Source organism: Magnolia sinica, chromosome 5 (genome assembly GCF_029962835.1).
Source record: "Magnolia sinica isolate HGM2019 chromosome 5, MsV1, whole genome shotgun sequence".
NCBI lineage: Eukaryota > Viridiplantae > Streptophyta > Magnoliopsida > Magnoliales > Magnoliaceae > Magnolia > Magnolia sinica.
Genome location: NC_080577.1, coordinates 115,610,466 through 115,679,843, shown reverse-complemented (window position 1 = coordinate 115,679,843; position 69,378 = coordinate 115,610,466). Strand labels below are relative to the sequence as shown.

Below are 69,378 nucleotides of genomic sequence, written 5' to 3'. Positions count from 1 at the left end.
TTGATTAGGTCATACGGACCCAGATGAAGGGAAAAAAACAAAGATCAGCTTCATCCAAAACTTTTATGGCCTCCAAAAAGTTTTTAATGGTCGACGTTGATTCAAAATTATTTCTGTAATGAGGTCCACTTGAGATTGGGATATACTTCAATTTTGGTCTGATACAATAACATGATCTAGAAAAATAGATGGACGACATGGATGAAACATGTACATCATGGTGGGGTCCACAAAGCACCGACCACCAGCCATTGGCTGGTGGCAGTGCGAGTAGCTAATCCGATTCCGTGCCAAAGGAAGCGGACTGCGTACCGAGTAACTCTAAGCGTACTGAGTATACTCTGTGGGCCCCACCATCGTTCATGCGTTGTATCAACTCTGTCCATCCATTTTATCATATAATTTTAGGTCTTTAAACCAAAAATTAATCATAACCAAATCTCAAATGGACCACACCACTTAAAACAGCATGAATTGAAGTCTACCGTTGAAAAGTTATTGGGGGCCCACAAAAGTTTTAGATTAAGATGATATTTGTGTTTTCCCTTCATCCATGTCTGTGTGATCTTATGAAAAGTTTGGATGACAAATAAATATCACTAGGGGCCTTAGAAAGGTTTCAACAGTGGAAATCAATACTTCCATTGTTTCCTTTGGTATGGTCTACTTGAGATTTTGATATACTTTGATTTTGGGCTCAACCCTTAAAACGATCTGAAAAATAGATGGACGGCGTGGATAAACCAGATGAATTCAGAGTGGGCCCAACAGAGTTTACTGAGTACCATAAGAGTGTACTGAGTTACTTAGTACACATCCATGCAGGAAGGCTTTTGCAGGAATTTCCTGACGGGGATGCTTAATTAGGTGGGGTCCACCATGATATTTTCGAAAAATCCACCCCATCCATCCGTTTTTTCCAAATCATTTTAGGACTTGATATCAAGCATTAGGTGAATCCAAAACTAAAGTGGGCCATACAAGAAGGAAAATTGTAGAAAGAGTTTGTAAGACCCGAGCCCCGAAAGCTAGTTCGTACACTGAATAGCCGTTGGCTGTAGGTTCATTGGCCCCGAGAATGTTTTAACTTGATGACAATATTGTTTTATTATCGAGTCGCAAGCTGTATTTCAACCCAATGTCCGAATTTTAAGATACGGACTTAAAATTAAACAATCTGAGAATGAAAAACATGTTATATTGTGATTGTGTGTGGACTCATGCATACAGTGATTATAAAGGCAATGAAACATACTTTGTTATGACTTAAGTTGGACACCACACTGAAAATGTGTAATTCAACAAGACATAATTAGAGGGTCCGTGGGCGAAGGTCCCTAAACCCCGATTGGTACCATTGGGAGTAACCAATGCCTAAACCGGGTGGAAGAACAGAGCACTGGAATGCCGAAATACCAAAGTAGGCATCCCACCGACGCATGTCGATTGGTTGAGAGGTTTGACCTAACCTGCCTATGGGCAAGTAAAGATAGGTTGTGTGTGACGAGCTCGTAAATTGTCCACTATTATTTTACCAGGCAACTTATGACTTCTCGCTATTAGCAGATAGTGAGGTTCAACACAAGTGGGTTAGACTAGTTCGGCCCATGAACTATGTAGTCCCACCTCTATAGTTAACCACGGTGGAAAAGTCTATACAAGTGGGTAGTAATCATATGCGAGTCTCACCTCTGTTTCAGACCTTAGTGATCTAATTGGGAAATGTGGAAAGTTGTAGAAACGTTGAAAGAATATGTATGTTACAAGTGAGTAGAAGTCCCACCTCTGTATATAAACATGATTTGGAACATATAAAGTGGCATAATACATTGTATCTTTATTTTATTGTTATCGGTCCAGCAGGCCTGTGCATTATATGAGCATGACATGAAACATGCATTTTCACTTCACACACGCACTCACTGGGTTTAGTAGCTCAAGCTTTCCTTTCTATTTTTTTACAGGTGAGAGTAGGGAACTGTAGGAGTAGAAGCTACAGACTCCAGTTGTCCTTTTTGTTTTGTATATATCAGTGTATATATTTTTTTTTGTAATACCCTGAATATGTATATTAGGTATAATAAATATGACATGGTTTATGTTTTGGTTTTGTCTTGATGTGCTCAATTGTACATAGTAATATATGTTGAATATGATGAAATTTTGAGAAATGATACATGTTTGTCGTCTTTACTTTAAGAAATCCTCCTTGTGGAGCCCCGCTTATGGTACTTAGTATGTGATAGTTGGAAGTCTCAAAATAGGAGTTCTACGGAGGCTGTCAACTAAAATTTGGTGTATAGTAATCATGGATTACCAACACTAGATTTAGGGTCGTGACAGAGTTTGCTACCCTTCAAACCTTCCTGGGCTCCACCTTGATGTTTATATGCCATCCAAATCGTTTATAAGTTCATTCCCATTGAGATGAAGTGAAAACACAAAAAGTTTAGCCTGATACGAAACTTTTGTAGTTACATGAATGTTTAAACGATGGTAACCAATCTTTACTGTTTCCTCTCATGTGGCCCACTTGAGTTTTGGATACACTTGGTTTTTGGGCTCATGTCCTAAAATGATCTGAAAAAATGGATGGACAGGGTGGATTTTTCAAAAAATATCATGATGGACCCCACTTAAGCATCCTAATACGCTAAGGGTGTGCGTACGCAACCCACTTATTTGAAATGGATGCGGATTAGCAACTGACGTGTAGCGACTAAGTTACGTCACCAGAGTTATGTGGGTCCCACCATGATGTATGTTTTGTATCCACACCGTCCATATATATGGAGATACCATTTTAGGGCATTAGCCAAAGAATTACTCAGATCAAAATCTCGAGTGGACCCCATCATAGAAAATAGTGGACAAAGTGATGGCTACCATAAAAAACTTATAAGGGCTACAGAAGTTTTCGATCAAGATGATATTTGTTAGTAGCCTTATTTAATGTCACTGCTAACTTATGAACAGGTTGGATCTCAAATAAACAGTCCACTGGACCTTAGGAAGGTTTCAACGGTACGGTCACTCTCTCTATAGTTTTATGTGGTGGGGTTCACTAAAGCTTTTGATCTACCTCATTCCTTGGATCATGCCATAAAATGATTTCTCCAAATGGATGGACCATGTGGATATAACACATATATCATGGTGGGACCTACAAAACTTAGAAACGTTTCAAAGTTATTAGTCACACGATTAACTTGGCCGTACCTAATCCGCGTCTCCTTAAAATAGGTTAAAAATCAAAAATCCTTCCCCAAATTCCTCTGAAACCAAAAATCCCTCCCCCTCATTCCCAAAATTTCAAAAATTTCTATGAGTCTCTGGATTTTCATAGCCTTGCCAGTGGATTTTGGGGCTGGCAAACCGGAGAAGTCGCCATTCAAGGATCTTGACGGAAAATGCAAATTTTTTGGGGATTTCCCTCTTCAAATCGATCCGAACGAAAAAAATAAGTATTTTCTTCTTCTTCTTCTTCTTCTTTCTTGGATTTTGACGATTTTATCGCTAAAAACATGGCCCTTTTATCAATAAAATGGGGTAGTTGGCTGGCGATATCTAGAAAATATCAGAAAACCGACATTATCGACGATATTTTGGCAATATCTGGAAGAGAAACGAAAAATTGGATTTTCGGTTTCGTTGAGCCAGCGATACCGATATTATCGGTGACAATTCGATATTGTCGCCGATAATTTAAACACTGAAAGCAACCTCAACAATACGAAGGTTTTGGATGACTAAAATATTCCAAGTTACATAAATGGTTTGGATCACTTTGTATGGATTTTTAAAACATGGGCCTTCACATATCAATTGATTTAGATCAATGAAAACGGCCTAAAGAATACGAGCCTAGATTATATGATAGGTTTAGGTCACTTAAAGAGAGCCAGTAATATGAGTAATTTGGATCATTTGAAACAACTCATGCATTTCAAATGGTTAACCCAATTGGATCACTTCGAATGACCTAACCATTTGAAAAGGTTGGCCCATCCTACAAATGGTTTGGTTACTAAAAATGGGACCATTCTTATAAATAATACGCATAACTAGAAATGAGTTGAGTGATTAATAGTTTTTTTCACAGCAAAGGGACCCAACCATAAGAACGGTTTCTATCAGTAAAGACAGAACAAGAGATATTAATGGTTTTGATAATTGAAAGGGGCCCATTATGCATGACTTATGCACCCACCAATTGTCTCAAATGGGTGAAAATATAATTAAAGAGCTACTACTAATGGTTGTATCGCACTGACTATTTGGATCACTAACATGGGCCTTGGCATATTCATGGTTTGGATTGTTGAAAATGAGCATGTTGATATGTCAAGATTCCCCATAATGAACTTTTGTGCTTGTGTAACCCAACGAAGAGTATAAAACATTACGTCATTGGCTTGGTAAACAGAAGCCTAAGTTTTCCATTTGGTTTTCATCCAATCAGATGACGGGGTTTAGATCACTTAAAACAGTCAAGCATATGAACAGTTTTGATCCCTTGATTAGGCACACGCATATCAAAAGTTTGTGTCACTGAAAATGAGCCTGATCATAAGAACAATTTGAATCACTAACAATTTTGGTGCATGCAACACGCACTAATTGAATTGTTGAGGACAAGACTAACTATATAGATGGTTTGGATCAAAAAAAAAAAAAGCAATCGTATGAATAGTTTATATCATTAAAAACAAGTCCAATCATTTGAACGGTTTGCAGCACTAAATAAGGGCCCTAAAATAATAACAGTATGGATCTTTGTGAACCAACTCAATCAACTGAAAGATGTGGATCAACTTAGCATATCAATTACCATCAATCACTAAAAACAGTCAATCATATGATGAGACTGGATCACTAAAAGTTTCTCAAATCATATTAAGCATTTTGATCAACCAATATGAGCCCAATCATATGAAAAGTTTAGATCCGCTAAAATGGCCCAAGCATGTCATAGGTTTGGATCACTAGAGAGAGGCCAAATCATATGAACAGTTTAAATAATTGTAAACAGATCCAACCATATTAATGGTTTGTTCAAATTGAACAATTATGCAAATAGTTTTAATCTCTGAATGGGTCCATGTTATAAAGGTTTGGATCATGGAAAACATGCCCAATCATGTAAAAGATTTGGAATACAAAATAAGGGCTGTATTGTAAAACCACTAAGGATCACAAAAAATCAGCTCAATCATATCAATAGTCCGGATCATTGAATATGATGCCTAAAAATGAATGGATTGGATCCCAAAAAACAGGCCTAACGCAATTGACCTTGGCAACAAATGTCTCAAACAAGAAAAGATCCCAAGTCTGCATTCAATGGCAAAAGGTCAAAATATTCTATGACTAAATTCCTCCACCACTAACATTTTGTAGTGGATGTTGCATCCAACAAGCATTGTAAAACATCAATAGGTTTGATTGTTGGACAGAGATCTTGGCATCCAACAAGCATTGAAAAGCACCCTCATGTCAGCACTTGACCGAAATACCTATATGTTTGTACCTAAGCTACAAGAACAGAGTTTTAAATCGAAAGTCAATCTATAGTAAGGCTTTAGAAGCGATGAGACAATTTTTCGTGGATGTCACATCCAACGGGCATTGTAACACATCAACTGGTTTGATTGTTGGACAAAGATCTTGGCATCCAACAAGCATTGAATAGCATCCTCATTTCAACACCTGACCGGAATACCTATATGTTTGTACCTAAGCTACAAGAACACAGTTTTAAATCAAAAGTCAATCTACAATAAGGCTTTAGAAGTCATGAGATGGTTTTTTTTAGTTTAAAAATAGGTTACCAGCATCCTTATAGGAACTGTGGATTGGTACATCATTTGAAAAAGCGGGTTTAGCGATCCAAAAGTTCCATGGTAACTATCACATAAATGAACAAGTGGAATCAAATAGTGATCACAATTCTTGATGCAATCTGGGTGTAATTCTCAAATGTGATATAACTTATAATTATAAGACATTCAACTTTCGAATTTGTCACAAGCATGAATATGATCCTAAGTGTGTAGAAATCGGCACACTTAGTTCTAATAGTCTAACTATGTCAAAGAATGGAGAAAGAACACCGATGTATAACTTCCAGCAGAGTCGGCGAATCATATTGATGGAAGCCACACTTCAAATTAAGACAATCAACGAATCATATTGATGGAAGCCACACTTCAAATTAAGACAATCGAATAAACACACCGTGCTTGTAGAAATATCCCCTGCAGATACCCATGAACTAACTATAAATCCAAAGCTACCAGCTCACCAACACTGGATTATATCATAAATTTCAATAGATTCGCAGCAGTTTCAGTAGAGCTTTTCGTCAAATTAATTGTGATGAATTTGGATCATTGTGAAAAGAAACCTGATTGTTTGAATTGTGTAAAGAACAAAAGAGGGTCCAACAAAGTTAACGATGTGGATCATTGAGAACCAACCTCAAATATTATGAATAGATGGATCAACTTAACATATCCATTGGGATGGGTCATGGAAAAAGGGTTCAATCATATGATGAATTTCGATATGATGCATTTGGATCGCAGAATGGGCCGAATAATATAAGAAGTTCAAATCCGCTGAAATGGACCAAGCACGACAAAGGTTTTGATCCATTGAAGTAGCCCAAGCATATCAAAGGTTTGGATCACTAGAAATGGGACAAATCATATTAACTGTTTAGATCATTTGTAAAGCTGAAGAGGGACGTACTAAATCCAGGGCACAGATCAACTTAATGTATCCATTGCCATGGATCATGAAAAGCAGCTTCAATCATATAATGAATTTGGATTATGAAAAGCAACCTCAATCGTATGATGAGTTTAGATCGCCGAATAAGCCGAACATATGAACAATATGGATCTACTAAATGGCCCAAGCATGTCAATATTTTTTATCCATCAAAATGGCCCATTTCAAAGGTTTGGATCACTAGAAATGGGATAAATCATATGAATTTGGATAGTTGTAAAAAGGAACTTGATTGTTTGATTGTGTATAGAACTGAAGAGGGTCCTACAAAATTAACAATGTGGATAACAGAGAACCAACCTCAAATATTATGAATAGATGGATGAACTTAACATATCCATTCGGATGGGGCACGGAAAGAGGATTCAATCATATAATGAGTTTAGATCAATAATAGCAGCACGAATCATAAGATGCATTTGGATCGTTGAATGGACCGAATCATATAACAAGTTCAAATCCGCTGAAATGGCCCAAGCATGTCAGAGGTTTGGATCACTAGAAATGGGACAAATCATATGAACAATTTGGATCGTTTGTAAAGCTAAAAAGGTTCCCACAAAATTTAAGGCATGGATCAACTTAGCAAATCCATTGCCATGGATCATGAAAAGCAGCTTCAATCATATGACAAGTTTGGATCGTGACAAGCAGCTTCAATCGTATGATGAGTTGAAATTGCCTAATAAGCCGAGTTATATGAACAATTTGGATCCACTAAATGGCCCAAGCGTGTCAATGTTTTTTATCCATCGAAATGGCCCATGTCAAAGGGATCAATAGAAACGGGCCAAATCATATGAATTTGGATCGCTGTAAAAAGAAACCTTATTATTTGAATTGTTTATAGAACTGAAGAGGGTTATGCAAAATTAACAATGTGGATCACTGAGAACCAACCTCAAATATTATGAATAGATGGATCAACTTAACATATCCATTGGGATGGGTCATGGAAAGAGTCTTCAATCATATGATGAGTTTAAATCACTAACAGCAGAACAAATCATATCATGCATTTGGATACAAGAAGTCAAATCCGTAAATTGGCCAAAGCACATCAAAGGTTTTGATCCATTGAAACGGCCCAAGCATGTCAAAGGTTTGGATCATTAGAAATAGGCCAAATCATATGAACAGTTTGGATCATTGGTAAAGCAGAAGAGGGTCCTACAAAATTTAGGGCATAGATCAACTTAGCATATCCATTGCCATGGATCATGAAAAGCAGCTTCAATCCTATGATGAGTTTGGATAATGAAAAGAACCTTCAATTATATTATAAGTTTGGATCGCTGAATGAGCCGAATCATATGAATAATTTGGATCCATTGAATGACCCATCATGTCAATGATTTTTATCCATCAAAATGGCCCATGTCAAAGGTTTGGATCACTATAAATGGGCCAAATCATATGAATTTGGATTGTTCTAAAAAGAAACCTATTTCTTTGAATTGTGTATAAAACTAAAGAGGATCCTACAAAATTAGGATGTGGATCAGTGAGAACCAACCTCAAATATTGCGAATAGATGGATCAACTTAACATATCCATTGGGATGGGTCATGGAAAAAGGCTTCAATCATATGATGAGTTTAGATCACTAACAATCATATGATGCATTGGGATGGCTGAATGGACCGAATCATATAAGAAGTTCAAATCCGCTAAATTGCCCATCACATGAAAGGTTTTGATCCATTGAAATGGCCCAAGCATGTCAAAGGTTAGGATTAGTAGAGATGGGCCAAATCGAATGAATAGTTTGAATCATTTATAATGTTGAAGAGGGTCCTACATAATTTTGGGCATGGATCAACTTAGCAGATCCATTGGCAAGGGTCATGAAAAGCAGCTTTAATAATATAATAAGTTTGGAACATGAAAAGCAGCTTCAATCATATGATAAGTATGGATCATGAAAAGCAACTTCAATCGTATGATGAGTTGGAATTGCCGAATAAGCCGAGTTATATGAACAATTTGGATCCACTGAATGGCCCAAGCAAGTAAATGTTTTCTATCCATCGAAATGGCCAATGTCAAAGGTTTAGATCAATAGAAACGGGCCAAATCATATGAATTTGGATCGCTGTAAAAAGAAACCTTATTATTTGAATTGTTTATAAAACTGAAGCGGGTTCTACAAAATTAATGATGTGGATCACTGAGAACCAACCTCAAACAATATGAATAGATGGATCAACTTAACATATCCATTAGGATGGGCCATGGAAAGAGTCTTCAATCATATGATGAGTTTAAATCACTAACAGCATCACGAATCATATCATGGATTTGGATCGCTGAAGGGGCCGAATGATATAAGAAGTCAAATCCACTAAATTGGCCAAAGCACGTCAAAGGTTTTGATCCATTGAAATGGCTCAAGCATGTCAAAAGTTTGGATCACTAGAAATAGGCCAGATCATATGAATAATTTGGATCCACTGAATGACCCAGAATGTTAATGTTTTTTATCCATCAAAATCACCCATGTCAAAGGTTTGGATCACTATAAATGGGCCAAATCATATGAATTTGGATCGTTCTAAAAAGAAACTTGATTCTTTGAATTGTGTATAAAACTAAAGAGGATCCTACAAAATTACGAAGTGCATCAGTAAGAACCGACCTCAAATATTATGAATAGATGATTCAACTTAATATATCCATTGGGATGGGTCGTGGAAAGAGGCTTCAATCATATGACGAGTTTAGATCACTAATAGCAATACGAATCACATGATGCATTTGGATCGGTGAATGGGCTGAATCATATAAGAAGTTCAAATCTGTTAAATGGCCGAACACATGAAAGGTTTTGATCCATTGAAATGGCCCAAGCATGTCAAAGGTTTGGATCACTAGAAATAGGCCAGATCATATGAACAATTTGGATCCACTAAATGACCCAGAATGTCAATGGTTTTTATCCATCAAAATGGCCCATGTCAAAGGTTCGGATCACTATAAATGACCAAATCATATGAATTTGGATCGTTCTAAAAAGAAACTTGATTCTGTGAATTGTGTATAAAACTAAAGAGGATCCTACAAAATTACAAAGTGCATCAGTAAGAACCAACCTCAAATATTATGAATAGATGGTTCAACTTAACATATCCATTGGGATGGGTCATGGAAAGAAGCTTCAATCATATGACGAGTTTAGATCACTAACAGCAGTACGAATTATATGATGCATTTGGATGGGTGAATGGGCTGAATCATATAAGAAGTTCAAATCTGCTAAATGGCCCAACACATGAAAGGTTTTGATCCATAAAAGTGGCCCAAGCATGTCAAAGGTTAGGATCAGTAGAGATGGGCCAAATCATATGAACAATTTAAATCATTTGTAAAGCTGAAGAGAGTCCTACAGAATTTTGGGCATGGATCAACTTAGTAGATCCATTGCCAAGGGATCATGAAAAGCAGCTTCAATGCAGATGTTGTTAGGAGGCAGGTAAAGTAATTTGTAATTGTTGCACATTTTCTTTACATTACCATGGTAATTGGTGGAAAAAACAGGCCCTTAAGTGTGTAGAAATTAGCATTCTTAGTTCTTAGTCTAAGTGTGTGACGCCCTGAAAATCGAGGGTCGAGCATAGGCCCAACTCCCAAGTTCTAACGCATCACTTATGCAACATAAATAATGATGATTAAATGTTGTCCATATTAGTGCATTTAACATGAATGGGATTATACCAAAACATCATATCATACTCCAGAGACAGTTACATTACACAAGCGGAAGACTGTGATAAGTATATAAAGTATGTAAGTGATTGTGAGTCTCCCAAGTATGATCATGTTACCAGGTCGAATAGTTACAAGTATTATTTCAAAATACAAAATGTCAAAATGTGGTGGTCCACTACAAAGTATCAGCCCTGAAGCCCCGTCGATTCAGAACAGTCTATATAAACCCGCCTGAATACTGCATATATGAGAATGCCTCCTCATCATCCTCAAAGTCTAGCTCCGCCTCGCAGGCTGCGCCATCTCCTGAAACTACAACAGGGTCTGGTTGGTGTTCAAAACACCATCCCGTAACGTGGGAGTGAGTGATCAACTCAGTAGAGCTATAAAGCGAAAGTTAACATGTTATCAATTCAGTTAAACAGTAATGATAAAGTAGCACAATCAAACATCCCAAAATACTCTAATTAATGCAAGAATGATATGAAATAATGATGCATGCCCTCGCCTACTCTCCCTCAACGACTTCATCTCACGATTGCGGCATGCAACCCTTCCTCAGTGCTTGACCTGCTACGCCAAACGCACACGTGATGCGGTACATGAACATGATTACCAAGTTTCTTATTAGACCCTTTTCATACAGTAGGATTGGGAAGCTAAGGTATCTCCCTTATATCAATTCCCAAACGATGATTCATTCTAGGGTCGTCAGTCCTAGTAAATCTCATACGATGTTACGGTTCTAGGTCACTGCAAAGGGCTCGTCACCTTATCATTGTAGGCCTAGTATGTACTCTTGTTGCTACGTAAAGGCCCGTCGCCTCTACGCGGTCTTAGAGTATGCTTAAAGTCACTACAAAGGGCTCGTCACCTTATTAGTGTAGGCCGACAGCTCGAATACAGTGTCCCATACCACAGTATTCAGCTCACGAGGCTGTGTTGCTCACTGGACACTACGGGGAGGCTCGTCACCCCAGCATAGGCCGACAGCTCGACCACGGTGTCCCATACCACCATGTCCGGCTCATGAGACTTAGCGGATCAAGGTACCAAGGTTAATGGGATTTTCAGTGGTAAGTTGGTACCTTAGGTTCAAGCAGTAGCGTCCATACATGGTGAACATATATCAAGTCAATCGGGTTACTTGACGAGCTCGACTGGTACGAGCGCACATCGAATTGATCGACATGAAGTGCACGAGCACTCCGTGCGACCTAACCACTGTCGACAACCGAAGTACGGCTCAGACTCATCAAACACGTCCTGTGGGGCGAAAACAACCTCAGCCACCAAATCAGGGCCTATTACCGATTACCTAGACTATATCATAGTCCCAAGCGCATTCAATTTCAACAGATAATCATATATGAAAATCAAGGCAGCAATGAATCAATAATTAAATTCATACAATCATTTGAGCATATTAGGGAATACAATTTAAACATGAATTCACACATATACATTCCCTGCCTAAACAGACACTATAGTATAAAATACATGGAGGAAATCATACACATAATTAAGGTAGTTGAGAATCATATCTCAACAATTACATAAAGTTCAATTTACCAACTACTAGTTCATTCAGACATTTTTACAAACATTTAGACTAGACTTTTTAACATACACGACGTATGTTGGCCATAACATGTATTGGGGTAAATCCTTTCGCCAAGGAGTTGTTACACATACAACTAGTATAAACACACGACAATTAATCATGGCAAACACACTTTCAAATTTCATACGTATACGATCCTTTCTACAAATACATGGAATACACTAAACTCAATATAGTTCATATATATCTGAACCGCGAAACAAACATCGCATTTGGCATGTGAAATAGCACCCACGTCAATAATAAATCATTAACCGACATTGAAAGCCTTAAAAACCATAACCTAAACGTTTATAGTCAACACCTTACGCTGATAAATAAGTATCGAATTCAGTTTGTATACTGAGTCTTTGTCTACGGCACAACGGCAACCTACAGTATGAAATAGGTTAGCTATTTCATGATTTACACTATTTGAAACCCTAAAACAGATTAGGGTTAGGTTTTCTTACCTAAGTACGTTATCGAAAACACCGGATTTGTGATACAGATAGGGTGGCTAAGTGCGTGGAGCAACGGGATCAAATCCTAGAATGAATCTCCAACTCTCTCTCTCTTTCTCTCTCTTTCCTTTCCTTTTCCTCTCCTCTCTTTCTTAGGGTTTAAAATTCGTATGGAATATAAGAGAGAGGGTTTAAGGCCCTTATATAGGCCCAGAACTGATGGGAATGGCCCTAGGGCCATGGTATACTTGAGTTATGTCCAAAGATCGGCTATTCCGATCCAACAGAGCACTTCTGGAGCCCCCTTTTCTGCGTGCGGTTGAACTTAAGCTCCCTGACATTGGATCTAGGTCAGGTTGAGTTTTCACTCCGATCGGATTTACAGATCGATCATGGCGGACCAGTTTCAGTTCAACGGTCACCGTCACTCGATCAGGGCCACAAGTACATTGCCATGTATGGGAAATTTCCCCTGAATCCTTATATTTGGCCCGCAAGCGCCATGACTCAGTTTACTTAAATTTGAATTTTATTTCTAAAGATATTCACGTTTCTCACACACTTTGCTCTGGACTCAAGTTGTGCATTTCTAGACATAATTAAGACTTGATTTCCGAGGGAGTTGTCAAGTCCAGTAATGTGGTCATAGCTGTATAATTTTGTGGTTATCGGACTTTCGATGTGCGGTCCATGTCCGATATGGAGTTTCGATGTGCTCCCGAGAGCAACCGAGTTTAGGGATGGATTCTAGATTTCAGGGTAATGTAGCGTTAATGATGCTGCACGTTTCTGGTCTGCAGATCATATTTAAAGTGATTAGTGCTAATTTCATAAGTACTCTAGTTTAGCACTTACTAATCCTAACCTAATTGCTAAAGGTTCTGGTCCTGAGTGATATCTGCCTGGGGTGGTACTTGGGTCCTTGTACGGATTTTTTCGAGACGTTACAAAGTGTCTAACTATGCATGTCAAAGAATGCTAAAAGAACACCAATGCATAACTTCTATGGCAAAGTGAGTGAATCATATTGATGGAAGCAGCACCTGAAATTATGACAATCGAATAAACATACCATGCTTGTAGAAATATCCCCCTTAGATACCAAGGAACCAACTATAAATTCTAAAGCTGTTAGATCACCAATACTAGTTTCTATAGCAAAGTTCAATATATTTGCAGCAGTTTCTGTAGGGTTTCTCCTCAAAAAAATTCTGATGAATGCATCCTTGACAGCTGCATAGATAGATTTGTCCTGGGAAAATACCTACAGAAATCCAATGTAAACACACCCCTTAAATGCTTGCCAAGATTCCTTTGGAAGTCTAGAAGAATTGTAATAGAAATCAAAGAAGATTCTTACAAGTGGCAACATTTGGAGACGGGCCTCAGAGCCATCAATTTGGAACTGTCTACACCTCATCAGCAAAAGAATCATGTTCTCAACATCAGTGACAGAAGATGAAGCCAGTAGTTGGACCAGAGTCGGCATTTTAGAGGATATGCACTTTGAGAACCTCAAGCCTGTCTCAAGTGATGCAACCAAGGCCCTGGTCTGCTCTAGGTTCCCAAAATCCAGCATGGAAGAACCCTTGTTGCCTGCATCTTCCACACTAGGCAAACAACTATCAACAATACTGTCTTGCTGCTCTAACTTGACTTCAGCCTGATAAACCTTCCCATCAGCTTCACACATCTCATTGTCTAAAGGTATCCTGTCCAAAACACTCTCAGAAGGTGCATTGGGTTCCATCTCTTTCAGTTTCTCCTTGTATTTCTCCAAGGGCGCTTCAAATGATGCAATGCGGTTGTGGACCAAATGGGTTATGCTATAACATCGTGATGAGTAGATTCAATGTCATTTTCCTCACGAAAGCGCTCTTATCCTCCAATCTCCCAGAAGCAACCTCGTTCCACAAACCAATTGCAACAGCATGTTATTCACATAGTTCTGCCCACACCCGAAGAACTTACTCATCGAATAGGATGAAACATCCCGACACTGCTCGAGCAAGATGTCCAGCATAGCTTGCTTGCAGTGCAATCAGATGGACTTGGCACTCCAATTGCCATCTACATCCTTAAATGCCTTTGAAACCAACTTCCCCAAAACCCCAAGAATAGATGGAGAATACAGATGGAGAATCGATTTCCCAGAGGCCAATCAAGAGATCAAATTAAAAGAATAGAGACAAAATACATCTATCTGCCCTAGAAATCCCTGAATCACACATCAAAGAACAGGAGATTAAAGGACATTCGACCAGAGAGAGAGAGATGACCTGGTGGATTTTTAATGTTATAAATTTTTTAAATAATTATTTTCTCTCAGATGTATGATTCAATGCATCTGGCCTTCGTAATGTGATCTAATGTGACTTTTGATGTGTTTGTTGTTGACATTTATTTCATACTTTTATTTTATTTTTAAGTTTAATCATGAACTTTAGCATGTTAGAGACTAGACATGGTAGTCTCTGTGAAATGAAATCTTTTATACTCCACCTCTCAAAAAAAAAAAAAAAAAAAACTTTTATTCTTCCCATGATTGGCATGGGAGTTGCTTATCTACTATTCCCAAGTTTAATTAACATGATGCTATTGTTTGTCAGATGTTGTCTTAAAGCTTATCATCCTGAATGTGTGGGCTAGGATTCCACATTCTTGGAGATAGGTGATCAATGGACTTGTAGTAAGCCTCTTCTTGCTCCATATGCTTGCTTCCTTTGGATGGATTCATTTTAAGTTTGATTCTGTACATACCTGGCACTCATTTTCTTTCACTTGCCTCCTAAAACCCATATCGTTTTCACCTCTCTTTTTCAAGCTTATTCAAACATGGGCCTTGTATATAATCTCTATTTGTTCAATAGATTCAATTATTTTCAATTTTGATATAAGAAAAAATGAGCATGATTAATGCCTACTCCATTTAAGATATCATGAGAAACAACACCATTAACTAGCATTAGAAATTTAATGTGATAGGTTGGTATACCTGTCTTATCTGCCATAAAAGCTAAAAGCTTCAAAGTATATTTGCTAGCATGAGAAATAGGTTGGCATTTACTAGGCTGAAATTTTACATGATAGAAGAAACAATACCATTTACTAGCATGAGAAATTTGATGTGATAGGTTGGCATTGCTGCCTTATCTGCCATAAAAGCTCAGAGCTTCAATGCTTTTGCTGTCCAAACTCAGTTTGCCGAGCATGTACAAGAGCTGCTACGGTTGTGCATGTTAAAGGGACCTAAATCTATGCTCTGGCTGCATCTCAATAGAAAATCTATTCGAAAATCTATTCAAAGTAGAAAATAAAAGTCTGAGCCCATCCAAATCAATTTCTCTTCTGTTGATGTGTTAATTGGAATAAGGTATCAAATGACCACTGGCTGAGATCACCCAAATCCAAATAGAGTCAATTGCACTAATCCTTTGCCAAGCTAACTGTATGTCTCTAAAGAGAATTCACTTTCACCATCCTACCCTAGGTTCTAAAGAATATCACTAACCCAAAACTGGAAACTACGCAAATAGCAAGACAGCTGATAAAATCATAACGGGCCAATCCTGCTGCAAGAAACTATTTGAGCCATCTCTTGGCAATTCAATACATTAGTGCATCCAAACACAACAACATATTCTGCATCATTCATGGAATGCTTGAGTTTGATGGGATTATTGAGCTTAATGGGATAATTCAGTTTCTTTATTATTATATTTGATGCAAAAATGGCTCTGACATCAACTCGGTCCAAAACACTTGGCTCTCTAACAATTCAAGAATCCCAAAGACATCCCCTGATATTGATGGTATGTATTCAGATGTTGTGGATAAAACATGTCCAAGTCCCAATGCAGAAAGCATTCTCCCTGATGCATTCTCTTTCATAAGAAAACATGGCCATCAGGATTACAATACTCTTGTACTGCAGCTATAGTTTCACCACCTTGGTCTCGGATCAGAAGTACAATTGAGTGTCTTGGGTGGTCTGACAACCTAGATTAGTTTGAACCTTCTTGCCGATCATCATGTACCCAGGTACGAATCTCTAACAGTTTCTATTTTGGGGTGGATGAGGTGGTGTGGGATGAGACTGCTAGAGTTCAGCCATTTCTTGTTATCTGACCCGATGGCTGGACCTTTCACTCAGTGCGGCATCTGTTCTGTTCTAGAGGCAACACGAGTTCAGAAAATTATTTTTCTTATAGTAGCTCTTATATGGTTTGCATTATTTTTGGGGATCAGCAGTTCATTCCTTGGACATTTATATCATGAACCAAAAATTACACTATCTGATTGTCTGACTATCAAAATGGTGGATATTTATTGGATGATTAAAAATGTTTTCATGCCCAACAGTCCGATTGCCACAAACAAGTGTCCATGGATTAGAAGTTAGGATTGTTCAACCAATCTTTTTTTTAAGAAAAGGTAATTGTCCAACCAATCTCTGAATGACTCAGTAACAGTGGGATTCACAAGTTAGTCAGTTTAACTTGAGTTAAATTTTTTTTCATGTGTATAATTTCTCAGTGCCTACATATCAAGCACCATATGCAGCCTTAGAACCATATAACTCAAAGTACAAGGTAAAGCAAGCAAGAGAATGACCTGTTCACAGCCACACACACTACAATGGGTACTTTGTTATGTTTTAACAAACATATCTATTTGTTTCAGCTTAGCCTGATGTAGGCCAACTCTATTGCAGATACTCTTATGAAGGTCTCTCTAAACTAGCCCTTTGCATTGCAGATACTATCTATTTGTTTCAAACTATCTTTTTAAACAGTAGTTTCTCTTCTTCTCTTCTCCATTTTCTTCTGCTCTTGATTTGCAGCCATGTCTTTCCGAATGGTAAGATTCTTCCGATCCTTAATTTGCTAGATATTTCCTTGTTGAGAAATTGTGATTCTTTTACATCTGACTTCTTTTAGTATCTGTATTAGTTTTTTTATTTTTTCCAGAATTTCATGTTTATGCTGTTGAAATATAATTCGTGTTTATTTTTTTGATGTCCTTCATATGATTGCTAAAACTTAAATCTAGTTATTTTATATGGAGAAGGGATTTCATATGTCAATCTTGAAGAAATGTGCATGATATGTTGTTTCCATCAGTTTTCCAATATTTGAAGAGCCTCATTTGCTCGTGATCATAGTATGCAGTTGAATTGGAGATTTTGACTTCCACGAAACAGGATGTTTTATCTTCTTCGACTTGGCATTGTTATAAATTACATGATTCTTTATTACTTAAATCTATTGCAGGATGGAATCTTCCTTCTATACAAGAATGTTCTTAACTATGATAGCTTTGTTGTACGCATTCGCGAGGATGAGATTCCAAATTTGCTGCAAATTCTTTGGGTAATTATTTCTTTCTATCGTTAAGGGTCCATTTGGATGCACTATTTAATTGAATTGACATTTGAGGGCTACTTTATTCTTGTGAGTACTAGGAGACATCATTATTTTTGTTGTCATTTCTTCTTTTTTTAAACTGAATCTTTGCGATTCAATCCACTGTCCAAACACAGACTAATTCAAGTGGAAATGAGACGTGATATCTGCAGGGGTTGTCGATAACGTATTGGGTTTTTGTTTCTTCTCATAGGGATTTAATGAGACAGAAATTGAATTCATGTTGGCAAATGTGGGCAAGATCTAGCAGAGGTTCTTATATCACAACTCTGTCTTGCTCGAGGCCTGGAGGCAGAAGAGATTGTCTAGATTGGTCTATGATTGGACTAAGGAGTTCTCAGAACTAGGGGAGGATGATGTTTTTGCAACATTCATACAGGTACTTTATTCTTATTCCAGCAGACTCCAAATAGTGTGCAAGTCACACCTTGTTTCAGTTGGGAAATTTTTTTAAATGAGGTCTAGTAGTTGCACGGTTTTTGGTTCAAAACTATTCTGAAACAAGAAAAAATATTGTTCCCAAAAAGTGAAATTGGGTTGGAAATTGAAATTTTGCGATGGTTTTCAACCGTCCCTAATTTTTTGCGATGCCCTATTTCAGGAACGGTTTAGAACCACTTCAAATGTGAAAATTTTGGAACGGTTTTCAACCATCCCTAAGTTTTTGCGACGCCCTATTTAGCCATGGTTGAAAACCGTTCCTAAAGAGGGATTTTGGTCTAGTGGTACTGAACCTTTGGTGCCAAATCTCTTGGAAATCAACTCCTAAATATTCTTAACCAAAGATAGATAGTCTTTCCACCGTTAGAGATTTATCCAAACTAGAAGTTTCTTCTTTTTAATTTCCATTTGAATGAATAGTGAAGGGTAATCTCCCACATATTCGTTGCAAAAATGCAAATGGACACTTCTTTTATTCCTTCATTTCTTATCATGTAGGACTGTGAGGAAGGGAAAGGATGTCGTTTGGATTTTATTTCCAATTGAAAAAACCAATGCAGGATGGTGCCATTTTAATTTGTAATAGTAATCAAATTAAAGTGTGCTACTCACATACCACTTCCCATATCATTTTTACCTGCAGACACATTCTGTTAATTTTTGGTTGTTTCTAGTCCTAGATCAATAGTTAAAAGAATTATGATTGACTTGTATTTGTGTTGGGTTGAGTTTGGCCATTTTAGGTTACTGAGACCAAACTTATCTCATCAATAACAGGTTTGTTAAGTCCACGCCCACCTAGATGCAGGGTTCTTATGTCTTTTATTTACTTAGTGAAGGGGGAAGCTAGCAATAAATCCAAAGCGGTAGATATTTTTGATAGTGAGATGTTTGAATGGGCACAAAGAGCTTGCTCTCCTGAACTTTGTTCTACACCCATGAAAACATGGGTATTGTTATTTGCAGAGCAGTGTAATGGTCCTTGATCTAAGACCATGAAATATATAATATTTTTAGAGGAACTTATGTATATGTCGCATGTGGCCCACATCATATTGGGACCAAGATATTGAGCCCATAGATGGTTACAATGCCTTTAGAACTGATGCCCGCCATCTGAACATGGCCTAATCCATGGGCTGAAATTGGGAATATTGTCCCCTCCTAGGGTATATAGTCAAATTGACTTAAATACATGCTTGTTTTGGAGAAGAGGTTATATCAACTTGGATGTTTTTTTCGTGCATTTCGGTGAATCTTTACTATTGATGCAGGCTTTTTTCATGTGTATAAAATTGTATAATGTGTTGCTACAATTTTATTGGATTTTTCTCGTAGTTGCACGGTTTTTTTGGTTTAAAACCATTCCTAAATAAGAAAAAATACCATTCCCAAAAATTAAGAAGGATTTAGTAGTTGGTTGGAAATTGAAAATTTGTGACGGTTATCAACCATCCCTAATTTTTTGCGACTCCATATTTCTCAACCATTCTAAAATTGAAAATTGTGGAACGGTTTTCAACTGCCCCTAAGTTTTTGCGATGCCCTATTTACCCACAGTTGAAAACCATTCCTAAATGGTTTAAGAATGGTTTTCAACCGTTTCTAAAGAGGGATTTTGGTGTAGTGAATATTTTGCTTTGATTAGTTGTCCACAATCCATTAATAAGTTATTTTAGAAGTATAACGTATCTCAAGCAACTTGTTTGAGATGTTATTCTCATACTTCAATTATAAAACCACTTAATGTGTGTAAATAGATATTAATGCTTTATTCTTTTGTTGGAAATATGTATCTAACTTTCCATTTTTGGACTTATTATGGAGAGAAATTAGGAGGTCCTTAGTCTCGACAAATACATGGGCACCCCATTATTCAATGATCTGGATCATTGATCTGATTAAGCACATTATAGGTGGGAGACTTCTAAAAAATTTATGAAAGAGGAAGATTCCAACCCTCTTAACCAATTTCATCAGGATCATATGCGGTTATGCAACCACGTGCGGGACATCCAAGTTGTGGATCAGGTGGCTCTATTCTATAGGTAACTTAACCCAAAAAGGTGGTACCATCAACCTTATTGTGGGAGGTACGTGTTTAGGTAGAATGTGGACCTTTGCCTCCTCTCTCTCTATAGCATGCTAAGAGCCAATTGATGCATGCAAGGTTGGACATCCAATGCATGCCAGGTGGCTATGTAGAGAGGCATGTGATTAATGGTAGATGTAGTGTACATTACGCATATGAAGACCTTTAAAATCATAGACTCATTTGGGCAATCAGGAGTTTGCTATCATTGTTTTAAGCTAGAGGAGTTATTTAATACTCTAGTCACCCAAAAACATGGTAGAATGAAGGATCCTTGCTACATCAATCTTTAGCCTTTTTTTAGCTGAATGTGTATTATTTCTACATTTCTATTTTGGTATGGCCATTGATTACGGCATACATGGGAGCCATAGTGATCGGGCCACTAATCTGATATCGCATAACTGTTTGATTGTTGGCCCATTTTTCATTGAATTTGGTAGATTTCCCTTTTCTAGTTTCTAGGCCATCAATTGAAGGGTAAGGTCTTCCAATTAGGGAGGTCAAGGTTATATGGATCATCGATCATTAAAAATAGCAATCTGTATTGGAAAATGACCCATAATTAGAATTGCTTACTCGATCTGGAATTCGTGGTGGTGTTCATCAGATTGATGTTCTAGATCACCCAAACATGGGCACCACATGTATGCATCGCAAACCGTACTTGTTGAGAGATTATGCCCTGCAATTGCATGGGTCCTTGCTCTTGCTCCAGTGGTAGACTCTTAGAAGTTTCAACACCTGGTCAAGGGTTCGAGTACCCATAGGTGGTGAAATCCCACTATGGCCTGAGTGTGTGGCGGTGTGTGCGTGTTACAAAAAAAAAAAAAAAAAAAAAAAAAAAAGCCCTACAATTGCCTAAGAAGTTGCATGCCACGTAACCAATATATGTTGTTGATATCTCATGCTTAACTCTTTTTCTTCTTTTTCTTTTTCAGCGTTGCTATCCAAGGGCATGAAGATAACAAGTTATGAAATAATTAATGAAGATAAGGAAACCATTTTACTTTTGAACTTTGCTTGCTACTTATTTTTTCTATAGGAATTATAACTTACATTATGTAATGAATGGGCCAAATTGGTACGTGGATTTAAGTCCCGACCTGAATGAGTTGGGCTTGGGCGTATGATATGGACCCACCAATAGGCCTAGCCTAGGTCAAGCCTACTTGCAGGTTAACTGACCTAATCTACTTTTGAGGTGGGTTCATGCTAGAATGGCCATTTAAGTAAATTAGTCAAGTTTGAGTTGAACCCTATGTGTCCACATAGGTTATTAATGGGTTGGGCTAGATAACCTGACTTGATTTTACCCAAAATCCGAAAAGACAGAAGAAGAAGAAAAGTATAGATAAATCCATTGTCTTGACCAAACTTAAGATGATTTATTGGGTCATTTATTCAACTTAAACTCATTAAAATTGGATCAGCTTCATGGGAAGGGTTCTTTGAGTATCCACTGACATCCCTACTGACCTCAACGTGGCCCGTGTGATAAACGGTTCGGGTACCCATTGATAGCCTCATCGACCTTACCTGACTCGTGTGATAAATGGGTCAGATTTGTATTAGAGGGTTAGTATCGACCCATTAAATTAATGCATCGGCCACTTTTGATTTTTGACCCGACCTAAATTGGCCCTCAATTTTAATGGGTCAGGTCTTGCTATAAAACTGCAATTAGTTTCTTAAATGGGTCAAGTACGGGGATGCCACTAAACTCAACCCGACCCAACATCTCATACCTAACCCAACCCAATCAATCGCATTTGTAACCCTACCCGTTAGGCTTTAGAATTGGCTTCCAATGCTTAGAAGGCGTTCCATCTTCTAAGGAAAGGTCTAACAATCAACACATTGAAACATTTCAATACAGGAGTTTTTAGTTTTCAAATATTTTCCATAAAAAAAGGTGATCCATCTTATAAAAAATTTGGGATCATTGAAATAGGATCTCAAATATTCAAAGTTTCAAATTCTCAATCTTAACCCATTTGATTGTTGGCCCACGTACTAAAAAAAAAAAAAGGAATTTTGCATACCTCGCTCACTAGGGAGGTCCACCGCAATATGAACGCTTCAGATTGGGGAGCAATAGGCCCCACTTTGTACAAACTGAAATCCCATGCATTATTATACAATCTCTTAGGCCATGCATATGATTGTACCATACCTTGATTTTATAAGGTATATGCCCATTTTCGATTAGGACTGAATGGGCCAAGGCCAGGCTAAGCACGTTTAAAATTTTGAATCACCCCGGCTATTAAGCCTGGCCCAAACAACTGACATTTCTGTTGGGCCCAATGAGGTGGTCCCCTGCTTGTACAGTATGCAAAGGCACTTCCATGCAGTGTGGCCCACTCGTGTGGCCTCCACATGTTTTTGGATCAACTTGACATTTCTGTTCTCCCTTCCACCAGGTCTACGAGACTTGTCAGTAGGTCAGATGGCAAATAAACACCAAGGTGGGTCTCATGAAGGTTTCAATGGTGGACGTCATGTCCTCACTGTTTTTTGTGGTGTGGTCCACCTAAGATTTGGACCGGCCTCGTTTATAGGCCCATGATCTAAAATATGCTGGAGAAACAGATGGACGGTGTGGATTCAACATATACATTATGGTGGGTCGCACGAGTAGGGATCACCCTCGCTGGGTTTTTCAAGCAACAGTGCACCTTAAAAAAGGGAAAGGATTTGGACGGCCATCCGTAGGAAGTTTCTGCACATGGATGTTGGGTGGGGCTCACCACTATGTTTTTCGGAAATCTACCCCTTTTATCCTTTTGGCGAGCTCATTTCAAGACAAAAGAGCAAAAATGAGGTGGATCCAAAACTCAAGTGGTTTGTCTGTGCAGATAGAGGCGTAGATTGGTAAAGTAGGTTTTGTTCAAGTCGAAAAAAGGAAGGTGGATGGAAGGTTGGGTCTATAGTAAAAAAGTACTCAAATTTGGACGGCCTTTTGCGGGAAGTTCCTACGCAAGGATGCTGGGTGGGGCCCACCGCTAAGTTTTTCAGAAATCTACCCCTTTTATCCTTTTAGGGAGCTCATTTCAGGACAAGAGAGCAAAAATGAGGTGTATCCAAAACTCAAGTTAGCCAAAAGAGAGGGAAAATTGGGGAAAGAAATACCTACCGTTGAAACCTTCCTAGGCTCCACCTTAATGTTTATATGCCATTGAAACCGTTTATAAGGTCATTATCACTAGGATGAAGTGGGAAAAAAAAAAAAGCCTGACACAAAGCTTTTATGGGCATAAGAATGTTTCAACGGTTCTCACTGAATCCCCAATGTATCCTCTCTATGGCCACTTTAGTTTTGGAACCACCTCATTTTTGGTCTAATATCCTAAAATGAGCTCGCAAAATGGATGAACGGATAGATTTCTCACGGACATGACGGTGGGCCCACCCAAAATTCTTGCATAGGAACTTCTAGCAAAAGGTTTGGCTACTCCCCTGCCACCAGCCAATGGCCAGTGATCAGTGCTCCGTGGGCCCCACCATGATGTATGTGTTTCATCCATGTCGTCCATCTATTTTTTTAGATCATTTTATGTTGTTAAACCAAAAATAAAGTATATCCCAAGCTCAAGTGGACCACATTACAGGAAACAGTGATGAATGAGCTTCGACCATTGAAAACTTTTTGGGGGCCATAAAAGTTTTGGATTAAGACGATTTTTGTTTTTTCCCTTCATCTGGGTCTGTATGACCTAATCAACGGATTGGATGTCAAATAAATAGTACATTAGGCCTTAGAATGATTTAAATGGTGGATATCCAATCACTATTTTTTCCTATGGTGTGGTCCACCTGAGATTTCTATCCCTATCATAATGGATAAAGCCTTAAAATTACCTTTAATAATGGATGAACGGAATGGATGAAACACAAACATCATGGTGGGGCCCACAAAGCACCGACCACCAGCCACGAGGTCGGTGGCAGGGGGAGTAGCCAATCTGTTTTCCGTCTGAAGGATTTCTCACAAAAATCACGGAAGCAAATTGCGTACTGAGTAACACAGTATGCTTAGCGTACTGAGTAAAATCTATGAGGTAGACCATGATTTATGTATTTGATCCACTCTGTCCATCCATTTTATCGGATAATTTTAGGACTTGAGCCCAAAAATTAAGCATATCCAACACTCAAATGGATCACACAACAAGAAACAGTGTAAATTGAATATCTACCGTTGAAAAATCCACATAAGTTTTGGATCAAGCTTAATTTTATGTTTTCCATTCATCCATGTATTTATGATCTTATGAACAGGTTTGATGACAAATAAACATCACTATGGGGCCTAGCAAGGTTTCAACAATGGAAATCATTATTCCCACTGTTTCTTGCGGTATGATCTGCTTGATCTTTGGATATGCTTCAATTTTGGGATCAACCCCTTAAATTATTTGGAAAAACGGATGGATGGTGTGGATAAACTGCATACATTCAGGGTGGACCCAACTGAGTTTACTCAGTACAATAAGAGCGTACTGAGTAACTCAGTACGCAATTCGATTTCAAAAACCACGGCTACCCACCTAATCTTGGTTATCAAGTAATCTTGCTTCATACGCAAGAAAAATGCCTATAACGGTCATCTCTCCACCGATTACATTCCACCTTCTTTTTTCGTTCTCCCGACTCGGTCCAAAGAAGCGTCTCTCTCCTCTCCTCCCCCACCCTCTCTCTCTCTCTCTCTCTCTCTCTCTCTCTCTCTCTCCCTCTCCCTCTCTCTCTCTCTGCTTTTTCTAGGGTTTCAGAGCTCTCGATCGATCGATATCGGTCGATGGCCCACCTCTCACCTTCCCATCTAACCTCCACGACATCAAATTCGACGGATGTGACGACATCATCCGCCTCTCTGTCGAATCCCCAATTTCCATCTCCTCCTTCTCCCCAAATGATGCAATGCAACTAATCCACAAATTCAATTTTGTTTCAACTCATGTTGCTGACCCAACCCCCCTCCTCCCTCTCTCACTGGTCTCCTCCCGCCCCAACCCTCGATCTCTCTCCTATTTATAATGACGATGATGGTGAGAACATTATGATATGATCTGGTCCATTAGTCTACATTTTCATGGCAGCCAAACCCCGGCAACAACCACTAGGTCATCTCTCTCTCTCTCTGGTTAATGTCCTTTAATCTACTGTTCTTTGATGTGCGATTCAGGGATTTCTAGGGCAGATAGATGTATTTTGTCTCTATTCTTTTGATTTTATCTATTAATTGGCCTCTGGGAAATCGATTCTCCATCTGTATTCTCCACCAGGTCATCTCTCCATCTGTATTCTCCATCCATTCTTGGGGTTTTGGGGAAGTTAGTTTCAAAAGCATTTAAGGATGTAGATGGTGATTCAAGTACCAGGTCCATCCGATTGCGCAGCAAGCAAGCTATGCTGGACATCTTGCTCGAGCGGTGTTGAGATGTTTCATCCTATTCAAGGAGTAAGGTTCTTCAGGTGTGGGCAGTGTCGGGATGTTTTAGCCTATTCGAGGAGTAAGGTTCTTCAGGTGTGGGCAGAATGTTGAGGGTCAAATATTACATATCAGACCCAGTTATTGCATGAATTTACAAGCATGATACTGTTTAATGGCCTGATCTAATTGTATTTGTGATGCAGAGTGTATTTACAAGCATGAACTGAAAAAGGGTGCTTAAACCATGGATTTAACGCTCTAATGACACCCAAGGCAAGGGACGGACTCCAGGGGACCAAGATCGATGGAATTACACACCAGGGATCCGAGGAAATCAGGCCATTCACGTTAAAGAGGCCCGAAATTGGTGAAGAATGCAAGACCACATAGTTCCCGCCATCTGATTGGCTCAAAACTTCATACATGGCCTGAGGGCCATAAATTAACCGTACATATCAAATTTCAGCCCTCGGATCACTATGGAAGTGCCCCAACTGATAGATCAGCCCATTCATGTGTGGCTAATCCTCTTAGCTAGGGCTAAGAGGTGAAGCCTGTAGCGAGATGGGAAACACTATTTCCTGCGTTTAATTTGAATTTCTGAACTGAACTTGGTTTTAAGTTGATTATTAAAAGAATATTTTCTCAGTCTTTAATGGTCTGTTGTGACTGAAATTACAATGGGTTTGCAATGGCTTTGAATATCTCTTTTTCTCTTTTGATGTTTATGACATCAGGAGGCCCTGTTGTTCACCATCGTCTCCTGGGCATGGTTGGATGATAGTACCCTTCCTGATCTTCACACAATGTTGATTGGTTGGTAATTAGTTTAATCTTATTGTTTGCTTTGTCTCCTGGGCATGGTTAGATGATGGAATCCATTCTAATTCATATACCTTTCATCTCTCGAAAATCAGATCAAATAAGTTCAGTTTGAATTCCATAATCATTGATGCAGGCATAAGATCTCCCTGATTTCTACAAGTGGATCCTCTGAATCCCTAGTTTCCTTCCTCTGAATTCCTTAAGTTTTACATTAATCTCTCACCATTATTCATCAATTTACATTTGAGTTTGATTGCATCTTAGGCTAGTTCTATTTCTACCTAGTTTCAGGAAACATACAAGTTTCAGTCCCTGTGGATTCGACCTCGGTCTTACCGAGTTTATTACTACATCACAACCCTATACTTGGGGAGTGAACACAGAACTATGCGAAGAACAGGCTGTTTCAATTAGTCTGTGGAACGAGGTTGCTTCGGTTGCTTCTGGGAGATTGGAGGATAAGAGCGCATTCGTGACGAAAGCGGCAATGAATCTACTCATCACGATGTTGCAGCATAACCCGTTTGGTCCACAACTTCGCATTGCATCATTTGAAGCACCCTTGGAGAAATACAAGGAGAAACTGGAAGAGATGGAACCCAATGCACCTTCTGAGAGCGTTTTCGGATGGGATACCTTCAGACAATGAGACATGTGAAGCAGATGGAAAGGTTTATCAGGCTAAAGTTAGAGCAGCAAGACAGTGTTACTGATAGTCGTTTGCCTAGTGTGGAAGATGGGGTCAACAAGGATTCTTCCACGCTGGATTTTGGGAACCTGGAGCAGACCAGGGCCTTGGCTGCATCACTTGAGACATGTTTGAGGTTCTCAAAGTGCATATCCTCCACAATGCCGACTCTGGTCTAACTGCTATCTTCATCTTCTGCCACTGATGTTGAGAACACGATTCTTTTGCTGATGAGGTGCAGACAATTCCAAATTGATGACTCTGAGGCCTCTCTCTGGAAAATGTTGCCACTTGTGAGCATCCTCTTTGATTTGTGTTACAATTCTTCTAGACTTCCAAAGCATTCTTGGCAAGCATTTAAGGGTGTGTTTGCATTGGATTTCTATAGGTATTTTCACAAGACAAGTCTATCCAGGCAGCTGTTTAAGATGCATTCATCACAATTTATTTAACGAGAAACCCTACAGAAACTGCTGCAAATCTATTGAGCATTGCTATAGAATCTAGCATCGGCGATCTAGCAACTCTAGAATTTATAGTTGGTTCCTTGGTATCTAAGGGGGATATTTCTACAAGCACAGTATGTTTATTTGATTGTCATAATTTCAAGTGCTGCTTCCATCAATGTGATTCACTCACTTTGCTATAGAAGTGCTGCATTGGTGTTCTTTTGGCATTCTTTGACATGTATAGTTAGACACTTAGACTAAGAACTAAGAGTGTTGAACTGCTGATTTTTGCACACTTAAGGGCCTGTTTTTTTCACCAATTATCATGGTAATGTAAAGAAAATGTGCAATAATTACAAATTGCTTTACTTGCCTCTTGATAACATCTGCATTTGACCACTGATTGTTGTGGTAAATTGAAATGATGGCATTTTTACATTGCCTAAATGTCAAATCGCCACCAAAATACACTGATGTTGTTGTTTGGATTTGAAATTTTTACAGTAATTACATATTGATTGGGATCATTTCAATGGATAGAAACCTTTGACATGATTGGGCCATTTTAGTTGATCTGAACCGTTCATATGATTTGGTCATTAAGTGATCCAAATGCTTGAGTTGTGCTTTTTAAGTGATCCAAACTCATCATATGATTAAGGCTACTTTCAATGACCGATGTCGATGGATATGTTAAGTTAATCTTTATTATTCATATTATTGAGATCAATTCTCAGTGATCGACATTGCTAATTCTGTAGAGCCCTCTTTAACTTTATAAACAATTTTAATGATTGGGCCTATTTTTGCTGATCCTTCATTATTGCTTCTAGTTTAGTTAATTGAGGTGATTTGGTCCTTTATCTTATTTTCGCTTCTTTATTGATCCAAACTCAGCATATGATTGAGGCTATTTTCAATGACCCATGCCAATAGACATGTTAAAGTTGATCTATATTAATATATTATACATATTATAGAGATCAGTTCTCAATGATCCATACCGTTAATGTTGTAGAGCCCTCTTTAACTTTACAAACAATTTAAATGATCGGGCCTAATTTGATCAATCCTTCATCTTATTGGATCTAATTTAGTTGGTTGAGGTGATTTGACTCTTGGGGGATGTACACTGATGAATTTTCCATTTTCAGAGACTTTGGTTCAAGAGTCGGCTATAGTTGGTCCATTTTATAATTCAAGCTATTTTAGTGATCCACACCATTTGTATTAAGGCATACACTTAACGAATCAATCAATGAATGTCGCATGAACCAAAAGTTACTAATGATTCAAATTTTGCTAATGATTGGGCTCATTTTCAGTGGCACAAACCTTTAATGTGCTTGAACCATTTCAAGTGATCTCAACCGTTCATATGCTTAGTCTTGTTTTATGTGATCCATACCCTTCAAATGATTAGAGTTGTTTTGGTGATGTAAACCCTTCATTAGTCGAGGCCTTTTTTAGTGATCCAAACCAGTAGGTATACTTATGCATCTTTTCACCAATCCATTAAGTTCATCTTTTGATACTTAGGCCTCTATTCATTAATACAACACTTAATATTTTGGGGTTGTTTTCAGTGATCTTAAACCCTTCATTTGATTGGATCTAGATCGGTTTGATATAATCAGACCTTCGTTTACCTATCTTATCACTTAATGTTATATACTCGTTGGATTGCATGAGCATAGAAAAATGTTAAGAGAGAAGGTATCTCGTCTCAGAATTATGCTCATTTTCAATAATCCAAACTAGTTACATCATTGATCAGTATTTAGTGATTCAAATTATTAATAGGTAGAGTTTGTTTCCAATAATATGAACCACTCATATGATTTGGTGCGTTTCCAATAAAATGAACCATCATCATCATCTAATACTTATACCAACTAATTGTTGGGCTCATTTTCACTTTTAGTGACAAAAGCCATTGATGTGCCTGGGCCATTTTAAGTGATCCTAGCCATTCATATATGTGGCTTATTTTGAATGACCCATAGCCCTTTGGGTTGGAGGAATATAGCATTTCAATTTTTTATGCCAAACCACCAATATGTTCAAGCCCACATTCATTAATCTAGTTAGTTGAATTGATTTGGCCCTTGGGAGGTACAATGGTGACTTTTCTCTTTTTAAAGACTTTGGTACAAGAGTTGGCTACAGTGGTTTATTTCTTGTTGTCTTAAACATAAAGTATTAGGAGGACCATTTCTAGTGATCCAATCTAATTTTATAATTTGTTCTAATTTGAAATTGTCAATATGTGGGCTCATTTTATTAAATTCAAACTGTTTCAAATGTTTGAACCGTATTTAGTAAGCTAAATTCTTGATATGGTTGGGTTTCTTTTTCCAATGATCTAAACTCTTTATATGATTTGGCTGATTTCTTGTGATCCAAACCTTTAACGTGCTTGGGCCATTTCAATGGATCAAAACCTTTGATGTGCTTGAGCCATTTCAGCGGATTTGTACTTCTTATATGATTTAGCTCATTCAGTTTTCCAAATGCATCATATGATTAGTGTTGTTGTTAGTGATCTAAACTCATCATATGATTGAAGCCTCTTTACATGACCCATCCCAATGGATATGTTAAGTTGATCCATCTATTCATAATATTTGAGGTTGGTTTTCAGTGATCCACATCATTAATTTTGTAGGACCCTCTTCAGCTCTATACACAATTCAAAAAATCACGTTTCTTTTTACAACGATCCAAATTCATATGATTTGGCCCATTTCTAGTGATCCGAACCTTTGACATGGGCCATTTCGATGGATAAAAAACATTGACATGCTTGTGCCATTCAGTGGATCCAAATTGTTCATATGATTTGGCTCATTTGGCGATCCAAACTCATCATACGATTGAAGCTACTTTTCATCATCCTAACTCATCATATGATTGAAGCTGCTTTTCATGATCCATGGCAATGGATATGCAAAGTTTATCCAGGCCCTAAATTTTGTAGATCCCTCTTCAGCTTTACAAATGATCCAAACCTTTAACATGACAATGGATATGTTAAGTTGATCCATGCCCTAAATTTTGTAGGACCCTCTTCTGCTTTACAAATGATCCAAACTGTTCATATGATTTGGCCCATTTCTAGTGATCCAAACCTTTGACATGCTTGGGCCATTTCAATGGATCAAAACCTTTGACGTGCTTGGGCCATTTCAACATATTTGAACTGCTTATATGATTCATCCCATTCAGCGATCCAAATGCATCATATGATTAGTGCTGTTGTTAGTGATCTAAACTAATCATATGATTGAAGGCTCATTCCATGGCCCATCCCAATGGATATGTTAAGTTAAATCCATCTATTCGTAATATTTTATGTTGGTTCCCAGTGTTTCACATTGTGAATTTTGTAGGACCATCTTTAGCTCTACACACAATTCAAACAATCATGATTCTTTTTACAACGATTCAAATTCATATGATTTGGCCCATTTCTAGTGATCCAAACCTTTGACATGCTTGGGCCATTTCAATGGATCAAAACCTTTGACGTGTTTGAGCCATTTCAATGGATTTGAACTTCTTATATGATTTGGCCTATTCGGGCCATTTAGCAATCCAAATGCATCATATGATTAGTGTTAATATTAGTGATCTAAACTAATCATATGATTGAAGCCTCTTTTCATGACCCATCCCAATGGATATATTAAGTTAGATCCATCTATTCGTAATATTTGATGTTGGTTCTCAGTGATCCACATTGTTAATTTTATAGGACCCTCTTCAGCTCTACGCACAATTCAAACAATCATGTTTCTTTTTAGAACGATCCCAATTCATATGATTTGGCCCATTTCTAGTGATTCAAACCTTTGACATGGGCCATTATGATGAATAAAAAAACATTGACATGCTTGGGCCATTTAGTGGATATAAATTATTCATATGATTCGGTTCATTCGGCGATCCAAACTCATCACATGATTAAAGCTCCTTTTATGATCCAAACTTATCATATGATTAAAGCTGCTTTTAATGATACATGGCAATGGATATGTTACGTTGATCCATGTGCTAAATTTTGTAGGGTCCTCTTGAGCTTTACAAATGATCCAAACCGTTCATATGATTTGGCCCATTTCTAGTGATCAAAACCTTTGACATGCTTGGGCCATTTCAATGGATCAAAACCTTTAACATGCTTGGGTCATTTCAACGGATTTGAACTTCTTATATGATTCAGCCCATTCAGCGATCCAAATGCTTCATATGATTAGTGCTACTGTTAGTGATCTAAACTCATCATATGATTGACGCCTCTTTCCATGACCCATCCCAATGCATATGTTAAGTTAGATCCATCAATTCATAATATTTAAGGTTGGTTCTCTATTATCCACCTCGTTAATTTTGTAGGACCCTCTTCAGTTCGATACGCAATACAAACAATCAGGGTTCTTTTTACAACAATCCAAATTCATATGATTTGGCCCATTTCTAGTGATCTAAATATTTGACATTGGCCATTTCGATGGATCAAAAACATTATGATGCTTGTGCTATTCAGTGGATCCAGATCGTTCATATGTTTTGGCTTATTCGACGATCAACACTCATCATACAATTAAAGCTACTTTTCATGATCCAAACTCATCATATGATTGAAGATGCTTTTCATTTCCCAAACTCACCATATGATTGAAGCTGCTTTTCATGATCCATGGCAATAGATATGCTAAGTTGATCCATGCCATAAATTTTGTAGATCCCTCTTCGGCTTTACAAATGATCCAAATTGTTTATATGATTTGGCCCATTTCTAGTGATCCAAACCTTCGACATGCTTGGGCCATTTCAATGGATCAAAACCTCACTCTTGGGCAATTTCAACTGATTTGAACTTCTTATATGATTTGGCCCATTCAGCGATTTAAATGCATCATATGATTCGTGGTGCAGTTAGTGATCTAAACTCATCATATGATTGAAGCGTTTTTCTATGACCTATCACAGTGGATATGTTAAGTTAGATCCATCTAGTCATAATATTTGAGGTTGGTTCTCAATGATCCACATTGTTAATTTTGTAGGACCCACTTGAGTTCGATACGCAATTCAAACAATCAAGTTTCTTTTTACAACGATCCAAATTCATATGATTTGTCCCATTTCTAATGATCCAAATCTTTTTCAAGGGCCATTTCGATAGATTAAAAAACATTCACATGCTTAAGCCATTCAGTGGATCCAAATCGTTCATACGATTCGGCTCATTCGGCGATCGACACTCATTAGACGATTGAAGCTACTTTTCATGATCCAAACTCATCCTACAATTGAAGCTGCTTTTCATGATCCAAATTCATCCTACAATTGAAGCTGTTTTTCATGATCCTAACTAATCATATAATTGAAGCTGCTTTTCACAATCCATGGCAATGGATATGTTAAGTTGATCCATGCCCTAAATTTTGTAGGACCCTCTACATCTTTACAAATGATCCCAATTGTTCATATGATTTGGCCCATTTCTAGTGATCCAAACCTTTGACATGCTTGGGCCATTTCAACGGATTTGAACTTCTTATATGATTCAGCCCATTCAGCGATCCAAATGCATCATATTATTAGTGCTGCTGTTAGTGCTCTAAACTAATCATAAGATTGAAGCATCTTTCTATGACCTATCCCAATGGATATGTTAAGTTAGATCCATCAATTCGTAATATTTTATGTTGGTTCTCAGTGTTCCACATTGTGAATTTTGTAGGACTATCTTCAACTCTACACACGATTCAAGCAATCATGTTTCTTTTTACAACGATCCAAATTCATATGATTTTGCCCATTTCTAGTGATCCAAACCTTTGTCATGGGCTATTTCAATGAATAAAAAACATTAACATGCTTGGGCCATTTAGTGGATATAAATTGGTCATATGATTTGGCTCATTCGACGATCCAAACTCATCATATGATTAAAGCTCCTTTTTATGATCCAAACTGTTCATATGATTTGGCCCATTTCTAGTGATCAAAACCTTTGACATGCTTGGGCCATTTCAATGGATTAAAACCTTTGACGTGCTTGGGCCATTTCAACGGATTTGAAGAACTTATATGATTTGGCCCTTTAAGCATTCCAAATGCATCATATGATTAGTGCTACTGTTAGTGATCTAAACTCATCATATTGATTGATGCCTCTTTCCATGACCCATCCCAATGCATATGTTAAATTAGATCCATCTATTCATAATTTTTAAGGTTGGTTTTCAGTTATCCACCTCGTTAATTTTGTAGGACCCTCTTTAGTTTTATACGCAATTCAAACAATCAGGGTTCTTTTTACAACAATCCAAATTCATATGATTTGGCCCATTTCTAGTGATCCAGATATTTGACATGGGCCATTTCGATGGATTAAAAACATTGACATGCTTGTGCTATTCAGTGGATCCAAATCGTTCATTAATTTTGGCTTATTCGGCGATTGGCACTCATCATACGATTAAAGCTGTTTTTCATGATCCAAACTCATCATATGATTAAAGCTACTTTTCATTTTCGAAACTCACCATATGATTAAAGCTGCTTTTCATGATCCATGGCAATAGATATGCTAAGTTGATTCATGCCCTAAATTTTGTAGATCCCTCTTCAACTTTACAAATGATCCAAACTGTTTATATGATTTGGCCCATTTCAATGGATCAAAACCTTTGACGTGCTTGGGCCATATCAACGAATTTGAACTTCTTATTTGATTCAGCCCATTCTGCGATCCAAATTCATCATATGATTAGTGCTGTTGTCAGTGATCTAAACTGATCATATGATTGAAGCCTCTTTCCATGACCCATCCCAATGGATATGTTAAGTTGATCCATCTATTCATAATAGTTGTTGTTGGTTCTCAGTGATCCACATCATTAATTTTGTAAGACCCTCTTCAACTCTACGCACAATTCAAACAATCATGTTTCTTTTGAAAATGATCCAAACTCATATGATCTGGCCCATTTCTAGTGATCCAAACCTTTAACATGGTCCATTTCGATGAATAAAAAACATTGACATGGTTGGGCCATTTAGTGGGTCCAAATTGTTCCTATGCTTCGACTCATTCGGCAATCCAAACTCAACATACGATTGAAGCAGCATTTCATAATCCAAACTCGTCATATGATTAAAGCTGGTTTAAATGATCCAAACTCATTATATGATTGAAGCTGCTTTTATGATCCATGGCAATGGATATGCTAAGTTATCCATGCCCTAAATTTTGTAGATCCCTCTTCAGCTTTACAAATGATCCAAACTATTCATATGATTTGGCCCATTTCCAATGATCCAAACCTTTGACATGCTTGGGCCATTTCTATGGATCAAAACCTTTGACATGCTTGGGCCATTCCGACAGATTTGAGCTTCTTATATGATTCGGCCTATTTAGCTATCCAAATGCATCATATGATTAGTGCCGCTGTTAGTGATCTAAACTGATCATATGATTGAAGCCTCTTTCCATGACCCATTCCAATGGATATGTTAAGTTAGATCCATCTATTCGTAATATTTGATGTTGGTTCTCAGTGATCCACATTGTTAATTTTGTAGGACCCTCTTCAACTCTACACACAATTCAAACAATCATGTTTCTTTTTACAACGATCCAAATTCATATGATTTGGCCCATTTCTAGTGATCCAAACCTTTGGCATGGCCATTTCGATGAATGAAAAACATTGACATGCTTGGGCTATTCAGTGGATATAAATTGTTTTTATGATTCAGCTCATTCGGTGATCCAAACTCATCCTACGATAAAGCTCCTATTCATGATCCAAACTTATCATATGATTAAAGCTGCTTTTCATGATACATGGTAATGGATATGTAATGTTGATCCATGTGTTATATTTTGTAGGGCCCTCTTTAGCTTTACAAATGATCTAAACTATTCATATGATTTGGCCCATTTCAATCGATCAGAACCTTTGACATGCTTAGGCCATTTCAGCTGATTTGAACTTCTTATATGATTCGACCCATTCAGCGATCCAAATGCATCATATGATTAGTGCTGCTGTTAGTGATCTAAACTCATCATATGATTGAAGCCTCTTTCCATGACCCATCCCAATGGATATGTTAAGTTAGATCCAGCTATTCATATTATTGACGTTGGTTCTTAGTGATCCAAACCATTAATTTTTTAGGACCCTCTTCTATTTTACAAACGATTCAAATGATATGGTTTCATTTTACAATGATCCAAACTATTCAAATGGTTTGGCCCATTTCTAGTGATCCAAACCTTTAACATGCTTGCGCCATTTCAATGGATCAAAACCTTTGATGTGTCTGGGTCATTTCAGTGGATCCGAACTGTTCATATGATTCAGCTCATTCGGTGATCCAAATACCTCATATGAGTCATGCTGCTTTTAGTGATCTAAACTCATCATATGATTGAAGCTGCTTTCTATGGCACTAAGGTTGTATCTAAATGATCCATACTATTAATTTTATAGGACTTCTTTAGTTTACAAACCATTTAAGGATTGGGCTTGTTTTCACTGACCCAAACCATTCAATGATTGGGCCTGTTTTCACAGACCCAAGCCATTCATACTAATGCTTCACTAATATTGTTGAGTTTGTTTATAGTGATCCAAGCTTTTCACATGATTTGGCCTATTCTGGAGATCCAAACCTTTGACATGCTTGGGCCATTTCATTGGATTTGGCCTGTTCATATGATTAGGCTAATTTGACGATTGAAATGCTTCATATGATTGGAGTTGCTTTTAATGATCCGAAGTAGTTTCAGCATATGATGCTTGATACATGAGCACTCAGAAATTGCACATGTGGAATATATAACTCAAATAAAATTGAATAATTGTGCAGCCACTGTTACCAAGTCTGATTCCCAAGATCAAACAATCCTATCATATGATTTGTTGATGCTTATTTGTGGAAATTGGACCGTTGGATTTTTTTTCCACTTTTAACCATCCAATAAATGTCCACTAATCTGATAGTTAGATAATGAAATAAGTTTAATTTTCATTTCATGAAACTGGATGACAGATCAGGTAACCGCTTGTGATGGCAATATTGAATTGTGTATTCTCTTCCACTTTGAGATTTCGGCCGCCTCATTTGTTATTCATGGTCAATTCATGGCCACATTGAATCGATCTTTCATGCCCTAATAAAATTTCCCTTTGAAAGACTGTAACCATTTGGAAAATGCATACATAACTTTTCAGCATAACTAGGAGCGACAACACCCAGATCCATAGCTCAACTGGCAGACTGAGTGGAGATACCTCGTTTCAACACTTGAGGTCTTGGTATCGATCCCTAGAGGGGGTGGCTAACATGGAGCGTGTGTACTGACATGGGTGTGTACTAACAAGCTAACCCAAAAAAAAAAAAACAAGGAGCAACAACTTCATGTGATTTTAGTATCCATGCAATAATTTCCATTGCAAACAGGACGAATCCATCAAACTGAACTCTTATGAGATTTTGGTGTCCTTCATGCAGTCTGCTTTTACCAGAGAATCTCTTCCGGTCATAAACAGGACAGGAGATGAAGTATTTTCCGGTTCGACATATAAGCGTGGAGAGGTTGAAGCTGTTGTGATTGCCACTAGTGTTCGCTCTTTCTTTGGGAAAACATCACATTTAGCAGACTCCATTGAAGTGGTCGGACATTTCCAGAAGGTGAATACATGAACAGATGAAGCAATTATGATTACTTCAAATATCATGTGCTTTTCAGAAAAATAAAAAATAAAAAATACCGTTGATGTTCCACAAAATTACAATAAAATAAATAAGGAAAAAGTATTTCATAATCTGATAATGAAAATAACAAAGTACCCATAATATTTTCTGGAAAAGATAGGATATTTTCTCACAAGTAGATACCGTGTTTTCTGAAATGATAAAGCAACCAGGATACTCTAAACAAACCATTATGTTTGGTTACTATCATGCTACTGATTTCTTCATAAAATCCCGTAAGTTGACATTGGTGTGAATGTTGTGCTATACACTATTCATTCGCTATTTAAAAGACTGGTGCTAATACAAAAGTCCGGTCGTAAATTTTACACCCATGTTTCTAAGTGCTATATTCTTGAATTGTTTCTAGGCATATTTGTTTCTTTACCTGTTCTTTTACCATTTGTGCATCCTTAAACTAAGTGCTTAGGTTTTGGTTCTTTCTACCACCTTGCTCTTCTCTAGGTAGAGGGATTTTTGAGATCTGTGTAAAAGCAGATCCAATCTGCTGGAAGACGTGGATTGTTTTCTAAATGATCCATTGGCCCTCAAGTTCGAGAGAAGTTTACTTTGGAGGACATGCGGTGTTTTTTTTGGATTTTGAATTTGTTGAAAGATTACCATGCTGGCTAAAAGAAATATTAGATTATTCTAAAGTCCAATTTTCATGATTGCAATTGTTTGATCTTCCAAAGTTTCTCTTCATATTTTCCAGTTGAAGGAATATGCATTTATGGATGGGCATTGTTTTATAGAAATCCTTTCCATTGACTGAAGAAGAGTATCTACTGAGGCTTGATGATGTTGCAAACACATTGAAATGCTGGGGAGCTGTCTCACATATTCGGAATAGGCTCGCCAAATTGAAGGAGCGGCCTCGGACAGGAAAGGTAAAATTACCAAAAAAAAAAAAAAATGTTGGATATGTTCTTGCTAAAAAAAATTCATGATGAGACTACGATGGTTCTTTATTTTTTTCGAGATATTTTCTTCCATTTAAAGTAAACTAGTCTGGTCCATATGTTGAAAAGTCAAATTCATTGATACTTTGGACGAGGATGGCGAATGATGATCCATATGCACGACATGTGGCATACATGTACTGATCCAAACTCAAATCATAGGGCCATCTTTAGATGGGGCGGGGCCGCAAATTCAGATTGTTTGGGAAATTGTAAGTTTTAACCTCTTACAAATGGAAATTTATTCTTTGAATTTTCTTCATTCTTTAATTTCCATTTTAGAGTCCGTTTGACGATCACCAATTAGATGGTTTCGTTCAGCATAATATTTGAATCATGCAACAACTAGAACTAGGCCTAGGATTGGAATCTTTGGATAGAGGTGCACATGTTTGCTTGCTGCATGTACAGTGGTTGCCTGCACAAATGATGGATCATCAGATGCATCGAATGCCTCTTCCAATTCAATTATGTGACTAATTTTATCTTCCTTGTTGTAATATCATATGAGTAATCATCATCATTTTCTTCTTCTTTTTTCTTTGGAAAGATAAACTAGCTTCTATTCAGAAACTAAAATAGGAGTACAACAAGATATTAGTCCAGCTAGCATCGCCTAAAACTAACTTCTATTAAGGAACTAAAATAAGAGTACAATAGGACTTTAATCCAGATTCCAGCTAGCATCATCTTGGCCAGGCTAACATAAACACCTTACACCCAACAAACATGTATCACCTAGGTATCTATGAGATCAAACACCATATTGTCTTGATGCTCCTTATTTGGTATATGTCTTCCAGTATTTTAAATAGCTCTACTATGTAGTGTGTAACTTACGCTACATAGCGTAGCATAGCCTCAACAATACGTAGCTCATGAAAATAGCTTAACTCACATGTAGCTTATGCTACATCATAATTTGTATATGCTACACGTTATGTAGATTACATTACACGCTATGTAGCTTACATCATGTTTTCACTGATTTGTTACATTTTTCTATTTCCAATAAAAATCTCGCAATAATGAGGAAGTTCACGAAAGGACGAGAGTTGTTGAGGCCTGCGGCGACTAGATTCGTAACAAACTTTATAGCATTAGAGAGTTTATATCAACATAGGGGAGAGTTGAGTGAGATGTTCTCTTCTCGAGATTGGCTCAACAAAAAACATGGGCAGAATACATCAGGGACAACGGTCACTACATCTATCTACAGTAACTATTTGGTTGGTTCATGTTTAAGGTAATGGCATGTGTCCAACAAGATGTTGCGCAGCATGCCAACAACGCAGTGAGCCTAGATCCAATCTCAGGCCTCACCCACAAACGATAAACAGGAAGAAATATAAACTAGAAATAGATCGAATCATTCAAAACAAACCACAAGACAAGATATACGTGGAAAAACTCCAAACTATGGTAAAAAACTACGGATGCAAACTTCCACTATGAAGAACGAAGATTACAAAGCAATATACTAACCTCTCCCTTAGAAGCACATAGAAAACGCTTTGCCCACACTTTAGAATAATTTTTCCTTTGCTTTTTCTTCATGTGAAAAACCCTAGGAACCCCTGTTTATAGTTTAGGAAACTTCCCTTTCCGCATCCTAGTTGCGAAAGGACTTACGACACGAAATCCGTGTAAAATCGCGGAACGAATCTATGTAACTTCGACTGGTCGTGCAGCCTGCACAACCTGTCGAGAGGACCCCACAACCGGTCGTGAATGGGTCACGACCGGTCGAATACCTCAGGATCAAAAAATAGTGTTCGCTGGACTTTGAGTCGAGCCGATCCACAATTGGTCGAGCCGGACCCTACGACCGGTCGAGCATGGCTCACGACCAGTCGAGGATGGTCCTAGATGTGGCTCCACATCTTAACAATCTCCCACTTGGAGACACATCGTCTTAAACCTTCGTCTTCTTCATCCGGAGTGCATCACCTCCCTGTCTTTAAGCCTGAAGACCAATCAAAGCTAAACAGAACTTCAGCTTCTCCCGTGTAACCGCCTTGGTCAGCATATCCGTAGGATTCTCACTTGTATGAATCTTCTCCAGAACAATCGATCCATCTTTCAGTAACGAACGAATGAAGTGATATCTGATGGCAATATGCTTGGTCCTTGAATGAAAGGCTGAATTCTTAGCCAAGTGTATTGTACTCTGACTGTCACTGAACATCTTGCAATCTTCTTGCTTCTTACCCAACTCTTTCATGAAACCTTACATCTATACCATCTCCTTGCACGCTTCTGTAGCCACAACATATTCTGCTTCTGTCGTACTGATAAATACTATCTTCTGTAACTGAGAGACCCAACTGACTGTAGCACTACCTAGAGTAAAGACATAACCTGTAGTGCTTCTTCTGCTGTCGATGTCTCCTGCCAAATCTGAATCCACATAGCCCTGTAGCTTGATTTCTGATCCACCATAGCACAGCCCTACATCCTTAGTACCTACCAGGTATCTAAGAATCCACTTCACAGCTTCCCAATGTTCCTTCCCGGGGTTGTTCATAAACCTGCTAACAACTCCCACTGCTTGAGCAATGTCTAGCCTCGTGCTCACCATAACATATATGAGACTCCCAATAGCTGACGAGTATAAGACTTTAGCCATGTAGTCTCGTTCCTCCTACGTCTTTGCACCTTCTTCCTTAGATAGCTTGAAGTGGTTGGCTAATAGAGTGCTAACTAGCTTAGCACCTCCCACATTGAATCGATCAAGTACCTTGGCTATGTACTCTGCCTGTGACAAAATCAGTTTCTTGTTTTCCCTGTCACGCTTTATCCTCATGCCTAGGATTTATTTTGCAGCTCCTAAATCCTTCATGGCAAATTCTCTAGACAGTTATTTTTTGAGATCTGAGATGTCCTTTATGCTTGAACCGGCCACAAGCATATCATCAGCATACAGAAGAATGATGATGTATGACGTTTCAAACTTCTTCAAATAGCAACAATAGTCTATATGACATCTCCTATAACCGTTTCCCGACATGAAACTGTCGAATTTCTTGTACCACTGCCTCGGGGCCTGCTTCAGGCCATATAGACTCTTCTTCAGTCTACAATTTTTATTCTCCTTTCCTGGTGCCACGTATCCTGTCGGCTGATGCATATATATCTCTTCTTCAAAGTTCCCATGAAGAAAGGCTGTCTTAACATCTAGCTACTCTAAATGTAAGTCCTCTGTAGCCACTATACTCAAGACCATATGAATCGTAGACATTTTCACCACAGGTGAGAATATTTCAGTTGAATCGATACCTGCCTTTTGTTGAAACCCTTTCACAACCATTCTAGCCTTGTACCATTTTGAACCATCGTGCTCCTCCTTCAGTCTGTAAACCCACTTGTTATGTAAAGCTTTTTTACCCTTAGGTAGAGTGACTAGCTCCCATGTACGATTAGATTCAAGAAAGTCTATCTCCTCATTCATGGTCTGCTCTCACTTAACCCGTGTATCTGATTGTAACGCCTCTTCAAAACATTCTAGTTCACCATTATCTGTCAGCAATAGATAATGTAAGGAAGGTAAATAACGAACCATGGGTCTCTTCTCCCGAGTAGACCTCCTCACAACCGGTGTCTGCAGCTCTGCCTCATAATGCTCCTGTGCATGATAATCCTATGGCGCTGTAACATCCGTGTCCTGTAACTCTTCCAATTCTATGAATTCTTTCTCCTCGGCCTTATTTTCCTGCACACTGTCCTTATGCATCACTTTTTCATTAAAGATGTTGAGGATCAAATATTGCATATCAGATCCCAGTTATTGCCGGGATTTACGAACATGGTACTGTTTAACAGCCCGATTTAATCGTGTTTATGATACAGGGTGTATTTACGAACTTGGACTGAAACAAGGTGCTAAAAGCTGAGATTTAACCCTCAGAATTCACCAAAGCATGGAAAGGACCCCAGGAGACCAAGATCGACGAATTTACATGCCAGAGACCTAAGAAAATCGAGAAACTGAAGCTCAAGTGGCCCGAAATTGGTCCAGAATACTAGATCACAGGGTTCCCACCATCCGTTGGGCTCGAAACTTCATAAATGGCCTAAGAACCACAAATTAACCATACACGTCAAATTTCAGCCATTGGATCCTAGTAGAAGTGGCCCAACGGATAGATCAGCCCATAAACCATCAATTTTGGGCCCACATGACATCTGGATATGCCTCAATTCTTGAATCAACGCCTTAAATGATATGGCGGAATGGATGGACAGAGTAGATTTCTCACAAACATCTCTGTGGGACCCATACATGTAGTGCATGTGCAAGTTATACAGGTGCACCGGGCGTACACCAAATATCCAAAAGTCGGTCAGCAAGCGCTGACCGACTCTTCTTCTCAAAGCCGGATTTCACTCACAGCAGTGGACGTGGGTCCACCGGTTTCGCTCAGTGGGGCCCACCTCTTGCTCCTTTGAGTGATCTGAGCCGTCCATCTGCTCCAGAGGGTATTCTTGACCATCTCCAAGCTTTCTCTTCGGACTCAAGCAAATGTAAGCATGTAAGAGCACCGTCAATCGCAAAATGGACGGCGGAATAGAAAACGACGTGGGCCACACCGATTCTAATAAAAAACTAGCCAATTCCAAATGGTTTTTTGAGTAAAGTTCAATGATCGGTGTGGATTTTTTTACTGACATCAATCATGGGTCCACCGACCATCACAGTGCTAAAACGCGCAGGCTCTGTCGGGCGAATCTTGTGGGCCACCACCGTACGTCATCGATCAGATCTAGACCGTCCATTAAGAGCCCAAGGTCCCTCTCTCCCTCACCTAGGTAACACATTTAGGAAACCATAGAAGATCAGTCTTCGATCATCCAAATAGATGACTAACGGTGAATTAAGATTATTCGTGAACCACCACGAATCAGATCCAAAATCGATCAGGTCCAGCTGGTTTTCCGTGCACAATCTAATGAACGGACTGGATTTGTTAAGTTACACCAAGCACGGCCCCACCATACATGTCAACGTAAATTCCAAATCAGGAATGCGTAACAAGTTCTGCACCGGCTGCGTAAAGAGGAGTGCGGAACTGACTCCTCCAGGACGCTGGACAGCTATAAGAGGAGAGAAGAAACAGAAGAACGGGGGAAAAAAAAGGAGGATTGGAGGACAGGGATTGACGGCCTGGGCTGGACGTGAGCAGAGGGAGAGAGAGAACGTGGGCTGGCTACGTCTGGCAGAGTTTTTTTCTTTCCTCCTTTCTTTTATTACTTTTTATGTTAAGGGATTTTAGTTTGATTATGTCAGGCTAAAACCTCTTAGATAGGGCTAAGAGGTGAAGCCTGTAGCGAGATGGGAGACTCTATTTTATGCTTTTAATTTAAATTTAGGAACTGAATTTTATTTTAGTTGATTATTAAAGGAATGTTTTTTTTAGTCTTTAATGGTCTGTTGTGACTGAAATTACAATGGGTCTGCAATGGCTTTGAATATTTCCTTTTTTCCTTTTGATGTTTATGACGTCAGGAAGCCCTGTTGTTCACCATCGCTCATGGGTATGGTCGGATGACGATACCCTTCCTAACCTTCATGCATTATTGATTGGTTGGTGATTGGTTTAATTCTGTTGTTTGCTTTGTCTCCTGGGCATGGTTTGGTGATGGAATCCATTCTAATTCATATACCTTTCATCTCGTGAAAACTAGATCAAGTAAGTTCAGTTTAATTTCCATGATTCTTGATGCAGGCATAAGATCTCCCTGATCTCTACAAGTGGATCCTCTGAATCCCTAGTTTCTTATCTCTGATTTCTCTTAAGTTTTAGATTAATCTCTCACCATTATTCATCACTTTATATTGGATTTGGATTTCATCTTAGGCTAGTTCTATTTCTACCTAGTTTCAGGTAACGTACAAGTATCAATCCCTTGGGATTCAACCTCGGTCTCACCGAGTTTATTACTACATCACAACCCTATACTAGGGGAGTGAACAAAAGACTACGTCCTTGCTTCTGATGATTTTCTTATTTTTTGCATCCTAAAACCTGTAGCCAAAATCATGCTGCCTGTAGCCTATAAACGTGTACCTCCTGGACTTCACATCCAGCTTGTTTCTGTGCTCTGCACCAATGTGCACATATGAAGTGCAACCGAACACTTAGAGATGTGCAAGGTTCACTTCTTTCCCAGTCCACGTTTCTTCTGGTAGCCCACCATCTAATGATGCTGAGGGACTTATATTGATGAGATATGCGGCAGTATTCACAGCATCTGCCCAAAAGGTCTTGGGCAACCCTGCATGTAGCCTCATGCTCCTGGCGCGCTTAAGGATGGTCCTGTTAATGCGCTCAGCCACACCATTCTGTTGTAGTGTACCTGGAATCATTTTCTAATGTTTGATTCCATTTGCTGCACAATACTCCTCAAATCTCTTCTCACAGTACTCTCCCCCATTATCAGATCTGAGACATTTTACTGTTTTACCTATCTCGTTTTCTACCATAACTTTTCACTTCTTAAATACGTCAAATACATCAGATTTGTGCTTTAAAAAATAGACCCACAGTTTTCTACTAGCATCATCAATAAAGGAAACAAAATAATGTGAGCCACCAAGAGATGATACATGTGTTGTCCCCACACATCAGTGTGTACAAGCTCCAACAGATGCGTCTTTGGAGTGCGTCCTATCTTCTTGAAACTTACTCTCTTCTGCTTGCCATATACGCAGTCCTCGCAGAATTCCAAGTCAATAGACTTCAGCCCTGGTAGCTTCCCTTTTGACAATAGCACTTTCATCCTTTTCTCACTTATATGTCCCAACCTCTGATGCCATAACTGCTCATTCACTCCAGTTGATGCGACTAAGAGTGAACAATACGATCCTGAAGTCACGTATAAAGTACCTTCCTTTTTCCCTCGAGATATCACCAAGGCACCTTTTGGGATTATCCAGGAATCACTAGTGAATGTCGTCACATAAACGGTATCGGCCAATTGCCCCACTGAGATCAAGTTACATTTCAAACTCGATACATGTCTGATATCCTTCAATTTTAAAATTATTTTGTCTTTCTGATTGACATGAACGTCTCCCTTTCCAACAATACTGCACGGCTCATCATCACCCAGGTAGACTCTCCCAAAGTCACCTGACATATAATCACGCAGAACTTCCTTACATAAAGTGGCATGAAACGAAGCACCCGAGTCTATAACCCAAGACTCATTCCTCGCATCAAGAGAGAAGATTAAGGCCTCTATGTCACTCTCCTCAGATAGATTCGCTGAATCTTTCCCGCCTTGAGAGTTTCCTTCTTGTTTCTTGAGCGTCCTACAATCACGTTTCATGTGCCCCTTCTTGCCGCAATGTCAACACCCGTCTTTGTCTTTCGGTCCCTTGGACTTCTTCCTTGACTTAGAACGCCCATGTTTATTGCCTCCTTTGTTCAGCGATCTTCCTCTTCCTTCAACATTTAGAGCATTCCTTGAATCCCCTGAAACTTCTAAAGCCTTTCTTCTAGATTCTTCGCTGAGAATTAAACTGGCTACATCATCAAATTTCAACTTTGTCGACCCTGAAGAATTGCTCACAACAATCACCAAACCATCCCATCTGTCTGGTAAACTGGATAAGATCAATAACGCCCTTACCTCATCCTCAAAAACAATGTCAATGGATTCCAACTAGTTCGTGACTGTATTGAACTCGTTTAGATGTTCAGCCACGCTCCTACCATCTGACATCTTCATGTTGAATAACTGTTTCATAAGATGAACCTTGTTGGATGCTGAGGGTTTTTCATACATGGTGGCTAGGGCTTCCATTAATTCTTTTGTCATTTTTACCTTAGAAATATTGAAGGCGACGCTCTCAGATAAAGAGAGTCGGATCATTCCTAAAGCCTTCCTATCTAGTAAAAACCATTCATCATCTAACATCTTTTATGGTTTCTTCTCTTTTCCTCCTAGAGGAATATAGAGGTCCTTCTGATACAGATAATCTTCCATCTGCATCTTCCAGAAAGCAAAGTTTAAACCATCAAACTTCTCAATTCTAGTTTTCTCTTCTTCCGTCATCGCTCCCAATAGAATTAAACCAATAGCTTTGATACCAGTTGTTGCGCAGCATGCCAACAACGCAGTGAGCCTAGATCTAATCTCAGGCCTCACCCACAAACGATAAATATGAAGAAATATAAACTAGAAATAGATTAAAGCATTCAAAACAAACCACAAGACAAGATATACATGGAAAAACTCCAAACTAGGGTAAAAAACCACGGATGCAAACTTCCACTATGAAGAACGAAGATTACAAAACAATATACTAACCTCTCCCTTGGAAGCACATAAAAAACCCTTTGCCCACACCTTAGAATAATTTTCCCTTTGCTTTTTCTCCATGTGAAAAACCCTAGGAACCACTATTTATAGTTTAGGAAACTCCCCTTTCGGCATCCCAGTTGCGAAAGGACTTGCGACACGAAATCCGCGCAAAATCGCGGAACGAATCTGCGTAACCTCGACTGGTCGTGCAGCCTGCACGACCGGTTGAGAGGACCCCACGACCGGTCGTGAATGGGCCACGACCGGTCGAACACCTCGGGATCAAAAAACAGTGCTCGCTGGACTTTGAGTCGAGCCGGACCCTACGACCGGTCGAGCATGGCTCACGACCGGTCGAGGACGGTCCTAGATGTGGCTCCACATCTTAACACAAGAAAGGTGCCTCTGAATTGTATTGTGGTATAACTGCCCAACTCCTATCTTTTCCATCAAAGGAATCAAAAGACGGCCTCCCACCAAAGTCTCCCAATGAAAAACCTTCTTCAAAACTCAGGCGTTTGTGGCCTCCTACCAAAATCCCCCAATGAAAAACCTTCTTCAAAACTCAGGCGTTTGCAACCTCTCATCAAAACTTGTATTTTTTTTCGCCTTCAAAACTTTGCTAGAGTCATGCTTGTTTGTCATTTTTTTTTGTGAGAATTTGCTTGTTGTCAAAGCTACAATTGTGTATGCTTGTACTTTTATTTGTAGCAGAAGGAGATTTCTTTAGCTTTCCCCATTTTTTTAAAAAGGCAATGGCTACGGATCTAATCTTACTTTGGTTACGGATCTAGCGCAATGGCTACAAACCAGCTACAGGGGGGAAATAAAACGTAGCTATTAACCTATAGCGACAAATTTAGTCTGTTGCCTTTTCTCCTTTTTTGGCAATGATCAATAAAATGTTGTAACTATTAAGAGGTTGTACTATAGTTCAAAAAAAAATCGTTGTATACTAAAATATTTTCCAACCCCTCACCTTTATAATTCATGTTGTTGAACCACTGTTCCATCATTTATTATTATTATTTTTAATATATCTGAAAAAGTCATGCATTTCTTCAATATTGTTGTAATAGTAAATATCTACTCCAATTGTTGTTTTTTAATGCGTTTCAGGAGGATAGGTTTTTCAATGATATGCCTACCACATCGCATAAGAGTAATGCAGGACTACCCATTTTTGGAGGTTTGTGTCCTTATCTCACATATGATGCTCTTGTGCATCTTTGGAGGGACAACATGTCTAATTTTGTTTTAGATCTGTCACACAAGAAATGGTTATAATAAGCGTGGATGGTTCTGTACTTGATCTAATATCCAAAATTATGTTGTATCTTTGCCTTGGATCACCTGGGAAGTTTTCGAAGGAAAAGAAAAGGTGTGTGTGTGTGTGTGTGTGTATATATATTATCACCGATATATCCCTTCTTCTCTTTAGTTATTATATCACCAATATCACCCGTCATCTCTATAGTTCTGTAGTCTGTATACATTGCAGCACTTTATCAAGATTTTTGATGTCATGAGAATAGCCTTATCAGCCATGAAACTGTGAATACCCAGTATCCATATGAGATAGCATTCGCTGTATTTCAAGACTTGATGAAATTTTGTAATTTTGCCAGGCATTTTAATGTGAAGTATTGCTTTCTTACTTGCAGCCCCTTACTCTAACACCTTACTCATGTGAACATGTCTCGTGTTTGGGAAATCCTGCTCATTAGGAAAGCCTCACTGCCTCTCTATGGATGTAATTAACCATTTCCATTAAATAATTTTATTTTATTTTTTTTAAAAAAAAAGTAGGATGAATGATCCCAATCCAACTGGTAGGATTGTCCAATGGGGTGTGAATTTTGGGATATGGCCCATCCATGGTAGGACCTACTTGAGATCTCATTTACATTTGCCACTTTTACGAAAAGTGAGTTCCTATATAAAATGTCCTTCTTTAATGCAGGTAAGATTTCTGTTGTTGGCAATGAATACAATGAGGAACAAGCCCTCATAACCTGCTCCCCAAAAGATCACCTCAATTCAAGAGGAAACAAGCTGCACCTATTACTAGAGCGGAAGAGGATGACATACTTGTGGGGTATTCATTATGAGGTTCTTGGAAAATGCCTGAATCAAAGTCCGATTTCAGAAGACATGGAAAACCGGTTTTAAAGGAAGCACTGAAATTAGCCAATATGTGTGGCTAGCTTGAATCTCACTAAGGTCTCTCTCATCACCATTATACCAATGAACTTTAGTCATACTTATTTATTCTAATGAAGCATAAATTTATACAAAGAACTTAATAATTGATTTTACATCTTTGTAGTTCTCTTGATCTTATTACAGGTCCAAGCAGTTGCATTAAATCAACATGTGACAAATCTTCTTAATAGCTCTTTTCATCACACGATGGTGATGGTCATGGTAAGAGAACATCATCCCACTTTTGAACTTTTCCTGCTACCTATTTACCTTACAGGAATTGTACCTTGCATTGGGCAATGAGCAGGCCAGATTGGCTTGTGGGTTCGAGACCTGACCTGAATGGGTTGGACTGGAGCCTAATATAGACCCATTCACTGGCCTAGCCCTAATTTAAAATGGGTTGGCCTAAAACGTAGGTTGGGTCAGCCCACAATTTAACTAAATCAAACCTACTTTTGAGGCAGGTTTCAACTAAACTAATTGGGTAGGGGGTCAGGTTCAAGCTAGAAATATGTGTCAGGTTCAAGCTAGAAATATGTCTGTTTAAGTAAATGGATCAGGCTTGTGTTGAACCTTACATTAGACATATAATCTCACGTTAGGGCCAGGGATAAAAAAATCAGTTTTACATGTGATTCAGGTGGGCCACATTGAAGAAAACAAGACATCCACCCTCGATTTTTATAGGGCCCACTGTGATGATGATATAAACCCCGGTCCAAACATTAGATTCTACGCCAAAATTTAGTCCTAGGGCCCAAAAATCTATACGTGATTCAAATGGGCCACGCTAAGGGTGACGATTTGAAGAGTGGACATGGACAATGTTTCCAATCATGTGGTCTACTTGAATCATAGATGGGACTGAGTTTTGAGCCCTGGTCCTAACATGGGGTAATGCACCCGGTAGTCGGGATGGATTTTGACTGTGGGCCCTAGCCTCCAATGATAATTACTTAAATTAATTAATGGTACTCGGTAAAATTCTCTTTCAAGCTTGTGTGGTATGTAGTATGGGGCTGGCCTGTCGGGCTTTCAGGCCTGGCTCACTTTCGGCCATACTTGGACTGTGGTATCAGGCCCGAGGATCAGGTTTAGACTTAATATGCAGGCCCTTTTTCAATTGGGCTAGGCATGACTGTGTACAACCAAGCCCTTAATGTAGCCTGGCCCACCTATGACTATTGGAATGGCAATCATGTGATACAAGAAAGGTGTCGTGTAGGTGGGCTCTAAACCCACCCCTACCATCAGATGCATGGTCCTATTTTAAGTCCAAGAATTTAAATCAACTCCATCCATTATTTAGGTAGACCATAATTATTTCATACATGGCAACCTTCACCTTACAAACTGTTTCTTTTGATGTGGCCCACTTAAATTATATATTTGCATGAATTTTGGGTTTCGGTTAAGTTTTGGTCTAGCATTTAATGGCTGGAGTGGATTTTATATAATCATCATGGTGAGTTCTATAAAAATTAAGGGTGGACATCCCTCCCAACTCTTTCTGTTGGTGTGCCCCCACCTTAATTACTAGTCAGCCTAGTTTTTTTTTGGCTCTATGATTAATGTGAGACTATACATCTAATGGTTTGAGTGGATCTCACATAAACATTACTATGGGCCCCATCAAAATCAATGTTATCATGATCAAATTCATTTTGAAAGGTGTAAGTCCAACCAGTTGGACCACAGTAACAGTAACTTCTAATTTATTTAGTGAATGGGACCTGCAAGGCATTCAGTAGACTGAACCCATAGTGGGAAACATTTGTCATGAAAATCATCCCTATCCACTTATCAAGTAGCCAAACTTTTATCTTTCTATTTATCAATTGCTATATGTTTGTTTTCTATGGTGTGGGTCACTTAATGAGTGGATAGGATGATGTTTACAGTAGTTGATCCTCATGGTGGGACCAATTGTAACACTTGGTAGCAAAGGGGTCAGGACAACCCTCACCCTTATTCATGATTCAAGTGGACCACACAATTAGAAACAGTGTATAGCAAAATCCTTATCCTCCTAGTTATTTACCTTGATATGGTCCACCTGAATCACGGATGGGCTTGATATTTGGGATGTAAGCCTAAATTTTGGTGTAATGTCTGGTGGATGGAGAGGATTTCATACAATCATGGTAGTGAACCCTGTAAAAGTCAAAGGTGGATGTAATCCGGCCTGTGGACCACCAAAAGTGTGGACCAGCCTGATTTTTTGGTCTAAGGTCCCAAGGGGGGAAATCATAGTAATTAGTTAAAACCTTCCAAGTACTTTAAACCAATTTGCACCGGCGCACATACCAAAAAATAAAAATAAAAACACACATCCGGACATACAAAAGTATCCATGACAAAATGGCTTGCATGGTACATCTGACCACAATGCTGGGAGTCAGGGCGTGGAACATGTACTGTACAACTCAGCCCGAATGTGGCCCGGCCCGCTTATGACCATTGTAAGGAGAGAGCCTATAATACAAAAGAAACTTATACCTGGGAGGGCCCCACCATGTTGTTTACGTTAAATCCACCCTAACCACCAAATGCGTCATCCTATTTTAAGCCCGAGAACCAAAAATCAACACCATTCATTGTTAAGATAAACCACACAATTAGAGAAACAATATACAGGACAACTTTCACCCTACAAATTGTTTCTCTTCATGTGGCCCCACCTAAATGACATAGACTTAAATTTGGGTCAAAGGTCTAAGTTTTGGTGTAGCATCTAAATGGCTAGAATGGATTTTATATAATCATCATGGTGGCCCTATAAAAATCAAGGGTGGATGTCTCTCCCAACTCTTTCCGTGTGTGCCCTATCTTAATTATAAGCCAACTTACTTTTTAGCTCTATGCTTAAACGTGAGATTACATATCCAATGGTTTTCACATATAACACAGTAGGCCCCATCAGATATCAAGGATTACGTCTTGGTTGTGACCCCAAACCAACAATATGGGTGTGACCCTGACTCTAGGGCCCTCCTAGATGTATTCAATACTATATCTAAGCCGTCCATCAGTTTGGAAGCTTATTTTAGGGCATGGTCCTAAAAATCAAGAAGATACAAATTTCAGGTGGACACACTGCATGAAACAATGGTTGTTGATCATTAAAATCCTTTGTTAGCTCAAAAGGAAAGTTAAGATTACTTTGTTGTACGTGCACCACTCACTCTCTGACACCTACCACCCCTGATCGTCCCCCACCCCAATCTGCTTAAAGGCACTCTCTGATTTCGATTCCAAAGATCTTGATCCATATTAGTTTTGGATCAAGCTGATATTTGTTTTTACCTCTTATCCAGGTCTGTGACCCTAGGAAAGTTTTAATTATGACTGTTCAATGACCACTATATCCTGTGGTGCGGTCTTCAAATTTGTATCTACTTCATTTTTGGGACCATGCCCTAAAATAGGATGGCCAAACCAATGGACGACGCGAATATACAACAAGGTGGGCCTACAGTTAGGGTCACACGTACATTTATGGTCCCACGGTTGCAGCCAAGTGGTGCTCAAAGTGAAGGTTGGCATAGGTAAAATTCTTTTTTAAGGGTTGTGGGGTTATAGTCCACCCAATGGATAACTTCTAATTTATTAAGTGAATGGATCTCCTTGAATGTTGAACCAACGGTAATTTTTTATGCATGAAAATCATACATATTCACTCATCAATGGCTATATATTGTTTTCTATGGTGATGGTCACTTTAGTGGAAAGGTTGCCTCATGGTGGGGCAACTTATGGAGGATTGGGATTTCGTAAGCACTTTAATTGGTAGGTGTTGTCCACTAGGTGGACCTTAAACTATGGTCCAACCAATTGGACTCAAGACATTCTCTTATTTAATATATTAGCGTAAACTACTATGAGACGAACGGTCACCCTTGATTTCTTAGTGTCACACATCGATCCGGCAAAAAAAAAAAAAAAAGGTCCATTAGACCTAGGTGCAAGGGCTACCTTGTGGCAGCTTCTTGAGGCAAAGGCCCACCTTTGTATGAGTAAAATTGTTCATATAGTGAGAACCATGCAAGAGGGATCAGAGCCGAGAAATGTCCACATCGGACTATCCTAAACAGTAAATTGAGCATAGTTAATTGTCATTTTGTTAGAGAAATAGGTTGTTCAAATGGGGAGAAATTGGGCAGGACAAATATAATATGTCTTAACGGAGTAGTGAACATTAATTTATGATAGTTTCCTCGGTGCATAAGCCAATGTTGGACTTCTCACAAACATCACATTGGGCCCACCTAGGTTCCAATGCAGGGCCCACCCGTTTTGTGAGCTCAGTTTAGGACATAAAGCCAAAAATAATCCCAATTCAAGTGGGCTGAAATGGTGAGGATTGAGCGTCCACAGTTGAAATATTTGCGGGGCTTCAGAAGATTTGAAGGAGTCTCATACTTGTGTCTTAGTCTCATACTTGTGTCTTCATTTCATCCCAGTAGAATGACGTTACGAACGGTATGGATGGCATGTAAACATCATTGACGACCCAGGGAGTTTCAACAGTAGGAATTTCCGTACCCAACTTTTCCTTTAGTGTGGCCCACTTAAGTCTTTGATCCTATTCGATTTTGGTCTCAAGACCTAAAATGAGTTCACAAATCGGATGGACGGGGTGGACTTCCAAACATCGTGGTGGGTCCCACCTACGTTTCCAGCGCAAGAACTCCATGGCTTTAGCTGGAAATCCGCGGAAGCGGATTGCGTCATACCCCGCCCGGACGAAAATCCGTCAGCGCAGGGATCCGTGGGCCCCAAAGTGATGAATGTCCACCATTAAAAACTTCCTGGGGTTTGCAGAAGTTTCTGATCAAGCTGATATATTTTTTTATCTCTTCATCCAGGTCTACATTACATTATGAGTAGGTTGGATGGTAAAAAAACATGATGGTAAAAAAACATCATGTTGGCCCTTAGAGATTTTTCAACAGTGAGTGTCATTATCACTGTTGCTTCCTTTCGTGTGTTTCACTGGAGGTTTCTTCCTGCCTTAATTTTTGCATATTGTCATAAATTTATCTTAGAAAAGAGATTAACGGATTGGATAAAACTATTACATCACGGTGGGCCCCACAGATCCCGGCCCGGACGGATTATTGTCCGGGTGGGGTAGGACGCAATCCACTTTTCAAATCCGCGTATCTTAGTATGGAAGGAAATACCACAACGGTTATATCTGACCTGAAACTTAATACCCAAGGGAAAAAAGAAAAAACACAATCTCATTCGGCTTCTCTCGCTGGGCGCCCCCCTCTCCCTTTCTCTATCGCTCCCAACATTCCTCTCTCCCTCATACGTCGTCTACCCCAGCATTCCTCTCTCCCATCTCGTCTCTCTCAGATAAAACCCTCGCCATTCTAGGAATTGGTCATTTTCCATGACCTTTATTGAATTGGGGTTTCTTGCTCGCAGATCCCTCACAATTTCTAGGGTTTCTTTCAATTTCTTTCGATAGATAGGGTTTCCTTCAATTTCTATTGCCCTTTGCATATATTCTTATCTGTTTCTCCCCCTCCCAAGAAATCCCCTCCCCCCAGGAAATCTAACGGCTCTCTCTCTCTCTCGAAATTCATCTCTCCTCCTTGGGGGATACGAGGTCTCGGAGTGTCTCAAGTTCTCCTCTCTCTCCATCTGTCTTATCAATTCCTCATCCCACTCTCTCTACGAAACTCGAAATGACAGGGCATATCTGGAGGTTAGAATCAATATGGTGAGGAGTTGTACTGCCTTAGGAGAAGGAGCATCGAATAATGATACTCAGCCACTTCATTGGGTCATCATCATCATGACAGCAGCTACGAAATCAACATGGACAACTGTAATACCAGATAGGAGTCTACCGTTGTTGCTCAAGCCCAAGCTATCTTCCATCCCTATGCTTGTCCTTACCCCGGTGCAGTTTAGTATCCACTTCTTCCCCCTCTCTTAAATTGTTCATTTTCTTAAGTACAGCACATGCATTTTAGCATATTCCATAAAAAAGCCCTTCCATATTTTAGATTTAGGATTTTTCACGATTCCACTGAATGTGGCTTCCTGACCAAAAGTCGTTACTTATTCAAAATTGTTTTAATGGTTGGGCTAGTTGTTAGTGACAAAAACCTTTGATGTGTCCAGGCCATTTCAGGTAATCCTAATCATTCATATGCTTGGGCTTGTTTTGAGTGACCTTTTGGGTTGTAGGAATATAGTAGTTGAATTTTGAATGATAAGCCATCGCTATGTCCATGCCCATGTTCATTAATCCAGTCAGTTGAGCTGATATGTGGGTCCATTTTCTATCATCTAAAATGTTAAATATCACATAGACCATTTCTAGTGATCCAAGCTATTATTATAGTTTGGTCCAATTTGAAACTGTCAGTATGTGGGCTTATTTTATTAAATTCAGGCAGTTCATATGGTTGGCTCGTATTAAGTGATCCAAATCATTAATATGGTTGGGTTTCCTTTTACAATAATCCAAACCTTTCATATGAATTGTCCCATTTTTAGTGATCCATACCTTTCATATGAACTGTCCCATTTCTAGTGATCCAAACCTATGACATGCTTGGTTGTGTTTGTGATGATCTGTTTTCTATAGAATTCTGAAGAATTCAAAATTTATTAGACCTGATTTCAATGCAATCCTGTTCAGATTACGCAAATCTAAATTTCAAAACTCAGATTTTAAGCCTACTAATAGCAGGTTCTTGAAATCCCTTTAGGGCATGGATTTTCCCAATTCCCAACTTACACTGCTAAGGCACAAACTATCTTGCCAATCATTAGAGACTTTGTATTCATGAAAGCATAAATGGCAATGCATATTCTACTCTTTTCACGGGATAAGGTTGGCTGCTTAAATTTAGTACAATCCGTGTGGAAAAATCTGTCTTACATTCGATCTGAATATTTTGTTGTTTGTGCCTGCGACAGTCTATTTTCTGTAGGATTTTGAAGAATTCGAATTTTATTAGACCTGATTTCAATGTAGTCCTGTTCAGATTACCCAAATCTAAATTTCAAAACTCAGATTTTAAGCCTAAAAGCAGGTTCTTGAAATCCCTGTAGGACTTGGATTTCACCAAAATCCAACTTACACTGCTAAGCCAGCCAGCCAAGCCTTCCCTCAGTTGGAGGTTTATTAAGCCACCCACATATGAGGCTGCCCAATCTACATTCCATCACATGTGCCACATATGAACCCCCCATATATGAGGGTGTCCATATATATTAAGCCACCAATATATGAAGCTGCCCAATCTACATGCCATCACATGTGTCGAGGTGCAACACTTGTAGAATCCAAGCCGTTCATCGAGCAAAAAATCAAGTTCTTTAATTTTTTCATATATCTAAACCTTGCCCAACTCCCAAAGGCATATCTGAACTAGTGTGAAAATGCTCCTACATTAATCACCTCCAGTGAGAAGTCTCGAATATGAGACCTCCCACTCTGATACCACTTTGATGTAGGACAACTAACCATTTGCTCTAAAAGCTCGAATTGATAGAGCGTGGCATTCAATCCCATTATCTCATAGCCCAGGCCCCACTTCCCATGGTTTAGGTCCTTGGCCAAACCCCCCTCGTGGGCCCCATATCACATGGGTCTTGCTTCCCACGAGCCACCCGCCTCACACAAGCACCCACCCTGAGTATGCCACCACATCCCACAGGCCACCCCACTCGAGCTCGGTGTGAAAATGCCATTGCATTAGTTTCCTCAACAGATTGGTGACTCTTTTGCATTTAAAGGAATGGAAGGGGGATGCCTATGTGCCTGATGCTGCTTGGCATGCCTTTCACATTCTAAAAGGGGCTGCTTGGCATGCCTTTCACATTCCAAAAGGGACTTTTGAAATTTTGGATTTTGAAATGCTCACATGATTCTCTCCCATGGGGCTATTTGGATGCAAGAGTCACGAATCACACTTGCATTATTCATCGACACACTTTTGCACACAAAAGGAGGCAAATGATGAGGACATGCACATCCAATGTGATTGTTATAATTGATTTCAAATCAATTTATAAATTGCTCCAACTACAACCTATTATTGTGGAATTGCTCTATTTTCTTACATTTGAATCTTTATGCATTTGTATTATTGTGTCTTGTTTGACACAAATTGATAGAGTAAACAACATTGTAGGGGCCTCGATTACTTTTCTTGTGTCAAAAGCTTAATTTATGTAGTGCATAACTTTCATGAGAGAAGTTAGAAGGGTGCATCTCACTGACGAAACTATGGGACTTATCTCAGATATAAGATTTGATCCTCAAACAAGTGTCTATCCTCTTATTACGTTTATTTCTATGTTTGGATAAAGGGCATACTTTGGAATCAACCACTTTTTTTGGATCAGCATGCACTTTTCAGGAGCTGTGGTTTAACATGCTTCCTTAAAGCTATTGACCTAGCTTAGAATATCTTTAATCATTAGAAGAAGGTTTGATTGTATTGGGTCCCTCTAGTTTCCTATCCCTCTCAAAAAACTTGATTTGGGATATCCTTTATTAGTAAAGGTTTGATTATTGAATCTAGATGTTCTCCATCATATGGGATCTATTTTTGGTTAACGATTGTTCTAAAAAATCACTTTGATAAGATGATTCTAACCACAATCAATGAATAAGATTGATGACCATATTGCTTATACTAGAATGGCTTGACCATCCATCATTAATATGTCACCCTCGAAATCTCTTTATGATCAATAGCTATGAAAATGTACTAACCATATTGATTATAGTATAAAGTTTCGATTATTGGTCTAGACCGTTCATCATGTGGAACCCACTCAATTTATTTTTTATTTTTATCGAAGGGATCCTAGCCTTCCGATGAATGGAAGGGAAAATGGATGGTGCATATTAATTTTGCTAGAAAAGGTTCCTTTCAATGTGATCACACCTTTGGTTACCTTGTTAAGTGTTCAAAACTGCCATCAGTTATAGGAATTTTCTGCACGTGGTGACGCTTCTTCTATTGCTATTATGTAATTGCTCTCATTTCTTTCTTTCTAGACATTTAGGCTTCCTATTATTTGAAAATAAATACTTTTCGATGCTCCCTCATACCGCTCCCGCTTGTGCTGCTAAGAACAAGAGCATGATCTCAATACTTACGACACCATCTATTGGGCTCGTTTTGTTAGTTAAAAGTATCTTCACGGTTGCAATTGTCTTCATTGGTGCAAGTGAAGATGGCATCAAAATGTTTAACTCAAACTCCGTATGTTGCATTCTAAGGCGTTGTTAAATGCCTTGAGAGACTATAACTTTGACTCTTTTATGGGGTAAGAATCATGTGAATTTTGACTTATGTCGATTATTTTAGCATAGCCACTTAGATTATGAAGACAATGAGTAGTATTTGGCTAGGTTATTGAGAAAATGATTGTTGAGAAAATGGTTAATCTCCCTCCAATCTTCAATACTTGACATAAGAATATAGATCATGATAGATTACAATTCGTGCTACTATAATTCTCTAATCTCATTATAAGATTGAAGCCTCTTTCTACGACCCATCCCAATGGATTTGTTAAGTTGATCCATCTATTCGTAATATTTGAGGTTGGTTCTCAGTGATCCACATCGTTAATTTCGTAGGACCCTCTTCAATTCTATACACAATTCAAACAATCAATTTTCTTTTTACAACGATCCAAATTCATATGATTTGGCCCATTTCTAGTGATCCAAACCTTCGACATTGGCCATTTCGATGGATACAAAACATTGACATGCTTGGGCCATTCAGTGGATCTAAATTGTTCATATGATTCGGCTCATTCAGCGATCCAAACTCATCATACGATTGAAGCTGCTATTCATGATCCAAACTCATAATATGATTGATGCTACTTTTCATGATCCATGGCAATGGATATGCTAAGTTGATCCATGCGCTAAATTTTGTAGGAACCTCTGCAACTTTACAAATGATCCAAACTATTCATATGATTTGGCCCATTTCTTGTAATCCAAACCTTTAACATGCTCGGGCCATTTCAATGGATCAAAACCTTTGATGTGCTTCAGCCGTTTCAGCGGATTTGAACTTCTTATATGATTCGGCCCATTCAGCGATCCAAATGCATCATATGATTCGTGCTGTTGTTAGTGATCTAAACTCATCATATGATTGAAGCCTCTTTCCATGACCCATCCCAATGGATATGCTAAGTTAATCCATGCGCTAAATTTTGTAGGAACCTCTGCAGCTTTACAAAATGATCTAAACTCATCACATGATCCATGGCAATGGATATGCTAAGTTGATCCATGCGCTAAATTTTATATAGGAACCTCTGCAGCTTTACAAATGATCCAAACTATTCATATGATTTGGCCCATTTCTAGTGATCCAAACCTTTAACATACTTGGGCCATTTCAATGGATCAAAACCTTTGATGTGCTTCGGCCATTTTAACGGATTTGAACTTCTTATATGATTCGGCCCATTCAGCGATCCAAATGCATCATATGATTCGTGCTGTTGTTAGTGATCTAAACTCATCATATGATTGAAGTCTCTTTCCATGACCCATCCCAATGGATATGTCAAGTTAGATCCATCTATTCATAATATTTGAGGTTGGTTCTCAATGATCCACATCGTTAATTTTGTAGGACCCTCTTCACTTCGATATGCAATTCAAACAATCAGGTTTCTTTTTACAACGATCCAAATTCATATGATTTGGCCCATTTCTGGTGATCCAAATCTTTGACATGGGCCATTTCGATGGATAAAAAACATTGACATGCTCGGGCCATTCAATGGATCCAAATCGTTCATATGATTCGACTCATTCGAAGATCGACACTCATCATACGATTGAAGCTGCTTTTCATGATCCAAACTCATCATATGATTAAAGATGCTTTTCGTGATCCCAACTCATCATATGATTAAAGCTGCTTTTCATGATCCAAACTAATCATATGATTGAAGCTGCTTTTCATGATCCAAACTCATCATATAATTGAAGCTGCTTTTCATAACCGCAACTCATCTTATGATTAAAGTTGTTTTTCATGATCTAAACTCATCATATGATTGAAGATGCTTTTCACGATCCATGACAATGAATATGCTGAGTTGATCCATGGCCTAAATTTTGTAGATCCCTCTTCAGCTTTACAAACGATCCAAATTGTTCATATGATTTGGCCCATTTCTCGTGATCCAAACCTTTGACATGCTTGGGCCATTTCAACGGATTTGAACTTCTTATATGATTCGGCCCATTCAACGATCCAAATGCATCATATGATTCGTGTTGTTAGTGATCTAAACTCATCATATGATTGAAGCCTCGTTCCATGATCCATCCCAATGTAAATGTTAAGTTAGATCCATCTATTCATAATATTTGAGGTTGGTTCTCAGTGATCCACATCGTTAATTTTGTAGGACCCTCTTCAGTTCGATGCGCAATTCAAACAATCAGGTTTCTTTTTACAACGATCCAAATTCATATGATTTGGCCCATTTCTAGTGATCCAAACCTTTGACACGCGCCATTTTGATGGATAAAAAACATTGACATACTTGGGCCATTCAATGCATTGAAATTGTTCATATGATTCAGTTCATTCGACGATCGACACTCATCATACAATACAATAGAAGCTGCTTTTCATGATCCCAACTCATCATATGATTAAAGCTGTTTTTCATGATCCAAACTCATCATATGATTGAAGCTGCTTTTCATGATCCAAACTCATCATATGATTGAAGCTGCTTTACATAATCCCAACTCATCTTATGATTAAAGCTGCTTTTCATGATCCAAACTCATCATATGATTGAAGATGCTTTTCAGGATCCATGACAATGAATATGCTAAGTTGATCCATGCCCTAAATTTTGTAGATCCCTCTTCAGCTTTACAAACGATCCAAATTGTTCATATGATTTGGCCCATTTCTCGTGATTCAAACCTTTGACATGCTTGGGCCATTTCAATCGATCAAAACCTTTGACATGCTCGGGCCATTTAAATCAATCAAAACCTTTGACATGCTTGGGCCATTTCAACGGACTTGAACTTCTTCTATGATTCGGCCCATTCAACGATCCAAATGCATCATATGATTCATGCTGCTGTTAGTGATCTAAACTCATCATATGATTGAAGCCTCTTTCCATGACCCATCCCAATGGAAATGTTAAGTTAGATCCATCTATTCATAATATTTGAGGTTGGTTCTCAGTGATCCACATCGTTAATTTTGTAGGACCCTCTTCAATTCGATACGCAATTCAAACAATCAAGTTTCTTTTCACAACGATCCAAATTCATATGATTTGGCCCATTTCTAGTGATCCAGACCTTTGACACGCGCCATTTCGATGGATAAAAAACATTGACATACTTGGGCCATTCAGTGCATCGAAATTGTTCATATGATTTGGTTCATTCAACGATCGACACTCATCATACAATACAATAGAAGCTGCTTTTCATGATCCAAACTCATCATATGATTGAAGCTGCTTTACATAATCCCAACTCATCTTATGATTAAAGCTGCTTTTCATGATCCAAACTCATCATATGATTGAAGATGCTTTTCAGGATCCATGACAATGAATATGCTAAGTTGATCCATGCCCTAAATTTTGTAGATCCCTCTTCAGCTTTACAAACGATCCAAATTGTTCATATGATTTGGCCCATTTCTCGTGATTCAAACCTTTGACATGCTTGGGCCATTTCAATCGATCAAAACCTTTGACATGCTTGGGCCATTTCAACGGATTTGAACTTCTTATATGATTCGGCCCATTCAATGATCCAAATGCATCATATGATTCGTGCTGTTGTTAGTGATCTAAACTCATCATATGATTGAAGCCTCTTTCCATGACCCATCCCAATGGAAATGTTAAGTTAGATCCGTCTATTCATAATATTTGAGGTTGGTTCTCAGTGATCCACATTGTTAATTTTGTAGGACCCTCTTCGGTTCGATACGCAATTCAAACAATCAGGTTTCTTTTTACAACGATCCAAATTCATATGATTTGTCCCATTTCTAGTGATCCAAAACTTTGACATGCACCATTTCAATGGATAAAAAACATTGACATACTTTGGCCATTCAATGCATCAAAATTGTTCATATGATTCGGTTCATTCGGCGATCGACACTCATCATACAATTGAAGCTACTTTTTATGATCCAAACTCATCATGTGATTGAAGCTGCTTTTCATGATCCAAACTCATCATATGATTGAAGCTGCTTTTCATGATCCATGGCAATGGATATGCCAAGTCGATCCTTCCCTAAATTTTGTAGGACCCTCTGCCTCTTTACAAATGATCCAAACTGTTCATATGATTTGGCCCAAATCTACTGATCTAAACCTTTGACATGCTTGGGCCATTTCAATGGATCAATACCTTTTACGTGGTTGGGCCATTTCAACCGATTTGAACTTCTTACATGATTCGGCCCATTCAGCGATCCAAATGCATCATATGATTCATGCTGCTGTTAGTGATCTAAACTAATCATATGATTGAAGACTCTTTCCATGACCCATCCCAGTGGATATGTTAAGTTAGATCCATCTATTCATAATATTTGAGGTTGGTTCTCAGTGATCCACATCGTTAATTTCGTAGGACCCTCTTCAGTTCTATACACAATTCAAATAATCAAATTTCTTTTTACAACGATCCACATTCATATGATTTGGCCCATTTCTAATGATCCAAACCTTTGACATGGGCCATTTCGATGGATAAAAAACATTGACATGCCTGGGCCATTTAGTGGATCCAAATTGTTCTTATGATTTAGCTCATTCGGCGATCAACACTCATCATACGATTGAAGCTGCTTTTCATGATCCAAACTCATCATATGATTAAAGGTGTTTCTCATGATCCAAACTCATCATATGATTGAAGCTGCTTTTCTTTATCTAAATTCATCATTTGATTGAAGCTGCTTTTCATGATCCATGGCAATGGATATGCTAAGTTGATCCATGCCCTAAATTTTGTGCATCCCTCTTCAGCTTTACAAATGATCCAAACTGTTCATATGATTTGGCCCATTTCTAGTGGCCCAAACCTTTGACATGCTTGGGCCATTTCAATCGATCAAAACCTTTGACATGCTTGGTCCATTTCAACTTCTTATATGATTCGGCCCATTCAGCGATCCAAATGCATCATATAATTCGTGCCGCTGTTAGTGATCTAAACTAATAATATGATTGAAGCCTCTTTCCATGACCCATCCCAATGGAAATGTTAAGTTAGATCCATCTATTCATAATATTTGAGGTTGGTTCTCAGTGATCCACATCGTTAATTTTGTAGGACCCTCTTCAGTTCGATACACAATTCAAATAATCAATTTTCTTTTTACAACGATCCAAATTCATTATGATTTGGCCCATTTCTAGTGATCCAAATCTTTGACATGCTTGGGCCATTTCAATGGATCAAAACCTTTGACGTGCTTCGGCCATTTCGACGGATTTGAACTTCTTATATGATTCAGCCCATTCAGGGATCCAAATGCATCATATGATTCGTGTTGCTGTTAGTGATCTAAATTAATCATACGATTGAAGCCTCTTTACATGACCCATTTCAGTGGAAGTGTTAAGTTAGATCCATCTATTCATAATATTTGAGGTTTGTTCTCAATGATCCACATCCTTAATTTTGTAGGACCCTCTTCAGTCAAATAATCAGGTTTCTTTTTACAATGATCCAAATTCATATGATTTGGCCCGTTTCCAGTGATCCAAATCTTTCACATGGGCCATTTCGATGGATAAAAAATATTGACATGCTTGGGCCCTTTAGTGGATCCAAATCGTTCATATGATTCGGCTCATTCGGAGATCGACAATCGTCATACGATTGAAGCTGCTTTTCATGATTGAAACTCATCATATAATTAAAGCTGGTTTTCATGATCCAAACTCATCATATGATTGAAGCTGCTTTTCATGATCCATGGCAATGGATATGCAAAGTTGATCCATGCCCTAAATTTGTAGGACCCTCTGCCGCTTTACAAATGATCCAAACTGTTCATATGATTTGTCCCAAATCTAGTGATCTAAACCTTTGACCTACTTGGGCCATTTCAATGGATCAAAACCGTTGACGTGCTTGGCCATTTCAATGGATTTGGGCTTCTTAAATGATTCGGCCCGTTCAACGATCCAAATGCATCATATGATTCGTGCTGCTGTTAGTGATCTAAACTCATCGTATGATTGAAGCCTCTTTCCATGACCCATCCCAATGGATATGTTAAGTTAGATCCATCTATTCATAATATTTGAGGTTGGTTCTCAATGATCCACATCGTTAATTTTGTAGGACCCTCTTCAGTTCGATATGCAATTCAAATAATCAGGTTTCCTTTTACAACGATCCAAATTCATATGATTTGGCCCGTTTCCAATGATCCAAATCTTTCACATGGGCCATTCATAATATTTGAGGTTGGTTCTCAATGATCCACATCGTTAATTTTGTAGGACCCTCTTTAGTTCGATACGCAATTCAAATAATCAGGTTTCCTTTTACAACAATCCAAATTCATATGATTTGGCCTGTTTCCAATGATCCAAATCTTTCACATGGGCCATTTCGATGGATAAAAAATATTGACATGCTTGGGCCATTCAGTGGATCCAAATCGTTCATATGATTTGGCTCATTCGGCAATCGACAATCGTCATACGATTGAAGCTGCTTTTCATGATCCAAACTCATCATATGATTAAAGCTGGTTTTCATGATCATGATCCAAACTCATCATATGATTGAAGCTGCTTTTCATGATCCAAACTCATCATATGATTAAAGCTGGTTTTCATGATCATGATCCAAACTCATCATATGATTGAAGCTGCTTTTCATGATCCATGGCAATGGATATGCAAAGTTAATCCATGCCCTAAAATTTGTAGGACCCTTTGCCACTTTTGAAATGATCCAAACTGTTCATATGATTTGTCCCAAATCTAGTGATCTAAACCTTTGACCTACTTGGGCCATTTCAATGGATCAAAACCGTTGACTTGCTTGGCCATTTCAATGGATTCGAGCTTCTTAAATGATTGAAGCTGCTTTTCATGATCCATGGCAATGGATATGCTAAGTTGATCCATGCCCTAAATTTTGTGCATCCCTCTTCAGCTTTACAAATGATCCAAACTGTTCGTATGATTTGGCCCATTTCTAGTGACCCAAACCTTTGACATGCTTGGGCCATTTCAATCGATCAAAACCTTTGACATGCTTGGTCCATTTCAACTTCTTATATGATTCGGCCCATTCAGCGATCCAAATGCATCATATAATTCGTGCCACTGTTAGTGATCTAAACTAATAATATGATTGAAGCCTCTTTCCATGACCCATCCCAATGGAAATGTTAAGTTAGATCCATCTATTCATAATATTTGAGGTTGGTTCTCAGTGATCCACATCGTTAATTTTGTAGGACCCTCTTCAGTTCGATACACAATTCAAATAATCAATTTTCTTTTTACAACGATCCAAATTCATTATGATTTGGCCCATTTCTAGTGATCCAAATCTTTGACATGCTTGGGCCATTTCAATGGATCAAAACCTTTGACGTGCTTCGGCCATTTCGACGGATTTGAACTTCTTATATGATTCAGCCCATTCAGGGATCCAAATGCATCATATGATTCGTGCTGCTGTTAGTGATCTAAATTAATCATACGATTGAAGCCTCTTTCCATGACCCATCTCAATGGAAATGTTAAATTAGATCCATCTATTCATAATATTTGAGGTTGGTTCTCAATGATCCACATCCTTAATTTTGTAGGAGCCTCTTCAGTTCGATACTCAATTCAAATAATCAGGTTTCTTTTTACAATGATCCAAATTCATATGATTTGGCCCCTTTCCAGTGATCCAAATCTTTCACATGGGCCATTTCGATGGATAAAAAATATTGACATGCTTGGGCCCTTCAGTGGATCCAAATCGTTCATATGATTCGGCTCATTCGGAGATCGACAATCGTCATACGATTGAAGCTGCTTTTCATGATCCAAACTCATCATATGATTAAAGCTAGTTTTCATGATCATGATCCAAACACATCATATGATTGAAGCTTCTTTTCATGATCCAAACTCATCATATGATTGAAGCTGCTTTTCATGATCCATGGCAATGGATATGCAAAGTTGATCCATGCCTGTAGGACCCTCTGCCACTTTTCAAATGATCCAAACTGTTCATATGATTTGTCCCAAATCTAGTGATCTAAACCTTTGACCTACTTGGGCCATTTCAATGGATCAAAACCGTTGACTTGCTTGGCCATTTCAATGGATTCGAGCTTCTTAAATGATTCGGCCCGTTCAACAATCCAAATGCATCATATGATTCATGCTGCTGTTAGTGATCTAAACTCATTATATGATTGAAGCCTCTTTCCATGACCCATCCCAATGGATATGTTAAGTTAGATCCATTTATTCATAATATTTGAGGTTGGTTCTCAGTGATTTACATCGTTAATTTTGTAGGACCCTCTTCAGTTCGATACGCAATTCAAACAATCAGGTTTCTTTTTACAACAATCCAAATTCATATGATTTGGCACATTTCTACTGATGTAAATCTTTGACATGGGCCATTTCGATGGATAAAAAACATTTACATGCTTGGGCCATTCAATGGATCCAAATCGTTCTTATGATTCGGCTCATTCGGCGATCAACACTCGTCATACAATTGAAGCTGCTTTCCATTATCCCAAACTCATCATATGATTAAAGCTGCTTTTCATTATCCAAACTCATCATACGATTGAAGCTGCTTTTCATTATCCCAAACTCATCATATGATTAAAGCTGCTTTTCATGATCCATACTCATCATATTTGTTTTAAGCTGCTTTTCCTGATCCATGACAATGTATATGCCAAGTTGATCCATGCACTAAATTTTGTAGATCCCTCTTCAGCTTTACAACTGATCAAATATGTTCATATGATTTGGGCCAATTCTAGTGATCCAAACCTTTGACATGCTTTGGGCCGTTTCAATGGATCAAAACCTTTGACGTGCTTGGTCCATTTCAGCGGATTTGAACTTCTTATATGATTCGGCCCATTCAGTGATCCAAATGCATCATATGATTCGTGTTGCTGTTAGTGATCTAAACTCATCATATAATTGAAGCCTCTTTCAATGACCCATCCCAATGGAAATGTTAAGTTAGATCCATCTATGCATAATATTTGAGGTTGGTTCTCAATGATCCACATCGTTAATTTTGTAGGACCCTCTTTAGTTCGATACGCAGTTTAAACAATCAGGTTTCTTTTTACAACGATCCAAATTCATATGATTTGGCCCATTTCTAGTGCTCCAAATCTTTGACATGGGCCATTTCGATGGATCAAAAACATTGACATGCTTGGGCCATTCGGTGGTTCCATATCGTTCATATTATTCGGCTCATTCGGCGATCAACACTCATCATACGATTGAAGCTGCTTTTCATGATTGAAACTCATCATATGATTAAAGCTGCTTTTCATTATGCAAACTCATCATATGATTGAAGCTGCTTTTCCTGATCCATGGCAATGAATAGGCTAAGTTGATCCATGCCCTAAATTTTGTAGATCCCTCTTTTGCATAACGAATGATCCAAACTGTTCATGACTTGGCCCATTTCTAGTGATCCAAACTTTTGACATGCTTGGGCCATTTCTATGTATCAAAACCTTTGACGTGCTTCGGCCATTTCAACCGATTTGAACTTCTTATATGATTCGGCCCATTCAACAATCCAAATGCATCATATGATTCGTGTTGTTGTTAGTGATCTAAACTCATCATATGATTGAAGCCTCGTTCCATGATCCATCCCAATGGAAATGTTAAGTTAGATCCATCTATTCATAATATTTGAGGTTGGTTCTCAGTGATCCACATCGTTAATTTTGTAGGACCCTCTTCAATTCGATACGCAATTCAAACAATCAGGTTTCTTTTTACAACGATCCAAATTCATATGATTTGGCCCATTTCTAGTGATCCAAACCTTTGACACGTGCCATTTCGATGGATAAAAAACATTGACATACTTGGGCCATTTAGTGCATTGAAATTGTTCATATGATTCGGTTCATTCGACGATCGACACTCATCATACAATACAATAGAAGCTGCTTTTCATGATCCAAACTCATCATATGATTAAAGCTGCTTTTCATGATCCAAACTCATCATATGATTGAAGCTGCTTTTCATGATCCATGGCAATGGATATGCAAAGTTAATCCATGCCCTAAAATTTGTAGGACCCTCTGCCACTTTTCAAATGATCCAAACTGTTCATATGATTTGTCCCAAATCTGGTGATCTAAACCTTTGACCTACTTGGGCCATTTCAATGGATCAAACCGTTGATGTGCTTGACCATTTCAATGGATTCGAGCTTCTTAAATGATTCGGCCCGTTCAACGATCCAAATGCATCATATGATTCATGCTGCTGTTAGTGATCTAAACTCATCATATGATTGAAGCCTCTTTCCATGACCCATCCCAATGGATATGTTAAGTTAGATCCATTTGTTCATAATATTTGAGGTTGGTTCTCAATGATCTACATCGTTAATTTTGTAGGACCCTCTTCAGTTCGATACGCAATTCAAACGTTCAGGTTTCTTTTTACAACGATCCAAATTCATATGATTTGGCACATTTCTATTGTCTAAATCTTTGACATGGGCCATTTCGATGGATAAAAAACATTTACATGCTTGGGCCATTCAATGGATCCAAATCGTTCATATGATTCGGCCCATTCGGCGATCAACACTCGTCATACAATTGAAGCTGCTTTCCATTATCCCAAACTCATCATATGATTAAAGCTGCTTTTCATTATCCAAACTCATCATATGATTGAAGCTGCTTTTCATGATCCAAACTCATCATATGATTAAAGCTGCTTTTCATGATCCATACTCATCATATATGTTTTAAGCTACTTTTCCTGATCCATGACAATGTATATGCCAAGTTGATCCATGCACTAAATTTTGTAGAACCCTCTTCAGCTTTACAACTGATCAAATATGTTCATATGATTTGGGCCATT

General features: G+C 38.5%; 1 protein-coding gene across 2 annotated transcripts; it reads left to right on the top strand.

The window, feature by feature from the left end:
* The first annotated feature begins 37,369 nt into the window (after positions 1 to 37,369).
* LOC131246893 (plasma membrane ATPase 4-like) lies at positions 37,370 to 48,337 on the top strand. Of its 2 annotated transcripts, none has more exons than XM_058247359.1 (3): positions 37,370 to 37,651; positions 38,470 to 38,604; positions 48,106 to 48,337. In XM_058247359.1, exons 1-3 carry the CDS (start codon positions 37,466 to 37,468, stop codon positions 48,271 to 48,273), a joined length of 489 nt encoding a protein of 162 aa, XP_058103342.1. In that variant the 5' UTR covers positions 37,370 to 37,465; the 3' UTR covers positions 48,274 to 48,337. The 2 variants fall into 2 exon arrangements, with proteins under 2 accessions (XP_058103342.1, XP_058103343.1); XM_058247360.1 differs by lacking the exon at positions 48,106 to 48,337 and adding an exon at positions 38,697 to 38,928.
* The last annotated feature ends 21,041 nt before the right edge of the window (positions 48,338 to 69,378 follow it).

Excerpts from the sequence above, each read along its gene's own strand:
- LOC131246893 (XM_058247359.1), top strand. The coding sequence starts at position 37,466 with ATGCAGTCTGCTTTTACCAGAGAATCTCTTCCGGTCATAAACAGGACA. Across the intron at positions 37,652-38,469 it reads TGGTCGGACATTTCCAGAAG|AAATCCTTTCCATTGACTGA; the intron begins GTGAATACATGA and ends ATTGTTTTATAG. Across the intron at positions 38,605-48,105 it reads AGCGGCCTCGGACAGGAAAG|GAGGATAGGTTTTTCAATGA; the intron begins GTAAAATTACCA and ends AATGCGTTTCAG.